Below are 70,726 nucleotides of genomic sequence, written 5' to 3' on the forward strand. Positions count from 1 at the left end.
AGAGCTATCGACGTTTTTCGAGGCTTCCAGGTGAATTTATTTTGCTTTGTCTCGTAGATCGAGTAATTGTGAGGCTTTTAACTGATCATATTCCTTTGCACACTCGGACCCTTCAGGAACGAAGTCATCAATTGGAGTAGGAATGTGCTTGACTTACAGAAGCCTTGAGGGTTCACGAGGTTGGAGTGAAGTCTTTTGCTGTGGAACGGTCGGATCACGAAGTCCTGCAGCAAAAACTGGAGGGCCGCTACAAGTCTCTGAACAAAAAGTATCAAGGTGAGTACTTTGCATATTCCGAGTATGTCCGATTGTAGTCGGTTGTGTTGAAATTGACTGTTTTGCAGAACTCAAAAGGCAAGAGGCTGCTGCGAGGAGCCAAGTCCTTGACTGGAGAAATGCGCATGATCGTGTGGCAGATGAGGCTGAACGTCTTCGGGCTGCGCTGACTGAAGCACAGGCTGCTTGCGAGCATCAGCGAGACAGAAAGATGCAGAATGGCGTGATGCTTGCTATGGCCATGGTGGCATGCAGAGATTATGCCCAGACCATGGGAAGACTCCGAGGCGAACTCCAAGAGTTGACTGAGGTAGCTCATGATTTGGTGAACGCCATAGCCCTCATGGAAGAGGGCATAGGACCTCAATCGCTAGTCGAGCGATTGACGACTGCCTCGGGTAAAGTAGCAGGTTTCTGCAAAGCTGTTTGCAAACAGGTCCTTGCTGTTGTAAAGTTGTACTACCCGAGGGCGGACTTGGCGGCAGCTGGTGACGGCGTGGCTCGCAACTGCACAGAAGAAGCATATGCGCAGTACCTTGAGGAGGCGGAGCCCATCGCGTTGAAAATGTCAGAGTTTGTCTCTCTGGAGGAGCCTTGAACTTTATGTACTATTGTAGTTATTTTCGAGTACTTTGGACAATACCTTGATAAATGAATGTTGGTTATTTCTTGAAGTAGTTATCTTGATGTGGTTGAGGAGTAGTTTACTCCGTCTCACCCGACCCAAGGTTCCGGGGTCGGCGAAGCCCGACCCCATGAGGGAAAAGCTCCGCCTCGCCCGACTCTGAGTCCCAGGGTTGGGCGCGCCCGACCCCTTGTCGTAGGGTTTCGTATCACCCGACCTTTGAGTAAAGGGTTGGACTTCTTCAAGCCCCTGAGACAATGATGTCCATGTTTGGCTGGAGTAGTTCTGAGTTGCGAGTAGGCACGATGCCGTCGAGTACTCTACTTTTTGGTGATGCACGGGTGTACTGTACTCTTTTATCCTTTGTGGCGTGAATGCTTTCACGTGGGCAGAGTCAGAAGTCATCAGACTTATTGATCACGGGTGCATAGTAATTCCTGGGTAGGTGGTAGTTGCAACGCTTGGCTATAAATAGATCCCCTGGAGGTCGACCCGAATCAAATTTCTGAGTAGCCATGGATTGCCTTCGGTTGTTGTTGTTTGAGTGTTTTGAGCCTTCAAAGAGTGCACCGGTGCTAGAAGATTCCTCATAGATTGAGACCACCTTCCCTCCACAGACTCCTACGCTCGTAGGGATAGCTGCGATGCTAGAAGAATCCTCGTAGGAGGTTTCATCGTACGCCTCATCTTGCAGCTCGTGATCCAGTAGAGTATGCGCTGGAACTCGCGAGTGATGGGTGATGAGTGCCGCAGTCTTTATCCCGCTCACTTAGAGGTGGAGGTGTGGTCGTAGAGTGGGTTGGCTCGGCAAGGCTAGCAAAAGAGCAGCCTTGTTTCCTTCTCTTCGTGGCGCGCGGGATTCATCGTTGCCGCTGTCAAGGCAGCGGCGATGCAGGAGTTCCTGGCGTTGCCTTGGGTAGAGGACCTGGATATGGTTGCATTTTGCGCAGCTTCCTTGCGTGTAGGCCCTTCCTATTGTAGTCGGCAGACCTGAGTGGCCTTGTGATATTGTAAAAGCCTGAGGCTTAAATGCAGCCCGCCAGTAGACAGTTGCTTGTAGTCCTTTTGTATTTTGAGTACTTTTATTCGTATGTAACTTGATGATGTATCTTAAGTCCTGAGTAAAGAGTTACTCTATTGAACCTTTTGTATCGGAGTCGTGATGCCTGAGTTGATAATCTTTAGTTCAGAGTGATATATCTTGAAGTCGGTAGTCGAGCTGTTAGCTCGAGTAGTCATCATGAGTTTTTGCCTTGAAGCGATTACTCGGGTGCTGCTATGGGTAGTAGCGACAAAGGTGTTCTATATTCCAAGAGTTTGGTACTTGTTCTCCTGAGAGCTCTTGCAGTCTGTAAGATCCGGGTCCCGTAACCTTTGATACGATGTAAGGACCCTCCCATGGTGAATTGAGTTTATGCAATCCTGTGGTGTCTTGGATTCGCTTGAGGACCATATCGCCCAAGTTGAAAGATCGTTCCTTGATGTCGCGGTCGTGGTAACGCCTTAAACCGTCAAGGTATCTGGCTGATTGAATTAGTGTTGCGCATCTTGCTTCTTCTAGACTGTCTAGATCTGTTCGCCTTGTTTCTTCTGCCAGCTCTTTGTCGTATTGCTCGACTGAGGGTGATTGCCACATGATGTCAGCGGGTAATATGGCTTCTGAGCCATACAGAAGAAAATAGGGTGAGAGCCCGGTAGTCTTGCATGGTTGGGTTCGTAGTCCCCACAGAGCGTTGGGTAACTCCTTGAGCCATTTGCTGCCTTTGGTGTTGCCGACGTCGTGTAGTCGTTTCTTGAGGGCGTCGAGAATCCTGCCATTGGCACGCTCGACTTGCCCATTGGCTCGAGGGTGAGCGACTGAGACATAGCGAACGTCGATGCCGCTATTCTTGCAGTATTCCCAGAAGTCGTGATTGTTGAAATTTGACCCAAGGTCTGTGATGATCCTGTTGGGAAAACCATACCGGTGTACGATGTCATCCAAGAAGTCGAGGACTCAGTCTGCCCTGGGGCAAGTGACTGGTTTGACCTCGATCCACTTGGTGAATTTGTCGATTGCCACGAGTACTCGGTTGAATCCTCCTGGCGCAGTTGGTAGTGGCCCTATCATGTCAAGCCCCCAGCAGGCGAACGACCACGTTGGAGGTATTGTGACTAGCTTGTAGGCCGGTACATGCTACTGTTTGGTAAAGAATTGACAGCCTTTGCACTTCTGAACTAGTTGTTTAGCGTCGGCCAGAGCCATTGGCCAGTAGAAACCTGCTCTGAAAGCCTTGCCAACAATTATCCGTGAAGAGGCGTGGTTGCCACAAATTCCTTTATGAATTGCTTCCTAAGATTTCTTGGCCGTCGTCCTGGGTAACGCACTTCATGAGTACCCCCGAGGATGCACTTCTCCTATAGAGCTTGTCTCCGACTAGAACGTAGTTTTTTACTCGTCGAGATATTTGTTCAGCCTGATTTTTGTCGGGTGGTACCTTGTGATCTTTGATGTAGTCGATGAAGGGTGTCCTCCAATCGACTTCTATCATCATGAATTCTCGAGGGACGTTAGTAGTCTAGACCACTGGCGGTGTAACTTGTTCAGGTATGGACGGTTTGTGCAGTTCGTGTATGAAAATTCCTACTGGAACCTCTGCACGAGTTGAGCCCATTTTTGATAAGACGTCGGCGGCAATGTTGTTGTCGCGGACGATGTGGTGAAATTCCAAGCCTGAGAACTTGTTTTCCAGTTTACGGACTTCTTTGCAGTAAGCGTCCATATTGTCCTTGTTTCGGTCCCACTTGTCATTGACCTGATTTATAACGACTAGTGAGTCGCCGTATACCAGTAGTCTTTTGATGCCGAGGGAGATTGCAAGGTGAAGGCCGTGTAACAGTGCTTCGTACTCGGCTTCGTTGTTGGATGCCTCCCAGAAAATCTGTAGTACGTATTTGAGCTGGTCTCCCTTTGGGGAAATGAGTAGTACGCCTGCGCCGGCCCCTTCAAGTTTGAGGGATCCATCAAAGTACATCACCTAGTGCTCTGGCCGCTCAACTGGTGTTGGTACTTGATTTTCAGTCCATTCAGCCACGAAGTCGACCAAAGCTTGGGATTTGATAGCTGTTCTCGGTTTGAAGTCCAAGGTTAGAGCTCCAAGTTCAACTGCCCATTTGGAGATTCTACCTGTGGCGTCTCTGTTGTGGAGAATTTCGCCGAGTGGGAAGTCAGAGATGACTGTGATGTTGTGTTCTTGGAAATAATGGCGCAGCTTTCGGGAGGTGAGCAGGATTGCGTATAAAAGCTTTTGTATTGGTGAATACCGAGTTTTATAGTCCGAGAGTACTTCGCTGACGAAGTAGACAGGTCGTTGGACCTTGTAAGCGTGGCCCAGTTCAGACCGTTCGACTACTATTGTCGTACTGACAACATGAGTAGTAGCTGATATGTATAGGAGCAAGTCTTCGTTCGAAGAAGGAGCGGTGAGGACAGGAGGCTTTGACAGAAAGTATTTGAGTTGTGTTAGTGCCTTGTCTGCCTCTTCCGTCCATTTGAACTTGTCCTGGCGTTTGAGAAGCTTAAAGAAGGGAAGTCCCCGTTCTCCAAGTCTCGAGATGAACCGGTTGAGAGCGGCCATGCAGCCTGTGAGTTTCTGCACATCCTTGATGCTAGCTAGTGCTTGCATGTTTGTGATGGAAGATATCTTTTTTGGGTTAGCCTCAATGCCGCGATGGCTAATTGCCAGAAGGTACTCCGAAGACGCACTTAGTAGGATTGAGTTTCCATTAGAAAGCTCGTAGACTGGAGAAAGTTTCCTCCAAATCAGCGATGAGTTCCTCCTGGTTTCTTGTTTTGACGACGATGTCGTCGACATAAGCTTCGACATTGCGGTGAAGTTGCTTTTCAAAGCACATATGTATAGCTCGTTGATAGGTTGCTCCTGCATTTTTTGTCCGAAGGACATTGTTTTGTAGCAGAAAGCTCCGAAAGGTGTGATGAAAGCTGTTTTGGCTTGATCTTCCTACTTGAGGCTTATCTGATGATAGCCGGAGTAGCAGTCGAGAAAGCATAGTAACATGCACCCAGCGGTGGAGTTGACCACTTGGTCGATCCTGGGTAGTCCGAAAGGATCTTTTGGATAGTGCTTGTTGAGGTCGGTGTAGTCGACGCAAATCCTCTACTCCTTGTTTTTCTTACGCACGAGTACGAGATTTGCTAGCCAGTTTGGGTGAAAAACTTCTTTGATGAACCCTGCCGCGAGTAGCTTGGCCAACTCTTTCTTGATTGCTTCTCGTCTATCTTGAGCGAATCTGCGAAGTCGTTGTCGTTTTGGGGTAACTTTGGGATCAACATTTAGGGAGTGCTCGATCAGCTCCCTGGGCATACCTAGCATGTCAGCCGGTTTCCAAGCGAAGATATCGTGGTTAGCCCGAAGGAAACTGACAAGCGCGGATTCCGATTTAGGATCTAGCCTTATTCCGATCAGGGCTGTCTTGGAAGGGTCGTCCATCTGGAGGTCAACTGGTTTGAAGTCTTGCTCGCTAGCGGGTTTCACCTTTGTAGACCCCGACTTGTTTTCTGGGATCGCGAGTTCAGTTGGATGGAGCTTCTTGGAAGCTGTGAAGACTTGTTGCATGGGACTAGGTGCTTGAGAAGTTGCGGCGATTTCCACAGCTTCGGTGTCGCATTCGTAGGATCATCGTAGATCTCCTCGTAGCATTAGCTCTCCCTTGGGGCCTGGCATTTTGAGTACCAAGTAAACATAGTGTGGTATGGCTATGAACTTAGCAAGTGCTGGTCTTCCGAGTATGGCGTGGTAAGATGTCTCGAAGTTGACGACTTCAAATCTGATGTACTCGGTACGATAGTGTTCTTTAGTTCCAAAGGTAACTGGGAGGACGACTTGTCCTAGTGGTATAGCTGCATTTCCAAGTACGATGCCGTAGAAAGGTGAATCTGTTGGAGTAAGTATTTCAGTGATGTTGAGGCACATCTTCCTCAATGTCTTGGCAAAAATGACGTTGAGCCCACTTCCGCCGTTGATGAGGACTTTGGTTAGCTTTGAGCCTGCTACCACGGGATCGAGTACTAGAGGAAAACGGCCTGGTTCTGAGAACTTGGTCCAGTGGTCCTTTCTGCTGAAGGAAATGGGTACTTCTGACCACTTTAGCGGTGTTGGATCTGTTGGTTCGATGGCCATGATCTCCCTGAGTACGAGTTTGTTGGCTCGCTTGGATGCGGTGCTAGGGATTCCGCCAAAGATGACGTTGACGGTTTTTGAGGCGGTCTGGAAGTCGGCCTCTTGTTCTTCGTCGTTGTGGACTTTGTTCTTGCCTTTATCCTTCAGGTGGTGGTAGTGCGGGTAAGTCTTGCATTACTCGGCGCATGCTGTAGCAGTCTATTGCCGAGTGTTTGCTAGTCGGGTGCCATGGGCACTGCTTTTTGAGTAGTTCGGTGAAGATCAGCCCCTCATCGTTTTTGCGGGATCCCTTTTTTCTGGAGTTGGTCATGGTAGCGATAGTGTTGTCGGGCTTCCTTTTGCGATTGTGATTACTCAAGAAATTGTTTCGAGTATCGTTGTGTCGAGTTCTATCTTGGTTATTGTTGTTGTTGTCACGTCCATGATTGCGGTGGGAGCCGAACCGTTCTCGCTCTTTGTCTTCTTCATCTGCCCACTGTTGCACCATAACTTTGAGGTCTTTGACATTAGTTGGCCATTGGCGACCAAAGTCTTGGTATGTCTGTCGATCGTGGAGTCCGTTCTGGAAAGCACTCGATGACGTCTGTTTCTGAAATGTCAACTATGGTTGCCTTCTTTTCGAAGAATCGGCGCAAGTAGTCACGTAAGGTCTCGCCTTCTTTCTGCTTAATTTGACTTAAATCAATCTTGTTGCCCAGTCGAGCCATGGAGCCGGCGAAGTTGTTGGTGAAAGCCTTTGTTAAGTCTGCCCAAGAGTCGATTGACTTGGGTTTAAGTGACTCAAGCCAGGTCAGTGGTGCGGGTTCCATGCAAATGGGAAAGTGGATGACTTTGGTATCGTTATTGCCTCCGGCTGCTTGTACTGCTAGCGAGTAGCATCGTAGCCATTGGATTGGGTCTTGTTTTCCATCATACTTGGTAATTCCTGTCGGCTTGAACTTCTCGGGTAGTTTTATCTTCATTACCCGATTTGTGAAAGCAGGAAAGTGATTGTAGTTGTCGACTTCTCGCTCGCGCCGACTGTTGAGGATTTCTCATAGGTCACTGAAGTTTGATACTTCGTGGTTCTTCCGAGTAGGGCGAATACTTTTGACCGAGTTGGTGCAGCTGGCCTCTCCAACATCTTTATGGCGTATTGGGGCCTTGCGGTTGCTTGGGCCTTGGTTGTGTTGCCGAGGCTGGTTGACCACTTCATTATCGTTCCTTGGAGCGTTGTTGTTGGCTGCAGCGCCTCTGCTGCCTTCTTGGTGAGCTGTGATGTGAGGAACAGATGGAATTGGTGATTCTTTGTCGAGTAGTTTGTAAGCTTGCTCCGCGAGTTGTGTGATTAGTCCGTTGCCGCGTTGCACAAGCTGGGCTGTGGCTTTGTTTTCCCTGTCTTGAGGCATCAACGTCGTTAAAAGATTGATTGAGGCGATTGCCGCAAGTGGAGTATTGTGCTCTTGAGCCTGGACTGCGTCGAAAGCCCTTTCAAGGTTTGTGATGGGAATGTTTGTGGCCATTGACTGCCGTCGCTCGATTCGAGTAGCATTGCGCGTCCTTCTTTGGTTTCTTTGCTCGGAGGTTTCATTATGTGGGGCGTCAGCTGTGGACTCGTCTTCGGAGATGTTGTCAAGTTGTGCTAATCGCCTGGGGGTTCTGTTCTAGCTAGTACCCGGGTTGTTATTTTGAGTAATAACAAGGACTGCCTTGTCCGGGTAGTAGCTTCCGGAGCTTGATGTTGCAATCTCTGTTAGCTTTCCTCGCGATTGGAAGTGAGTGGGACACCCTCCTGATACGGGAGGTTGTCTATATGAGCGACAAGGCGCGAGTCGTAGTCGCGGGCAAGAGGAGGTAGTCTCAAGCCCGACCAATGCACGAATCTGCCTTGTGAAGTTGAAGTTATTACTAATCCTTGGGCTGGACTAGATAATGGTATCTCTGGCGGATAGACCGAATCGGAGTCGCCGTCTCCGTCGTGTCCGAGCTCGAGTTGGATTCGAGTAAGAAAACCCTGGTGGACTTCGGCTGCATTGCGGAGTCCGTGCGGAAACCGTTTTGGAGTCGAAGCTAAGTTGGGAAGTGACTGAGACCGACTAGTCCGAAGTGAAGTCGAGTCTGACGTGTAGTCGAACTCGAAGTTGTCGATTTTGACATCTTGGTTTTTTCTGATCAGATCCTCTGATTTCTTCTCCTGGGCGTTGATGATCCGGCGCCGGAACGAACCCGAGCCATCGGCGATGCAGAGCCAGGATCCGAAAACGAAGGTTGCGCCCGCTTCGATGATGAAGACGGGCTTGATGATGACCGTTGCCATTGAGTTCGCGCTGAGAAACTCGACGAGTGCCTCTAGCTGGCGCGCCAGCTGTCGGTGTTTTAGACCGGCAATCCGCCTAGGGGGTACCCTAGGTGGTCTTTTATGCGGTAAGGATCGTCGAAAATCAAGGAATCAATGGTGACGCAAGGAACACGATTTAGACAGGTTCGAGCCACTAGATCGTGTAATACCCTACGTCCTGTGTATTGGCTTGTATTGATCTTGGATGAACTGGAGTTGTTCTTTTTGAGGGGGTCCCTGCCCGCCCTTATATACACGGGAGGGCAAGGTTACAAGCCTGAGTCCTAGTCGAGTACTATTACAGAGTTCTACTCAGTAAGACCCGAGTAGTTTTCCATACATACACTTGACTAGTCCGGGTAGGATATGCCTATCCCTTGTCCTGGTTACATCTGAGTACGTCCCTTAGTGGGCCATCCAAGGTCTACTCGTGGGCCTGAGGTGCATGCCCGACAGTCGGCACCCGTGTCAGCGCACCTACTGACGGCTCCATGTTGCGATAGGTACCTCTTGGTGTTGTAGTAGAGATTTTTGGATGTTGCAACAGTTGGCTTTTGATGTTTCATCTGTTTGCAACAGTCCAACTTGCTAGCAATCGGGTGTTGCACCATCTTGTTCACGATGTTGCATATGGTTGTTTTCTTTGTTTCGGCCTCTTTTTATTTTGTTGTTGCAATGTTGTAAGAGATGTTTTTTGTTGTTGCAATGCTGTAAGAGATGCTTTTTTTTCTTGTTGCAGTACTTGATTTGGCTGAGATCACAAAATTATTTCTATTCGAGATGTTGCAACTTGTGATTTTTATTGTTGCAATGTGTTTGTTTTGAATGTTGCACGAAGCAATTCGAGATGTTTCATGCACGTAAAGGTGTTGCAAATTTATCTTCTGATGAATGTTGCATGAAACATGATGAAATGTTGCACATGGGGACTTTTTATCCTTGAGATGGATGGCGTGCATGAGTTCCAAAACTATTTTTAGTGCATATTTTCATGTTGCAAGTGTTGATTTTTGATGTTTTGATAGTTATTTTTCAATGTTACGACGGAGCGTCCGATAAAAAAAAATTATCGGACGTCCGGGTGCTAGCACATCCGTACTAAAAATCTTTGGCCAATTGCAAACCATTAGAAAAGGCTAGTAATCTTGTAGAGCAGAGCAACGCGACCCTTTCATAAGATCTTATTACACAGGAGGAAATCTGAACAGCTTAAGCCACCACACACGAAAAGCACACTGCATAGAGCTGCAAGTCACTGGCCAGAACCCAAGAATGCAGCGAGTGATGCCTCCGGTCCTGACGAACCACCCCCCCGGTTTTACTTTCCGATGTTCTGGTACTTGTACAACCTGGCACACAACACGTAGTACCCGAAGTTGACGGCCACCAGCACGGTGAGCAGCCAGTAGAGGTTCTCCAGCCTGGACGCGTTCATGTTGTCCGGCAGCCACGCCGTGGCACGCCGAACGACGCCGATGAGGGCCGTGCTGAGGTAGAACCCGAGCGCGACGATCATGGCGACCATGCCCGTCGCGGTGTTCTTGAGCGACGGGGGAAACTCCTGGTAGTAGAGCGTCACCTGCCCGGGGAAGTGCAGAGCCTCGCCGGCTCCGGACAGCGCGAACGGCAGGAGCAGCCACATCGCCGACAGCGGCGACACCCACGCCGGGTTGCCCTCCTCGCCGTGCGCGCGCACGGTGTCCATGCGCCGCCGCTCGATGACGGCGGACGCGGCCATGCTGGCGATGGTGACGACGTGGCCGGCGCCGATGCGCTGCAGCGGCGTCAGGTCGTGCCGGGTGACGCGCCGCCAGAGCGGGAGGAGCACGCGATCGAGGAGGCCGAGGGAGATGACGACGGCGATGAGGCAGCCGACGATCATGGAGCCCGCCGGGATGGTGAAGCGGCCGGCGGCGCGGTCCATGGCCAGCGCCTGCAGGATGGTGAAGTTGATCTGCACGCCGATGGCGATGCTGAGGAAGATGGTCGCGCTCCAGATCGGCAGGATGCGGAGCACCGCCTTGAAGTCCTCCACCTGCTGCACCGTGCACACGCGCCACGGCCGGGCCGCCACCGACCCGTCCGCGGCGATGATGTCGCCGTCGGTGATCAGTGCGGCGCGGTTCAGGAAGCTGCAATGAGTTGTCGGTGATGTCATTGGCCAGTGATTTTACTGATAGAAAGTGACTGGAGTAATTGATAATGCAAACGGTAGCACCCACAAGTCACAAGTTTATTTGACTACAATGCAGTTTTGTTTAGTAGTACATCTTTGAACTGAAACTATTTTGATGCTAACAAGTCTGCCTGTCGTGGCCCGTGATGGTTGGAAGTCTGAAATGTCTTCGGTTTCCAGGAAGTCTTTCTTCAGTCTGAACTCTGAAGTGTTCCAATCTCCTAGCTTTTCCATTTTTCAAAGAAGCCACAATTCGCACGAGACTACATAAATCAATCTGTGCAACTACGCAACCTATGTGTTTTCCACTAGACCCGCATGCGTGCGTATTGTAAAATCAATAGAGCAAATCGTGTTGATCCGATATTTGGAAGCACAGCAGACAATCCAGACCTGACAGGACGTGATTAGCTCAGCTGACAGTCCCAGGACACCGATGTTTTTTGGTTATAACCTCCCACCAGCTGCATTGATGTTGAAAAAATCCCACCAAGCTATCCACCGATAATTAAGATGCCACAAATCATTTTCTCGCATTTATTGAGATCTTTGTGGTTCTTATGATTGAGTTGCTGTCCCTTGATATGGAATATATATTTTGGCTGGTTTGCTGCTTAGACGGGCAAAAATGACTAGTGTTACCTAAAAGCAGCATTTGATTTGAGTAGATATGTGATTCTATTTTCAAGATTCTCTTTTACCAGATGTCAAAATAAGTATTGTTTGTTTCTATGGTCAATGTAAGGTCCTACGGGTGCATGCTACTCCCTCCGTTTCAAATTATAGGTCGTTTTGAATTTTCTAATAAATAATTTGGAATGGAGGTAACAATATTCAATAAGACCTTTGGAAGGCATCGATTTTTCAGTGTCTAGCTGGCTAGCTACCAAACTTTGGTCTCCCGAGTTATATAAAATCTTGGCATCTCCAGGAATGGTAAGAATGTTCTAGATTGGCCGTGAAGCATATATACTGTTCTGGTTCTCCGTAGTTGGCCCACGCCAGCTGCTCCAATTGCAAGGGCATCAAATCAAGTCCAGGATATTATTTGTAATAATAATAATAATAATAATAATAATAATAATAATAATAATAATAATAATAATAATAATAATAAAACTACTCTGAATCAAGTACTTCTGGGGATTCGTGCGGGCAGAAATTATCATCATGCTACCATTATTGCCCTCTCTCATCGAGCAAAGGACGCAACACCTACACCACGGCACCACGCGCAGCACCTCCACTCGACGTGGACGATGCCTCTGCCTGGCTCCGCCTCGTGCGCTACCCCTCACCTACTAAATCTCCCCCGCCTTTTTTTCTACTTTTTTCCTATCCCTTTCTGGTGCACCTGCAGACCTGGTTGGAGAGGGGGGCAATCACGGTCTAGTGTGTTCTCTTTCCACATGTGGTCACTATTTATTAAAATATATAATTCGTGTACATTCATAAAATGTTGGATCAAGTCATAGATATTGTTGATCGAATTAATTTCGAACTATTTGATCAACAATTCACGCTTTTACTGACAGCAAGTGTTACCTATCTAGTACGGTGAAATTCCTGTTTTTTTTAAGAAAAGGTCCTGGGGAGTTCCGGTGCTTTAGAATAAAGTGCAAGACAGGATCCGTTCAAAGAGTAATATATGCTCGGCCATATTGTTCTGCTTGCCGTTTGTTTTTTAAGCAACTTGTTGCATGACGAGGTATATCTTGATCTCTCACAAAGTTCTTCGGACATATATTTTTTTTATAATTTGTTACATATATTTATCTTTTGCTAAATCGGTGTATAAGGCGAATGAGCTTAGAACATACTCCCTCCATTTTAAATTATAAGTTGTTTTGACTTTTTTAGATATATAATTTTTGTTATGTATCTAGACATAATGTAAATATAAATGCGTAGCAAACATTACACATCTACACAAGTCAAAACGATGATGGAGCAAAAGGGAGTGACGATGACGGGTAAGAGTGACTCTTTTAAAAAAAAGTTATAGTACTTGCTCGAACAAGGTAGCAATCCAATATTTTAAGTCTTGGATTGTCAATAAGTTTTAAAATGTTTGTTCTAGAAAGATGAAAACCATATAATAGTAGAGATTTATCTTTAAAAAATACTTTCATAATATTGCAAAGAGCTTATAAATTTCATGAGTATAAAAATTGTCAAGCGCGGCTGCACATTAAATATCATACCGGTGTCCAAAACATAATGTATTTGTAACTAGAGGGAACGGAAAAGGTCCTGAACATGACATCTCCCAACTCCTATTCTCTCCGGTTCCTAAATTACTATTCATTTAGTTTTTCTAGGTACATAATTTTTACTATGTATCTAGACATACATATATCTAGGTTCATAGCAAAAGCTATGTATCTAGATAAGCCAAAACGAATAGTAATTTTTTTCTAGGTACATAATTTTTACTATGTATCTAGACATACATATATCTAGGTTCATAGTAAAAGCTATGTATCTAGATAAGCCAAAACGAATAGTAATTTAGGACGGAGGGAGTAGCAGCTAGAAAAACTGGCCGGAGTTGCACGTAACAGGCATAGCCGAAATAGAATAATGTTGAGCGCATCTCAACAATGTTACTTAAATTATCTATCAAGGGCCTAATCTTCCCTAGAGCTTTACGTACTATTTTTAATGCATATCCGCAGCAATTGTGGTGATGTCGCGCATGGCGTATATATAGCAATCTGAACTTTAGTTGATTCGACTAGTGCATTGCAAGATTTTGTTTGATCTTTAATTTCAAAGTAGAGGCTAATTCTTGTCATTGTGGTTGTCGTGATTCTTCTTCCGTCTGTCTGAAATGTTCTAACCTACTCTTTCGTTTTCTCATCAACGTGATACTGATGTTTTGGTTAACCCACACTGATCTTGGAATAGTTAGTTTTGTTCGCTTCTGCCCTGTGGAGATATATCAGCAAATTAAAGCCGCGCCATCGATGTGATACCACAAAATCACTTTCATAACTTTCTTGTCGTCACTGTGACTGGTACAGTATATTTTTGCTGACATTTAAGGTGCTGTCTGGCTTGCTGCTTGCATGTTTGACTGGTTTATGACAATGGAAGCCCGGACATGTGCAGCTACCAGCTAGCTTAATGCAGTAAATATATTTAGTCATATCAAAATATTTATCGTTGTTGACTTTTTCTTGCAACGTTTGATCATTCATCTTATGCAAAAAATTATTGTAAATGTACGAAATGATAAGTCATCCTTAAAATACCTATAATGGTAAAGTAGGACACAAACAAAATAAATGACACTTGCATAGTTTTTTTGAATAAGATGAATGGTCAAACGTCGTGACTAAAAAGTCACAGCGACAAATATTTTGTTACGGAGGTAGTATTTGCTAACACCGTTTGACATTAGGTGATGACCTCTCAAAATACTTCCTCCGTTCCAAATTACTATTTCTTTTAACTTTTCTAGATACGTATCCAGATATAATATATACCTAGATGCATATCTGCATCTAAAGGTATGTATCTAAAAAATCAAAACGAACAAGAATTTCAGACGGAGAGAGTACTCCGTGTTATTGAAAACGAACAAAGGGAACAGGATTTCAAAACCAAATTGCTCACAAACTCGTGCAAACATACTTCCCATTTCGAAAAAAGCCTCCTACATCTCACATGTCTGAGTTTTACGATCTTGTCAGTCGTGTCTGCTAAAGGGTTCTTCTGTTAGTTTGTTTTCAAAGTTTAAAGTTACCTACTATTATTGTTGCTAGTGCTGGGAAAGTCCGTAACTTTGGAATAGAAGCAGAGGATTATGCAGGTCCATCATTGATGCCGTGTCGGCGTCGTCGTGAGTGCCATTCAGAGAATATGCCTGCTGCTGCACGTGAAAAGGTAAGGCAATGCTTTTTCCTTTTGCGCACTTTGGGATGATTAGGGATGTTTGTTTTTTTAAGCTAAAAGCCCCTATCACATCAGATCTTTGATACTAATTAGGAGTAGTAAATATAGGTTAATTATAAAACTAATTGCACAAATGGAGGCTAATTCGCGAGACGAGTCTGTTAAGACTAATTAATCTATGATTTGACAATGTGGTGCTACAGTAACCATTTGCTAATGATGGATTAATTAAGCTTAATAGATTTGTCTTGCGAATTAGCTCAGGGTTTCTGCGATTAGTTTTATAATTAACTCATGTTTAGTCTTTCTAATTAGTATCCGAACATTCGATATGACAAGGGATAAACTTTAGCGATTGATCCAAACACGCTCTAAATTATACTCTTTGTTATGTCAGCAACTTTCATGCCTATGGTTCGTTCTCACATACTCCCTATGTCCCTTTTTAAGTGTCGCTCGGGAACCGTGTTTCCCTCGCAGTCACGCTTCCTGAGCCACACTTAAAAAGGGATGCTTAAAAAGGGATGGAGGAAGTAGTCTCGATGTCTTGTCAAATTATCCACAAGATTCTTCTTCTATTTATCTGATTTAATGGAGGAACTGCCAAGTGTTGGTGACTTCTTTTTGGGTGACTGTGCGCTTCCATCTGCTTTAGAAAATTGTATAGTACATATATACTTGATGTTCTATAAACAAGCTGGTTTCGATGAAATTTGTGAAAATGACTATCATGTATAACATTTAGTTCTTTCGCAAAAAATGGTGTGGAACCTTTATTACTTTTGAGTTTTAACCTTGAAAGTCATATTTTATATGCTATTTATATAACAGAAAAATAGTGAGTTTTAAATTATATACATTGAAGACCATATTATATATCGTCCATATCGTGGTGGGAGCAGTGTACTTAAGTACGTCCTTAACAAGACATCTCTCGTGGGTATGCAACTAATATATGCTGCTTGTTATAAGAGACAGAGTGGCACGAAACAGACAGCCTAACCATATTATCGTGTTGTATCTTGGCAATGGCACTTAATTTATATTAAAAGTTTTAATTCTTTAATCACCATGCACAGACATGAGTAATACTACGGAAGAAGATATGTTCAACAGTCCAAGAGCGTATATAATTTCCATACCTGAAGCTGTCGCTTGGAGCTTGGTCAGTCTCACCGTTACCAGCTTTGTCGTCGCCGTCACCGCTCCGTCGTGGTCCGTGGTAAAACTTCAGCTCCCCTGACGTCGCCACGTTGACCTTCCTCTTCCTGGCGGCGGCAACGGCCACCCTCGCGAGCCCCGTGAACGGGCTCCCCCGCACGGCGGGCCGGCGGTAGTACCGCGCGCCGGCGAGCAGCGCGGCGAGCCCCACCACGCTGGCGGCGCCGGAGACGCCGAAGCCCAGCGTCCACGACACCGTGTCCTGGACGTAGACGATCACCGTGGAGGCCAGCACGGAGGAGGCGTAGAAGAAGATGAAGAACCAGTTGAAGAGCACGTCGCGGTCGGCCGGGTCGTCGAACTGGTCCGCGCCCATGGTCGCCTGGTTGAACCGCGACCCCGCCGCGCTCACGCACATCAGGAACACGCCGGCGTACAGCGCCGCCATCTGCCCGGCCGACGCCGGCTGGCAAGGCCCCGCGCCGTCGCCCGGCTGGCACGGCGCCGGACGGAGGCCGCGCAGGCTCGCCGTCAGGGTGAACACGACCAAGGACTGCAAGCGTGCGTACGTGTACATGCGTTAGTGAGCGAGTTCATTAAACAGGCACGGTCCGATCAATACGACTTACGAGAAGAGGTACGGGCACTTACTAGGGTGGAGAAGGCCATGGAGACGGCGACGACTGGGTAGCAGCCGAAGAAGGCGTCGGCGACGATGGCGCCGGCGACCGGGGCCAAGCTGAGGCAGCCGGCGACGATGTTGGAGATCTGGGCCGCGTCGACGCTCGGCACGTTGTACTCCTTGATCAGGTACACCACCAGGTTGTTCAACGCGCCGCTCGTCGCCACACCAAGCCCCATCATCGCCACTGCACCATGACATACACACACGTAAAATTCCTCTCACTGCACTGCAGCGCTCGGGCAAATCAATTGATCGATCGATCAGGACAGAGAAAGAGATCGACCTCCAAGGAAAGGGAAGGTGATCCATCCACCCTTCCTCTTGGGATCGCTCTGCGGCTGCTGCAGGGATTCATGATCCACGCCGAGGCTACGGCGAGGCGGTGGTTCTTGCGTCCCGTTCGCTTCCATGCTGCTGAATCTTTCTCTGTCTTCCGCGTTGGACACTGGCACTGATGTATCACTTATAGGCACGGGCGTAGAGTCTGCGTGACACTGACACTAGGGAGTAGAGTTCAGAGGAGTAGTTGGCCGTGCGCTTGGTCCTTTTTATTATAAATTAAACAAAATTGAAGTGCCCGAGATCTTTAATTAGTTGAGCTCACTAATAGGTAGCATTTCTTTCTATCGGGTCGAATCGTATTCTTCTCTAGTTCGGTGAGCCAACTCCTCAAAGTTATGGGGGATTAGTGTTCGTTCATCTGCTGGAATCCATATATCATAAATAAGATGCCATTCCGGCCATGACCCTTACATCACCATGGATAAAGGAAAACAGCCTACAATTCTTAAAAATAAACATCCACCCCTAACACGACCTTTCCACCTAAATTTCAAGAAAACAAAAGAAACAAAATTAGTCACAAATTTCTAAAAGGAAGTGAAATATATATCTGGGCCCATGATCCCCTCCAACTGGTCCTTAACGTCCATCCCGGCATCCCCTCCTTGCATACAGACCTCATTCTCCCTCCCTCGCTGCCACCGTTCTTAAATATGCTTGACCTAAATGTCATAGAAATAAAAACAGAGGGACCTCGGAGTATGATTGTGGCAGGGCCACGATCTAGCGTAAAGGGCCCAGCAAACAACCTTTGCTAGGTCCCTCTATCTCCAAATGAACATATAATACGTGTACTTGTCTTCAGTAAAATGTACAAGGCATTTTATTCACTTACGGCATGTAGGCTTAGCATTCCATCGGAATTGAATTTTCTTGAAGGATGAGTAGCCACCAAAACATTCAGTGCATGTGCAGCTCAGACCGTTAATAAGCCTTCGGCTAGAGTGTAGTGAAAATTGCCACAATTATAGGCCATTACTTATGATTTTAGTAATTGAATGACAACATAATTATTGGAATAATATGTCTGTCAAGTATAAGTGAGGACTCAAGCCTTCATGGCTTTGCTTCAATTTGATGCAAGCTTAGGGCTGTTGCTATGCATCATCCCCACGTTTTGAGGTTCAAACTAGCAAACACGCCAATGGTTGGTTAGTTTTGAGGCAAAAACTGTAAACCACTAATGGCCGATTTTGAGTCATAAAGCGGCAAACCCTGTCGCACGGCCAACAAGTTGTGACTCACAAACGTTGATATCTGTCCAACCTCCACCAAGGCCAGGCACAAAATTTTGACCCAAAACCTGAAACAACCTGACATAACAAACCCAAAAGTGCTATAAGCCGTCCTGCATGAACCTGGCTGACTTGAGTAATTGTCGGATCAGGCACAAGCCCAAATCTTTGGCCCGTTGTTGGGCTTGGGCTGGATGAAAAATCAGCCGATTTTTTTTAGCCTGACCCGAACCCGACATGACAAATGATTGGGTCTAGTTGACATAGATGCAGCGTTGCTTCCTGATCGACTGCTTTGTTATGTAACACATTTCTTCAATCATTCGCATGGGTTCAGCCACGATTTCCACAAATCTTCATGGTGGCATAGTGGCAGTCAGTTTGTTTGCCATGGGAAAATGTAAGTCACAGGTTGTCGAGACAATTCCTTATTTAACCCTAGAAAAACTGCTGGTTCTTTTCTTGACCCTTAAAAAATTTTAGTTTCTTATTTGACACCAAGTTCAATTTTCATTCTTGTACAACACTCTATTGAATTTTCCATCTGAAAACCGTTAAATACCCTGCAAAAAGATGATTTTACCCCTGTGGATCCCACCACCCTTCCCGCTCCTCCGCTCCACACCGCACAGACTCGTCCGCTCCTGGCCAGGCTGCCGTCAAGGTGCTGGCCCACTGCCGTGCCTCCTCCACATCGCCGCCCTCCGCCCGGCCGCGTCCTAGCCAGTTCGCACCTCTCAGTCTCTCACTTCAGAGCCGCGCTGCCGGTCGGTGCCCAGCAAGACTTGTGGCAGCAGCAGCAGCAGCGCCAACTCCCAAGGCAATAGCAAGCAAGCAAGCGGCGCGCGCCAAGCAAGGCAGCCACACGGGCCGGCCAATATATTCTTCTCCTTCGTCAGCCTGGAAGAAGCTCACCAGCAGCAAAGAGCGGAAGCAGCAACCTTGCAGGAGGTTCCACAAGCCAGCACTTAGGACCCCGCATTGACATGGCGCCCAGCGCAACGCCGTTCGCTGCCCTTGTGCTCCTTGTCACGCTGTTTCTTGCTATGGTGGCGGCATTGGCGTCCGCGGTGAACGAGAAGTGGTCGTTCTGGCCTGGCGAGGAGCTCCGGTTGCCCTGGTGGTATAGGAGGGTGCAGGCGCTGCTCAGGCAGCTAAACAAGCCGGCGTTCCGAACCATCCAGGCACATGCGTGTGTGCACCTCTCTGCCTCTGCTCTGCTCTTCTCTTCTTTCTTTGTTACCGCGTGCGCGCAATGACGCTGACAGTGCGAGCTCGCTTGCAGAGCCCCAACGATGATCTCATCGCTACATGGCGGCGCACTTGCAGCTGGCATTCGACAACCCGAGGCTACGCCGGCCCATTAGGCGGATCTCTGTGCTCCACACCGCCGCCCTCTGCCCGGCCGCGCCTCCCCGTTCCTACTCGTTGCCGCAGGGGCTAGCCGCGGAGCCAGTGACAGCCACCGCAGGCTGCCTCCACTGAGCCACCGCGGTGAAGGGCATCATCGGTGGCAGATCCATCGACGGGCGTGGGGAGGGGTGGAGACGGCCGCCACGGCCGGAATAGAGCAGCGGGGAGGGGTGCGGCCGGCCCCGTGGCAACGAGGACGAAGGGGGGAGGCGCGGCTGGGCCGGGGCGTTGGCGTGGAGGACGGGACGGTTGACAGCGGCCGAGCAGAGGAGGCCTGGCCAGGAGCGAATGAGCCTGTGCGGTGTGGAGCAGAGGAGGGAGAGGGGGGGAGGGGGAGAGGAGGGAGAAGGGTGGTGGAGCTCATTGAGGTAAAATCATCTTTTTGCAGGGCATTTAACGGTTCTCGAACGGAAAATGCAACAGGGTGTCGTAGAGGAATGATAGTTGAACTCGGTGTCAAATAGGGAACTAAAATTTTTTGAGTTATTTTTCTAGTGTCAAATAGGGAATTGTCTCTAAGTTGTCTCTCTATCATATGCAACCGTTCTAATCAGAGAGAGATGTGAAGTGGATTATATTGGACAGCCATTTGTACGCGTTTGAAACAGATGTCATCAAATCAACTTTATCAGCAAGGCTCTTTCTTGTTAGTGCGCTTTCAAAAATAACCAATAGGTTGTCAACAACCCTATCTCCGCATTAATCTACATAAAAATTGTATAGATTTCTGTTTTTGAGCCTCGTTCACGTGTTTCATTAGTGGTGTTTATGTGCTGAATGAAGGTTTCATTTTGGATATACTTCCTATATGATCTTTGGTGATTGGTGCCAGTGTGCCACCACCTAATAACATGCGTCCATTATTACTATGATAAATATTCCTCAACTATATAAGATGTGCATGTATTTCTAAATTGGAACTGGAACCTTGCTAGTTCTAGCCAACTACTACTAGACTAATTATATACTTAATTTAAGAATGTCAGTCTAACTTTTAAAACTGTGCGATGCCAGCCTTGCGGAAATGAACAGAGTAAGTGTGTGTAAATAACATTAATTTACCAAAACTGACATTATTTCAGCCCAAGGTGAACACATGTAGATGCTAAGTTGTTTTCCTGAGTCCAACTCTAAGTCATCTGGATGCCAATGCCGCGGACGTGTTTATCAGACGCTGTGGTTGTAAATTCTTTATTCAACGAAACCTCCAGTTTCTTGCCAGTTGGAGTTTTTATGTTGTCCTCCTCATACTACTGCTGTCCATATGGATAGAAAAACAACTAGGATGCGATTTTGTCAGCCTTCAATCTGATAGGCGCGTGGAACGCAGGAAGTAGCTTTTCGTATTGGTGGGCGACATTGCAATAAGCACTAGGTCAATTTATCAATTATGACGTTGACATAGCAGCACTGGAGTGCGTAAAGATCACGGCTGTGGTTGGCATGCAGCTCCTGGAAGAAAGGTGTGCGTGCAGCGTGCAGGCGGGGTGTGGATAACTGTATATGCACCTGTGCTGACAGAGTGACAGTGCAGGTGTTTTTGGAAGTGCGATCCTAACAGTAGGTTGGCACTGATGATTGATGTGAAGGATGAATGTAATGGGATCCCATCCCATTACATACAAGAATTGTGATTGTACTCGTTGACCGTTGTTTGGTTGGGCCATTTCACGGGATGATCCTATTAGAGTGTCTGTCCAATGTTGTGCTGGGATTCGGTCGGCATTGACCGAATTTCGGTGAGGATCAAATTGAAAATCGAATTGGTAAAAAAATCGATCAAATTTGAATTTTTTTATCATTATTAAGTTCTATACCAACCCATGTACTCTCCTTATTTGTGCTTCTCTCACTTTGTAACGGCTAAGGAACGCAGAAACAGTGTGGTTTCAGCATCTTCGTCTTTAGCTCCTCACCCATTTTTTTTTTCTCTCGTTCTCCCCCATCAGGCCACCATATTCTTATTCTCTAAGAGTGCTCAATTCCTTAATTGACATCAAATTCTAGCCAATTTTGTTTTAAAAATGAATTCATTGACCGGTTAGAAACTCATTTACCATTTCGGTGGCAACTGAAGTATTTCGAATTCCAGAACACTTCTGATTCCACTGATTTCTGTTTGTTTCGCCTTCAATGGGAGGGTAACCAAAGCTGGGCCTTCAGTGAGGCGACTACGTTCGATTTGGGGTGGTAAGCGATTGCGCTGCAGCATGGCAAGGATCTGGAAGGAAAAGAACAGGAAAATTCCCATCCCTTTCGTGGTGCTCTAATCGAGTCTGACGAGAGCCAGGTCCAGCCCATCCATTTCTGAATCGAGCTCCTCCACAAAAAAAATCAAAATCACCTGGGCCAAAATCTACCTCGGTGCTGGTCAAATTCAGCCTGGTCATCGAGTTCAGCAAGGCCCAGCGAGCTCTTCGCCCCGATTGTCATCGAGTTCAACAAACAAGTTCCGTCAGACGATCAAATTGAAAAACCTTGGTCCTCGAGTTCGGCAAGGCTCAGCGAATTAACCTTGTGCTCCGCTTCTCTGCTGCAAGGTCCCCTGACCTCCTCTTCTTCCTTGCCGCTCATGCTTGCAGGAATCAATGGTGGTATGCCGAGGTGCCGAAGGGAAAAGCCTCTGCTCTTCTTCCTTCCGCCTCCTCCGGTGCTGATCTCTGTTCAACCAAACAAAGAATGGAATCATAGCTTCCGTTACCCATACAGCTCTGGATCCATTCCCAATGTAATGGCTTCTATTGATTTGATGCACCGTAAAACTCCTTCTCAATGTCGAAGGTTCCACGACCTTTAACGTAGTACAGGTGGTAGCTATGCCTGCTAGCTGGGTTGCCCTTCAACAAGCATTAGCTAGCGCCAATTTAACCTTTATCCTGCACAAGAAATGGATTTGCATTGTAGATCTGATGCAGCATCCAATGCACTAAGACATTGTTTGTCTACATATCTAAGAAACATGGCAAGTGCATTAACAGCTTAACATGCAAGCCTGTCGCGAGCACAAAAAGCTTAACATGCAAGCACAAGTCCTTGATCGACCAGATAGAAATGGTCATTGCCGAAGCACAAATGAGCCACCACTCTTGTGAAATGGGTTCATCATTCATATTGTAAGAAGCGACAAGTTCTGATTAATGAGTGGTAGGCACAGGACTAGAGGAAGCGTGTGTTTCAAAGAAGCCAGAAGTTTATCAATGCATAAATATATATGTGTATCAGAATACAGGACTGATTATATAATTGGATAAACAATATTATGCAACGAACAGTGTTAAATGACACACTCAAAACAAATAAAAACGACAACATGGTGAACCAATCATTCTAGAAGAAATAGCGCATCTCCTGCTTTGCTTTGCTATGAGCTCTAATATATTTAAACAAGCGAGTTCTGCTCCACATCATTGGGTCGCTGGCCACTCCTTCCTTATCTCAAAGTAGTAACTCATCTCCAAGTAGCACTTGCCATCGTCATCAAAAAACTGTAAGAGAATGCGTTACATTAATGATTGACGAAGCAATGATCTTGAAGCATCAACGACAAAGTTGGCAAACAAATGTACCTTTAGTTTAGCAGAATAGGAACCTCTTGCAAAAATGCCAGCAGGGGTAGTCTCTTCTTCGCCCTCGTAGATATAGGGCTCTTGCTGGGGACTGAACGTTCCCAGCATCATCTTCTGGTTCTCCACTGCAATATAGAAAGATTGTCAAGGATCAAAACCTACTCTTGTACCAGATGCTCATGTTCTCATGTTATTCTTTTGGTTGGATGCACAATTTCTTTTGTTGGTTTTCAGCAATAAGATCACGTTATAGTTATTAGACATCTTAAACTGATAGCACAGTAATGTAAATCATGCAATGCCTCCTAACCTATCAGTAAAAAGATAAAATTTCTTCAAGTGTCACTAAAGTTTCAAACTGTACAACAACTTTAAGTAGATCATGAACTTACTAAAAAAAAAGTAGATCATGAACTAGAGAAATTGCAAGTTGTTCTTTTCAAAAAGCAAAGAAAAGAGAAATAGAAAGTCCCCAAGGCTGTCTATTGCTCGTAAATTTTAAGTTGACATGAGATTCAAACAATCCTTTAGCGTGATCTGTATGAGTTGGTTGTTGAATTCATCATACAAATTAATCATGTTGAATTATGTACTAATAATCATACATGATGCATTAGTGGTGTCCTCACCTCTAACTCCGGTCTTCCAAACAGTGTTGGTGTACTTGAGGCCCGACACGATGTTGTTGGACACGATGAAGGAGAAACGGAAGCTGTAGGGGCTGCCATCCTTTAGTGCGAATGCATAGCCCTTCTCATCTGCCTGGAATGGGATGGGCAAGACTAGATCTGGCCGGCCTGGCGACAAAATTGTCAGGTTCAACACCTTGACCTCTGGCTCCGCAGTTTCTGCACCAAAATTGTTGATGTATTTAGGAATGCACCATGATCTGACAAGGTAACATGATGAAAATGTGGTAAAGAAGAGGTTACAATTACCTCCGAGCTGCTCTGTGTCAACTTGTCCAAGGAGTTGTTCCTTCCACCTCCTGAGGCTCTCATCATCCTACACAAACAATTAAAAGATAAATTTTTCTCAAGTGGTCCAAAACAGAAAAAGATGCTAATGCATATACCTTATCGAGCTCGAGCTGTTCCTTGAGGGGGACTTGGGGGCCAAGCACAACGGCGCGCTTGTTACCATCTTCATCCTCTTCCTCCTCCTCATGTTCGGTCCCTTCGTGCTTCTCCTTCTCCTTCTCCTTCTTATCATCCATGGGCTAAACACGTGCTTGCACTCCTAACACAGTCGATCTGGAGGAGCTGCACACGCAATGGGACTAATACGAATGGATGAGGTAGCACTATTCAGAGATTGGGAGCAGGCGTGGTGTGCTTCGTTTTGTTTCTGTGCAGCATAGGGAGTGGGGGTTCAAAGTGGTGGAGGTGGGCAGGGGAGGGGAGGGAAGGGGAGGAAATGTTCATAGTGTACAAGATAGCAGCCTAGCCAGCCACGGGAGGGCCACCAGATGTGCGTTCAGCCGTGCCCCGCGTAACCGCCTCAACCGGGAGACCTGGGAGCCGGCCGTTGTGACCAATCACTTTCGCCTTGGTGTGTTGGTTTCTAAACTTAGCGCACTTTTCTTGGTTCCTTTCTTCACCTTCTGTATCCACTAATTTCTTCCTTGTGCTCCTATGTGTTTCAACGCAGCATTAGCCCAAATCAAGTTTATGCATGCATGCTTAGCTCTTACCTTAATAAGAAAAAGACAACTGGGTGCAAAACATGCATGCATGCATCCTATTTTGGATGGATCTCATTAAATGTCATTGTTGTTGGATCGATTAAATTTATGTCTTGAAAATGGTTTGGTCCATTGCATTCCTTACTAGCTAAGATATCTATAAAATGAGATTCTTGATGAGTATATTTTGAAAGTGTGTGGCATCTAGTATTTATGTTATATGTATATAGTACCAACTTAATTATGATTGAGTGTGTAGAGAGTCATGTTATATGCCGAGGTAATACCTTGGTTTGCATTCGGGTAGTAGCAAGCTGTGTAGCAAAAGATAAGAATTTGCACATGACCATATCTAGGTTAGTTGCACCACACTGTTGGTATTTCTTATGATCATATATAAATCCGCAAGCGCATAGATATACTGTTGCAACATTTCATCGGTGAGTATTTATGTATTGTTATTTATTTTTCCCCAGGGAGATCAAAAGAGTTACTATGCTCATGATTATATCTTAATTGACATACCAAACTCCAAATACAGGTAAGAGATAGTATAAGGGTAATGTTACAAACAAAAGAACCAAACTCGGATAAAAGAGATAACTTAGGTTACGAGGAGAAAGACAAAAGAGAGCTAAGGATCCTTATGTACTTCTTTACATGAATTGCACAGCTCATACATATATACATGGTGAGGACTTAGTTCTATGCACCCAGGCAATATCGAGAGACCTTCCCTGCTAGTCTGTTAGCAATGTTACGACTAATTTATGAACTCTAACGGTATACTTGAACTTGGAGGATTACATAGGACGGATAGTGCTACCACTACTTGCCGCCTACCTCTACAACCCGTGGGCTCTTATGTCATATCTGAACTTGGAGGATTACGTAGGATGGATAGTGCTGCCACCACTTGCCGCCTACCTCTATGACCTGTGGGAAACACCCGCATCCAATGGTATTTAACTAACCCAAGAACCACACTTGTGTTATAAAAAAATACTCTAATCTCCTCGGGAGCTCTGACCCTTCGGATCAACAAGCATGAAACTAGAGCAACCATAAAGATCACAATACCAGTATAGATTGACTAGCCTAAACATGCATTGTATATAATCCAAGTATAACCCATGGTAGGAACATATTACTAATAAGATAGCAAATGAACCAAACACAACAATATGTAAAGAAGATAATTTCATTACTAAGCTCAAAGTCATGCAAGAAGGAAAGGATACAAGAGCCATACCCAATTCTCTAAGATCACTTGGGAACCAAAGAGTAGAGCTACTCTTAGCCTAAACTCCTCTAGCCTAGAGACTAAAATATGCAAGAGAAAATGATTGTTTTGGTGTGTGTTGGAAGTGAGGCCACACCCTTCCTTTAATAGGGGCTTGGAGGTGGTTCTAAGTTGTTATCCTACACGAAACCCCAACAACCGATGTAAGGAATGAGGTGGAGATCGATACATGACATCTGGAGGCGAGGGGAGCCAGAGGCGGTTCGACTGACCCCTTGGTGCCACCTTTTGTGCATTGTCTATTGGTTGAAACACTGCCTGGTGGGCCCTGAGGTGGGTATGCGGTGATTTCTTGTGAGTTAAGTCGGTTTGCCTCCATTTGTGGGGCCTTTGATCCATGTTCTATCCATGTGGCGATTCACGATTGGTTGGTGTTATTTTTTTCTTCTCTGGTGTATTTTCTCCTCCTTTTGTGAATAAACTCCTGCATACAAATAATCTTCAAGTACAAGTGGAACTACATCATTTTAATTTATTTTTTGAGATAATTGACGGCCATATTTGGTACTTAACGACCGTCAATAGGCAGGGTACACCCACTGTTCAACGTATCTCAGCTGAGGAAGTGCTTGAAAGTCCCCGAGGAGGTGGTACACACTGAAGCTATGGACCTATAGGATTCTTCAAAGTGTGTAGAGTGCACTGTCAAGAGTCTGGATCAGGCAAAGAGGGAGACAAGGAGGACTTCCATTCTGTACTACAAGATCCTTTGGAGAAATCACATAGAGTTAAGCCACATGGGAGAAGGAGTCTGATATAAGAAAAGAGTTTCCACATCTATTCGAGGATGAAGCCAAGGCATAAATCTTGAGGAAAAGATTTGCTTGAGGGAGGAGACCATAATATTCCTCAAATTTGAGTAATATTAATTATTTGAGTTTTGAAAAAATTTAAAACTTTTTGTATTGCTTCAGTTGTTCATTAAAAATTTGAATAAACATTAGGAACAACCAACTAATTCTTTTCCCTTAAATTCAATTAGTAAAATAAATCGTGCATTTAAATTTGAACTTGTGCTTGCATGTTTGATTTGGGGTTTATTGGGTTTTATTTGGTTCTCCACTGTGTGGAATAAATGAATTGTAAAAATTAAACCAACTATCCTAAACTAGGCTGGCCCAACCAACGACCTGACCTGCTAACTAACCTCACACCCGCACGGGTTAAGCTCAACAGGCCCAACGGGGCATCCCAGCTAGCCAAACACACGCTCACCCTCTCACTCTCTCAATTGACAAGCGGACTCCACATGTCAGCTTTTCCTCCCATCTCCCTCCAATTAATCCCCTTTCCCCCTCACACGCCGTATGCGTCGCTACTCTATGACATCGTGGGTGTGGTCACCGGACACTGGCCACGCGACATCGCACACTCGGCCGCCCTGCCACCACAACCACTCAGTGTCTACAGAACACACTAGCCCACATGCATGTGTGCCACACGTGGCAGTAGAAGATCCCGCATGCACACCTCCTATGGCAGAACCGTCCAAATTAACTTGGCTAAAATGCACTTAAGTCGCCTAACACACGATCATGCACTTTAAGCAAGCCAACTGGGTCATCCGTCGGATTTTATCTGATAAACCTCATACTCAGGATCGAGAAGCATTGCTCACACGAAGGTGAGTGGTTACAGAGATTACAACATTCCCATCACATTAACATAGTTCAACATTTTATTACATCAAAGTTTTCGAAATTCAGGCAGAGTTTGCAAGGTTGTAAACAACGAAGAAGTAAAATATGCGAAAGCTAAACGTCGGTACATAATACCATGGCGAAGCCGACCATGATATCAACAACCCCTGTCCTCGTCGTCTGAGAAGGGATCCCACTCGACCGTCCAACCCGAAGGGAGCTAGGTAGGCGAAGTGGCGCTAGCAACCAAACTATCGACATTACCTGAAAAGTTATGCCACAAGCAAGGCTGAGCAACTAATACTTAGCAAGATTGACCGGACAGGTGATAACTACTTCACCGGCTTCTAGACATGCAAGGCTTTTTGGCTATGGGTTTATTTTTGCCAAAAGCGACTAAAGTTGGTCCTTACTTTCAATATTTTAGCTCAGGTTCCAAGTTTAGTAACCAGTCTAAATTAGCAACTTATACTAAGCAAACATAGTTTTCAAACAATTAATGACAAGCATTAAGTTTAGTATTTCCATCATATTCCATCTTTACTCAGTGCAGCATAGAGATCAAGTAGTCTCAAACTGTGAGAGGTAGACGAATCGATTCAAATTTATTAACTATGCATGGCGAACCTAATCCCATGACATCCGCGTAGCACGAAGGATCGCTTCACTTATCAGCTGTCCCCATCAATTTCTAGACATGTGTCAGGGCCAAATTTTCCTTGGCATGCAATGCTCCATAGTCCCGGCCTCTGCCGTACTGTGACCGCACTTGCACCCACATGATGCACCATGGGAACTACGTTCCAGGGATAGCAGGAGTATAAGCCATGTCCTAGTTCAATCAGGTACTAGGTTTCCCCATCACATACTAGGTATGAGATTAGTACTTTCAAACACTTGATCATGAACACCAACACGTTTCAACCTTAGCAAGTTCATTACTAGACAGATAGGGCAAACCACCACATTGGAACCATTAGAGTAAACAAACAACTCCTATAACTCGCGAGTGACAGGCAATCACTCGACTTTTACCGAGTCCTATTTAGCACAGCGACTACTCGGCCTATCATGCTAGTATTCAACCATAGGTACCTAACATCATGCAACTAAGTTGTCAAGCAACTCCTATAAACTTAAATGCACAAACATAAGAACATAGATATTGCATAAATTTTTAATACAGGGTTATGCTCCGGGGCTTGCCTTTTGATTCAGAGAAAGTTAGCTGGTCTTCGGGGTCTTGATCTAGCTCGGGCTTAGCTTCCACGTGGTGTAGCTCCACGGTGGGTTCCTCTTCCGGCATGGGGTGGAGCTCGTAGGTTCCGTCGGTGATATTAACTTCTACATGATATGCATATGCAGATAGTTTAAATTTCCATGCTCCCACATGCAGGATGCAAGACATCAATTATTGTTGAAGTATGAATTACATTTTGACCACATTCACCCAAACAAGGTTCTAAACTTTCATTATCTTCATGAAGTAAGGTGTGTTGTGGTATAAAACTGGGGTTGACCTTGATGGTGATTGTGTACACATTTAAGGTTCTTACAACTTAGACCTCACAAGGAAGGTGGGGGTCACTTTGGGGTTGTTCAAGGTTCATTTGGAAAGTTATTTTGTTTTTGAATGTTTTTCTGTACCTCTTCCAATATCACCTCTCTACCCTTTCTAGTACATAAGATTTCTTTTATTCATTAAATGAGGTTCATCTTTCAAAATTTGTTTCCACATTCAAACAACAACAATGACACCGAGAATTTAGCAGTATCTCAATCATGTCATCACCGAGTTATTGTAAAAATTTGGGATCCATTGGATTAGCACAGAAATAGTTAAAGTTAAAATTGTTCTATTACCCAATGGTAGGATGTACTTAATCTCAAAATCTACAATGATTCTGAGGGTGAAACTTCAGCAGTGGGTTGAAAGTATGTTACAGAGATTTGGGTGAATTTTTCATGATTTTTAGTGAAGGACAACTACTTCCCCTATTTATATAGTATTTATCTTTCCACAAAAATAAAGGCATGTTTCCCAAAGTTTCATTTAGTGTTTCGTATTTTTCCTAAGAACTACACTTCAGAACTAAGCTACTCCAAGTGGTTTCACATTTTTCTCTGCTATGGATTAAATCTTATGTAAAAAGAAATATTTAACCCTAGATGTCAAAGATAAAGTTAAAACAGTGATATAAAGTTCTACACCAGGCTCCTATGAATTTTTCTAGACTTCTACTTGCTGAAACAAACACTTTAGAAGTGGATTTGTCAATTTTACATTTTTTTGTGATTTACCAAGATTTAAAAGGCCTAAGCAAGAGATAAAACTATAAAGCATTATTTCTAACAGTAACATGGGCAAGTTTATTTTTCCATGGAACTATTTTGCTCACTGAGTCTAACAAAAGTGGTTTGACATTTTTCTAAGTTTTCTACGATTTTTGGTGTATCTCCAAAGTTCCTTCATTTATCTGCCTTTTTAAAACACATAAACCGAGACAGCTTTACACCAGGGCCCTTAAGGTTTTCAAACTCTCGCAGATAAGCCCTTAACTCTAACAACTAGGCCCCTGTGAAGCTTTCCCAATCACACCCGTGCCCTTATGGAGTCACGGCGGCGGACGGCTTCGATTCTGGCGATGGCCGGCCTAATCGCAGGAGAGAAGTAACTGGGGAGGTGCGCTAGCTCACCGTGAGGGCCTTGGCGGCGGTTGGGGGGCATGGATACGGCGTGTGGACGGTGGAATGGTGTGGGGAAGAAAAGCTCGAGCGACAGCGAAGGCCGGCGGCGTTCCGGCGCACCAGGGGCTCTTCGTGGGCAACAAATGGCGCGGAGAGGTGCGCGTGGTTCCGGCAAAGCGGGTGGAGGTGTTGGTGAGGTGCGGGGTGGCGCGGAGTAGGGGGCTCCATGGAGGGGTGGTGCGGCGGCGCTTAGAGCAAAGGGGCAGTGGAGCTTGGCGAGTGTGGGGAGAGCTGCGCAGGCGGCACATTGACCCCTTTTATAGGTCCAGGGAGGTGCGGAGGGTGAGGGTGGAGCCAACGGGTAGCGCTAGCATGGCCGGAGGGGAGAGGGGAGCGACTGCCGCATAGGGGATTGGGCGGCGACGCCATTGGCGGAGGGGCGCGAGCTCTAGGGCGCAATCTCGCGTGCATTGGCCCGACGGGATAGCAATCGTGCGGAAACGGTTTGCCAGGTGAAGCTATTGGCGAGCGGGGGCCTCGTGCTGTCGCGGTCGTGATCGGGGTTGGCAGAGGCGGAGCTGGCCGGTGGAGGCGTGAGGTGTGGCGCGTCGGGAGTGGGCGGAGCTCGCTCGGGACGGGGTGAAGGGGATGCGCGGCCAGAGGGAAGGATAGGGTCGGGCGCTTACTAGGCAACCGGGCGAGCGAGTCATCTTGTCATGGTTGTGGATTGGCCGACGGCGAGCTGCCGGTGGGCGAGAGCCACGCGGCGGGCGGTGCTCTGGCGCACGCACTGGGCGAGGTCTAGTGCGCTCTGGGCGAGGCGTTCGCGCTCGGCAGCCAAAGGGCCGAGGGTTTGGGGCTGACTAATTTTAAATTCTTCAACAGAACTTGAAGATTTGTTTTTCAATGAATTGTAGCCCTTATATCAAAGTTTAAAACTTACGAAAGGTGTCACTTCCAAAACAAAACAGATTTGAAGTTATGGGGTTCCAAAGTTTGCAAGAACGCTGGTCATCCTGACTTAGGTAGATTTCCAAGTTTGCTGATTTTTAGGGCTTTGGCTGTTTTGACCCAAATTTTGAATGGTTTTCCGATTGAATTAGGCCAAAGTGTTATTGACAAAGTTGTTTTACAGACTGGGTACAACCTGAGCTTGTCACATGTCCCATCTAGTTTCTGAATTTAACTAAATTAGTTAATAAGCCTTTTTCCTTTAAAAGTTCATAACTAATTCATTCTAACTCAGAAAAATATGAAATAAGTTGCATTAAATTAGAGTGCCTCTTCTAGATTCGATTGCTGTCTCCTTTTGAACCTAAGTGCGGACATAAAGTCTTAGCCAATGTTTCTAGATGGGCCACAAAAGGTAGAGGAGAGGGGCTAAGAAGATCCAACTGCTTTCGCACCGGGGGAACAAGATCCGGAGCAAGGAGCCGGTGCCTTTCGAAGCACTTTCATGTGGATTTCCTTTAGCCGGTGGTGGCTACCTCGACGAGTTATTTGGTTCTTCCAAATTGGAGTTATTGTTTTTTTTCAATAGATGTAATGCTCATTATTTACTTTCGCATTGTATCACATTCTATGCTAGACCCGGACTACGACCAGGACGATGATGCTAATGCTTGTAATGATGATGCTTGGATGATGATTGTTTACATAGTAAATTGTTAGTCTTCCCTTCATAATTGTTATCCTTTTTACCTTGCTACCTACTTGTGGACTAGCTACCTTTTGAAGGATCTAGGCTCGATCTAACACCTTCCCAAAGTGAGGCATCATGCACTTACTTTATATAAACTACTTATGCATTATGATTGGGCATGTCTAGGCCATGGTTTGGTGGTGGAACCCCTTGATACACTCTAAGGTGAGTTTTGGTGGGTATGATTCCTTGATGTGTTATGGCTAGAGTGAGCCGTAGTCGGTACTATGGAAGTACCTAGCTAGGCTAGTGGTTCTTGGGCATCCCCTATCACACCGTACATGTGGCGGGTACATTGTTTGAGACTTTGTCTTGAGGAGTTGATGGCAAAGCTGTGATGGGTGACCTGTAATGGGTATGCAAACGTGCTTTCACAATCTTTGAGGAGTTGAGTGCTCGCTCTCGGTCCTTAAGGACTGAGTTGGGTTAACCATGCTACACTGGACTATGCAGGCGGATAAGCAGATTGGTGTACAGAGTTGAGGTGATGACCTGCTCCAGACGAACACGACCTACTACTGGCCCTGTTGGTGGTCAACACAGCTTTGAGGTCTAAAGCTAGTGACAGTGGTATCCTGTCATTGAAGATATTCCCAGACTTGAGTATTAGCCACACACTAGGGCTTCGGGTGAATCTGTCAATCAGGTTGGCCCTACACCGCCTGGCTACACCACAGACAGGTACATATGTACAACCTCTACAGAGTTATTATCTATAGCTATAGCTATGTCCATGGTATTAGGCAGTTCTTTGTTTTGTTAGGCCTTGTTTGGTAGGGCTTCGGCTTGTGCTAAAATGGCCACGGCTCTAGCTCATCTAATGAAGCGGCTTTTTATGGCTCTGGCTCATTCTATTGAAAAACGTTTGTTAAAAGGGCTTCTCTGAGTTAGTTTGAGATTGATAGAAATGTCAAATATCTATAATACCCTAAGAACATATATTTTTCCATTCCATTTTTCCCTTCCCGTCATTATTTTCTCCCTTCCTTCTATTTCCTTTTTCACGGCCTTTTTCTGCGGGTTGTGCCTTACCCCTTCAGTCCCTTTTTTGCTTAGTGTCCTTTATCTCCTTTGTTGACATTGTTGTGGCTTGCATTGCATTCCATATACGCGTACGGGCACTACCATTTGCACAGCTGAAATCCTTTTCTCGTGTATGTATGCTGGCACTTAGGCGTAACAGGTGCACCCGAGGCTTTCATGAACGAAGGCGTATTCTATTCAAGGAGATTATCAATGGCTAAGAGAAGACAAAAGTAGTCGACATTGTGATAAAAAGAGAGCGCGATTGCGCAAAAGAGTTTGCTACCCTCTGGCGAGTAAAGCGCGTGTTGTGCGCAAGAGTTGGCAAAGTGTAGCTCTGTAGGGTAATTCCCGTCAAGAGGCGTACACAAGTAATTAGTCGGCGTGTTGCCCTGCATGTGGAAGACAAGTCAAAAAATAATTAGAAAAGTGATTTAGCTTGATTCATGGATGATTGACGATGAAGCCACGGCGGTCGTCGATGAAACCGTGACGGTTGTTGATGAAGCCGACTAGTTGGAGTCGTTTTCCACTAGTCGTCGATGGTGTGAGGTTTGCCCCGACTAATTTTCTAGTTGAGACGGGGAGTAGTCGTCGGCGAGCGTCACGATGTAGTTGGAGTAGTCATCGGCGAGCATCACAATGTAGTCGGAGTAGTCGTCGGTGAGTCGTCCATTGAAGTAGTCGAGAAGAGTAGTCGAAGTAGTCACCCTCGATTAGTAACTAGTCAAGACGAGTGGTCGACGAGTCACCGAGCGCTCTTGTGAAGTTGAAGTAGTTGTTGACGAGGTAGTTTGCGGCCGGATCTCTATGTTGCCGTGAAGTACTTGAAGAGTCTTCTTGTACTCCTTTGTGTGCGTGTAATAATATTTTGCTGAATTTTCTTTTAGCGTCAAGGAGACAGAGGCAGCTATCCTCGATCTTGATGCTGGCCTTCTTTCTCTCTCAGACTCGATGCATAGCAACGCAACAGCCTTTAATTGCAGGTGCTATCGATTAGCCTTCATTGCTTCAGACGGACTAGGATTGCATCATGACATCCTGACTTCGACTTGGTTACGGGATCGATGGATCCTCTGCCTTGACCCGCGTGCAGCAGCTAGCATATGCGGGTGACAAAGAAAACGCCGAATCTTGGTCGGTACGAGTTATGCAGCTCCATGCGACCCATCGGCACTAGCGTACAACCGCGTGCGACATCTTCCTCTGCCGTAGCACACTCGGAATCAGCCCACACGTCCGGACGCTTGGCGCCGCTGCAGATGATCCTCCGACCAATCCTTTTCTGCTTCGGATTTGATCCAACTCGACGACTTCAGCTTTGAAACTAAAGCACAGCTCGCCAAATCGGACAGAACCCGATGCTCCTTGGGGTCGATGCAAGAGCTTGTTGAGTTGCTATCTGGTCGAGATAACAGCTTCGCCGCGCTGAGTAGATTGATTTTGATGGTGAGATCCTTCAAGCTCGCTCAATGATCTCGATGATCGCTCCTACCTGGTACGCCAGATATCGGTGTTTTATACTGGCAACCTACCGAGGGTGTACCCTGAGGTAGTCGATTTGTCGTGGATGGATCGCCGGACCTGGAACTCAAAGGTAAAAGCGAAGACATAAGACACGGATTTATACAGGTTCGGGCCGCCGGAGTAGCGTAATACCCTACATCCTATTTGGGGTGTTGTGTATTGCGCCTTGCGCTTGGGTGTTGAGTAGCCTAGTTATTGGTTGATGATGGTTCTGCCGATCTAGGTACCCTCGTCCTCCTTTATATACTCCAAGAGGTAAGATAACTAGTCGGTTATAAGGAGGAGAGTCGGTTAGAAGGAGGAGTCCTAGTAGGATTATATGATTATATGGGATGAGTCCTAGTAGGATTACAGGGGAATCCTAGTAGGAGTCCGACTTCTTCCTTCTTTTTAGGCACTGGGAATCTATCCTGACAACATGTGCCTTATCATGTCTAATTTAGCAAGCATTTGTCTCCTGTTGCTTAACTGAACCTTGTTCCTCTTTCTGCAGAATTTGTAGCTTGTCAGATATGAATTGGTGTCTACTTACAGGATGGACAATGGAAAAACACAGGAGGTTACTACGGATGCACATTTAAGCCCATGGTAAATACAATTTCTTCAAACATATTCATGCATTTGTATACAGTTGCTGTTGTCCCAAATTTTCATCTGAAACTGCTGAAGCTGGCTTGAGCATATGTGAACCCACATGCTGATTTCCCAATGATTATATATCAAGAAAACATAATTGTCAGGTAATCACTTCTTCCTTTTCAGTTTTCACCTACATGCTTCCAGCTAATCGTTTCAGTTTCACCTGTTTTACAATTTGTTTTTATGGGTTAGAGACAAGTGTGAGAGTTGCAGCATGGGAGCTCATATACAACTTGCCTGCCCATCTGATTAATTCCCTTTGTATGCAATGGTGAAAGATCTGTTTACCTTTTTACTAACTAGCTCAAGTCCTGTTAGATTCATCCAATAGTTTTTCAAGTGAACTCATTTTCTGAGTTGATTGTAACAACTGATCCATGTTTGATATTGGAATACCTATGAATATTTTCTTCTCAGTAAGGCTACTACATATTACCTGCAGTGCATTTATTTTGTGTCATATTTTCATGTAACACTTTTGGAATAACATGACAACTTGCTGGTTGCTACCTCAATCAATGGAGCTTTGGATGAATTGAATGATTGATGGCGTACACTGTTTACTGTATCGATTAGTAGATGATATACCAATATTGTTTATTGGATATATGCATTTCCTTGGTGGTCGGCAGACAAGGAAACAATTATTTAGCTTGGCTGTTGAGGTATGCCAAGAAAATAACTATTTAGCTTGGTGATTGAGGGTCCGAAGTAAATAACTTTCCTTGGCTGCCGACAATAGCCAAGGAATAATGTTGTATAGTTAGCTGCCGACGACCGCCAAGGAAAGCTATATACTTGGTGGTTGGAATATTTTCTTTGCACATTGAAGATTTTACACATTTTCTAATTTTCTTGGCTGCCAAACTGCTGAGAAAATAATCCTTCGCAGGTTGCAGCCAAGCTAATTGAATTTTCTTGGCTCTCTATTCTTGACGGGTTTTCCTTAACGGCCGGCTGCCAATGTTCATTTCCTTCACGGTTTTCGACCGCCAATGCAATTTCGGTTTAGGGTGGAGTGTTGTGACTCTATTTCTATGTCGTATGGCTTTGTAACATTTGAAACATGGATTTGCACGTGATAGTCTCATCGTGGAACTACCACGGAAATACAGAGGTTTGGATTCTCCGAAATAGAAATTTGGATTGTTTCACTCACTTCCCAATGATATGGTGAAATAAAGAATGCACGGCCGGATGCTAGCTCTACCAACAATCAAAGCGACGTTTTGGTAGTTATCACTGCTAGCTGCTCTATAACATACATTATTAGCTCGTGTCTCACGCTTTCAACCTTTAGCCCGCACAAGAAATGATTTGTAGGAGCACCTAATGCACTAAAACTTCATGTGGGCAGCCATATAGGAAGACGGAAAGTGCAAAATTAAAATAGCGTCACATGTAAGCAAGATCCTTGAGCTGACAGAAATGGATCACTGCAAAAAGCATAAACTAGCTAGCACTACACTTTAGCTATCAAATGCATTCATATTGTAAGCAGCAAACAGTTCTGAAACTTTAGCGATAACCCCATGATTACAGGATACGGAAATGCTGAACAATTAATGACTGGTAAAGGAAGCATGTGTGTTTCGGGCAAACAGTTCATCAATCAGTATATAAATATATCTGAGTATCTCCATACATGATTCATTATAAAATGTGCACTAATAATATTATGTGACAAACAGCGTTAAATGATGAACTCCAAACAACTCAAAAGGCACTTCATGACGAAGACATAGTGAACGAATCATTCTAGAAGCAATAACACATCTTCTGCTTGGCTTAGCTATGAGCTCTAACACATTTCAACAAGCCGACCTTCCATCCACATTATTGGGTTCCTGGCCATTCCTTCCTAATCTCAAAGTAGTAACTCATCTCCAAGTAGCACTTGCCATCATCATCAACAAACTAAAAGGGCAAACGATATTATTAATGATTGGTGCAGCGACGATCATGAAGCATCTATGATAAAACTTGATAAATATAGATACCTTTAGTTTGGCAGAATAGGAACCTCTTGCAAAAATACCAGCAGGGGTGGTCTCTTCTTCACCCTCGTAGATGTATGGCTCTAGCTGGGGACTGAAAGTCCCCAACATCATCTTCTGGTTCTCCACTGCAATAAACAGTGAAAAATATCAACTATTTCAAACGGACAGTAGTAGAAAGAATGTGAAGTACCAAACCATACTCATGTGCAAGATGATCTTGATCTCTTAATACTCATGTTTTTTTGTTGTATAAGCAAAGGATTGGTTGATATATCATGCAGCATGAGCCTGATTACCTCAATGTTCAATAGATCACATTATTTTAAAGTAGAGATAAATTTGTTTTTATTTCCAGTAGTAATAAATGTATCACATTATCAGTATTTCATCTTATGCTGATGGAACAATAATGTGAATCATGCAAGGCCTTCTAATCATGCATGGGTAATCAGTAAAGGAAGTCTTTAAATGTCAATGAGGTCGCAAATTACTGTGGAACTTTAAGTAACACACACGAACAGAGAGAGACAGAGAGAGAGAGAGTTCATTATTGGTAATTTAATGGATTAGAAAATCGGATTCAAACATTCCTTTCATGTGATATGTAATATGTTAGTTCATCAGCGATTTTGATGAATAACATGTCAACAAAGCACAAGTAATAGCAGATTAAATCATGTTTAGTTGAGTACTAGTAATTATATATGCACCGAGGAATTTGTGGTGTCCACACCTCTTACTCCAGTCTTCCAGACAGTGTTTGTATACTTGAGGCCCGACACAATATTGTTGGAGACGTTGAAGGAGAAGCGGAAGCTGTAGGGGCTGCCATCCTTGAGGGCAAACGCATAGCCCTTCTCATCAGCCTGAAATGGGATTGGCAGGACCAGATCCGGCCGGCCCGGTGATAAGATGGTCAGGTTCAGCACCTTCACCTCCGGCTCCGCAGTTTCTGCATGGAAAATTAATTACTCACGTGTTCAAGATTATGCACCATGGCTAGATCCATATTTAACGTGAGGATAGGGTGCTCAAGAACATGTTACAATTACCTCCAAGCTGTTCTGTGTCTACTTGCCCAAGGAGTTGCTCCTTCCACCTCCTCAGACTCTCGTCATCCTACACAAGCAAGTAGGAGATCACAATTTTAGGATTACTCAAAAACAGAGATGAAGATAGCAATGGTCATGAGAAAATGTCCACCACTTTATTGAATCCCAGTGTGAGACCTTATCGAGCTCGAGCTGTTCCTTTAGGGGAACCTGGGGGCCCAACACCACAATGCGCTTGTTACCATCTTCGTCCTCTTCTTCCTCAACGTCAGTTCCTTCATGCTTCTCCTCCTGTTTCTCTTTCTCCTTGTTGTCCATGGGCTATGCACGCTCCCAATGCAGTCGATGGGGATGACCGAGGTGAGCGAGTAGACCAATACCAATGAACACGTAGATGAGGAAACAATTCTCAAAGATTGGGAGTGATCGTGTCACAAGGCGCTTTGTATGTGTGTTCAAAGGACAATTAGTGGAGCAAGGTGGTTCGGAGTGGTGGAGGTAGGGAAGGGAGGAAAGGTCAATAGCATACTAGAGAGCAGCCCGGGCAGCTGCCGGAGGGGCACCAGGTGTATGCATCACCACTCCTTCAGTAAGCGCCTTCGGCGGGGGCCTTGCAAGCCAGCCATTGCATCTCATTGAAGTTCCACCTTGGAATAGTGGTTTATGTGGTTGCGCGCCTTTTCCGTTGCCATTCTCTTGTTACCTTTAGTGCCCCTCAAATTTTCCCTTGTACTCCTATATGTTTCCATGCAGAAGTGGCTCAAAACAAGTGCATGCATACATCATTTACTCCTTCCTTGATTAGGAAATACGACAACTTGGTGAGAAAAATTGCATGCATGTACTCTATTTTGGGTAAATCTACTTGTTCAATTTTTAATTAATATTAACTTTCTCATGGCATCTTTTTTTCAAATCCATTTGCATCATGGTTCACACACAAAGCTCATCGATTCTCCAGCTTGGTGTGGAGCATGGACGACCATATGCTGGGATGATGAGATTCCTTTATTTATGCAGAAGCTTCTTAATAGAGATGATTCAAAGATGATCGGGCGAGGTTATGATGATCCTTGCCTTTGTGGCAAGTTCTTCATGTAGCTTGGGGATCCTTTGTATCCAGCCCAACCTTCCTTATGCAACTCGGGGTTCCATTGATACCATAAGACATATCTTTGCGCTGAGTTTCTCCTTACTAATCCATACCATGGTAGATCTTGCTATGTTTTCCTTATGTTGAAAAATTCTTGTTTAGTAGATGCTAAAACTAGATAAATCCTATTTGCACATGTATATAATTATGTTTAGATTTATCTTAAATATGAAGTAGTTAAAGTCGTGGACTAAGGTTTTAAGCTGTCCAAATTTACCGACCATGTTGGGCATACTGATTCTTTTCAAATAGTAGATATCAATTTCTAACTATATTCTAAAACAACCAAACCAAACCGAGTTCATGTTGTTTATCAGCTTTTTGTTTAGGGTCCGGTTTCTAAAATATCACCAATTCATTTTCAATGTGTAGCTCGGTATTTATGTTCCGGAAACCAAATTAAATCAATAAAAATTAAACACAACCAATATGTAAACTTGAAGGAGGCCACTAGATGGAGAGGGGGCTCCAGATAATGCTTGGGCGAGACCCTCTCCGCTATCACCATGTTGCACGATTAAAAAAAATCGCACCACCGCTCCCTCTTCTTCCTCCGTCCGCCATTCTTTCGTCTCCTCCGCGAGCCATTCCCCTGCCATGTCGCCAACCGCCGCCCTTGCCAGTGTCACCTCCGATGTTGGCGAGGACCGCCCTCACCAGCATTCCACCCTCTTTTGGATGAGCTCCCCCGCCTCCACCCCACCTCTCCCGACTCCAGCAACGCCACCGTTACCGGATCTGCTGCCCTGACGACCGCTCCCACCCTAATCCGACCGAAGCATGATTCCCCCGCCACCGGTACTATCCAACCGCCATCGCCCACCACGCGGCAGGCGACGCCACCGCCGCCTCGCTATCCCGCCCACACACCGGCACCACCGTCGGTCCGGCAGCCTCCCCCAACTATCCCTTTAGATCCAGCGGCCATAGATCCCCTTCCCAACCCGAAACTCCCAACTCCTAACCCCAATCCCAAACCCTAACACGAAATTGGAGGTCACCAGAGAAGGTGAGGTGCTCACCGGAGGAGGAGGAGGAGGCCGCCGAAGGAGTTGATTCCATTTGCTACTTCCTTTTCTTGATTTGTTAATTCTCCTTTTCTTTGTTTCCTCTTTTGTCATTTAGAATTCCCATGTCTTCCTCGTACTATAGAAATCAGGAGGGCTCTCGACTTAAGCCGAAATCGAGAGCACTCTCGATTTAGATTTTGCGAAACTTAAAATACTTCCTCTTACCCTATCTAGCACACTGGTTCGTTGCTTCGCCCATTAAAGGGCACACGAAGAAATGCCAACTGCCTCACGCCGTCACTCCTCTCCCTGGATGATTTAAGTTAGCCAAAGTAAAATTGGCTGATTAATTAGGTTTTAGTTCTGATGCTCACACTTACATGGTTATAAGAAAACAGAGCCAAAGTATCCGTAATAACCAAATGTTCACCCCTACATGCAGATGGCTACGAGCACAAAAGCACTAGGAGTTTATTCTTCATATATACTGCCCGTTATACGAATGAGTATCAAATTGAGCAATACAATTCTCCAAGGTCCAAGCAAATGAAGCTACAGGCTCAGACTGACACAGATCCAAGCAAATGAAGCCTTCACTTTCCTTGATCGCCGTCGTCGATCACTTCCGACTCTTGTACAGGCTGACACAGACCAGGAAATACCCAAAGTTGGCCGTCGCCGTAACCGCCAGTGCCCAGTACACGTTGTCTAGCCTTCCCTGGTTTATGTCCCCGGGCAGCCACGCGGTGACCCGCCTCACCACGTCCACGAACACCGTGCTGAGGTAGAACCCCAGCGCGATCAGGAGCGGCGCCATGGCTGTCGCGGTGCTCCGCAGCGTCTTGGGGAATTCCTGGTAGTAGAACGCCATGTTCCCCGGGAAATGCAGGGCCTCGCCGACGCCCACGACGCCGAGCGGGATGAGCAGCCACAGCGCGGACATGGGCGCCACCCACCCGGGCGCCTCCGCACCGGCGGTGCCGCCGCGGTGCGCGCGCACCATGCCCAGCCGCCGGCGCTCCACCAGCGCCGCGGCCACCATGCCCGCGACGTTCACGGCGTGGCCCAGCCCGACGCGCTGCAGCGGCGTGGGGAGCGCGCCCGTGGCCCTGCGCCAGAGCGGGAACGCCGCGCGCTCGAGGACCGGCGTGGCGGCGATGAAGGCGGTGAGCGAGCAGACGGTAATGGACCCGGCCGGGATGTTGAACCTCGGGCCGAGAGACCGGTTCATCGCGAGGGCCTGCAGGATGACCATCCCGATCATCACGCCGATGGACACACTGATGAGTATGCCCGACGACCAGAGCGGCAGGACGCCGAGGAGGGATTTGAGGTCCTCGACTTGCTGCACCGTGCAAAGTCGCCAGCCGCTAGGGCGACGGCCGCCGCCTCCTGCTGCGTCCGGCGTTCCTTCGCTTGCCGTGATCATTGCGGCACGGTTTAGAAATCTGCAATGTCACAGAAGACTCAACAATAATGTGCATCATTGTTCAACTGTTTCAAATGTTTCAATCATCACTTGATGAATGCGAGAATTTGCAACGCACCCGAGCCTCTTACTCGGAGCACCGTCACTGCCAGAGTCTGCGACGGTGCCATCTCCAACGTAGTATTGCAGTCGCCCGGCAACACTAACACGGGCCTTTCGCACGGCGGCCACCACGACGCGGGCGAGCTCGGTGTACGGGCTTCCCTTGGGCGCGGGCATCCTGTAGTAACGCGCACCAAGCACCAGCATGACCAGGCTTGCCACCGATGTGCCGAGGCAGACGCAGAAGCCGAGGGTCCAGGAGACTCCGTCCTGGAGGTAGACGATGGCCGTGTCGCCGACGATGAAGGAGCCGTAGAGGAAGACGAAGTACCAGTTGAAGAAGGTGTCCTGGTCGCGGGCGCTGCCGAACTGGTCCGCGCCCAGGGTCGCCACGTTGAACCGGGTCCCACCCGTGCCGATGGAGAGCAGGCACACTGCGGCGTAGAGCACGGTGAGCTGCGCAGGAGTCCCATGCGGGCACGCGGCAGACTGCGGGGCGCAATGCGGCGGCCGCAGGGATGGCAACGCGGCGGTGAGCGTGAACAGAACAAATGCCTGGGTGATAATCACAAAGTCTGACCATTAGCAACTTCTTACATGGTAGTTTGCAAATCACAAAGTTTTTCCGTTAGTTACTTGTTTCATATTTTGCATTTCATAAACCAAGTTCCACAAAGTTATACCAGAACTTGGTTTCTAGTATTTATCTTATTTTATAAGCATTTGGGAAACAAGATTGAATTGTGCCTTGGTTAGTAGAGACGGGTGATCGGCAAGCATCTAATTGGGGTTTGTGGGGTTGCATAAGCATGTTCATTTGAGCAATGCATGATTATGCATAAGGCCAAACCGGATATGGTGAAGGAATTTAGTTAAGGATGGCAGAGAGATGTCTCTTTGCTTATGATGTACTAGGTGAAATGGATGCAACCTTACTTGCAGATCCTTTTCAGGGCTACTCACTGGATCAGAGCAGTGGCAGAGGGAGGGGGTTTGGCAGGGGCCAGGCCCCCCTATGGTCTGAAATTTCAAAATTCATATTTTGAATTTGATCTAATTTTAAGAAAAGTTAGCACTGTTGCCCCCCTAAAAATGAAAAAAACGAATTCCTGGCTACGCCCCTAATCAAAGTATGGGTCTTACTACAAAAGGAGGACCAAGACATTATACCAGGTGCTTTTCGAGCCTTGGAGACCATGGCAATGGATATCTTGGAAAAAAAAGGGTGGCGGTTTAGTTAATAAGCTTTGCTTATAAGTTGTTTGCCTTTTATTTCCCTATGTTGATCATGCATGGTCCTTTTGTAATAATGGCTGGACATATTATACTGTAGAGGCTATTCCTTTATTACAAAAATGTGAATGGATGCAATATGGAGGTCAAATGTGATGAGGTGCTGAAGGGCTATCGGGAGGAATGGATGAGCCGATGGGTCATAAGCAGCCATGGTGAAGCTTTAGATGATCAGTATCACTCGCACGGAGGGCACAAGAGTCATGGCATGAACAAGAAGATGATAAAGACAGTGCAACAAATTAAAGTCAAGGCGAGCATCGGGTTCATGTCAATAGTTGGCCTGGTAGCAGGAGTATAAAGCAATTGATAACATCTTGAGAATAGGTTGAGATGTTTCATGCATCGACATTAATTAATACGCTTGCTTAGAAACTAAGCAAGTGACGAAGAGTCATGCTTCAAAAATGGAAGGTGTGTAACGGTTTTTCCAATTCTAAAAACCGGGAGAGGCAAGCTGGAAAATGTGCGGGAGAAACATCTATTGACATCTACAATACCGAATAAATAAGATGGTGGACTGGTTGCATCCACATAGATCTCCATTTTCCATTTGTTACTCTTAGGCTTAGAATAGATATATAGCCGTACAAAGACATATGAATGAACCAACTATTGTAACACTTTTCATTTTAGTTAGGTAGAACTTATCACTAGAGTTAATTAAATTTCAAATTTTATTGTCTATACCTCATTAAAAACATGACCTCAAATGTTCCTCAAGCCCTTAATTTTTTTCTCATATTCGAAACATTTATAAACAAAAAGTTACATTAACTTGAGAATTTGCATCAACATTTTAGATTTATTTTTAGTTTAATAAACTATTTTAGCGATCTTAAAATTTGAATATATAGTTCCTTTTTTGAGCTTTGTAACTACTTAAGAAAAAGAAAATAAGAAAGTATGCTTCACATAACGTCTTGAGCCTTAAGCTTGGCAAGCATACAAGGCATAATGGTTATCCGACATAACTATCCGAAATAAATATTCAACCATCCTATGTCGATCGGATAGTCAGGAAATACACCACACCATTTTCCCCCTTAGAGGCATGCCCTGCTAGCATCTTTTAACCATCCTTGCAAACGTATAACGTGCTGCTACCGGTTATATCATGATACTTTTAATAAAAGTTGGTAACCTGCATGCTAGTAGGACCAAATTATAGTTTACCCATGGTGTAGTTTCTTCCAGGAATGAGAGCCCCCCGTTCCCCTCCGCCAGCCCCCCACCTTCCTCCGCCACCGCGATACCCGCCGCCGCCGGCGACAGCCCTAGCCTACCCCCGTAGAGCTTCAGCGGGTCCGCAACCCAACCCGAACCTACACCCCCCATCCCCAATCACCCCGCTTTCAAGGAGAGCCTGGGAACAGTTCGTCAACGCCTCCCCACCGCCACCTCCACGGATCCACTGTCCGCCGCCGCTTGAGGCCGATTGGGTGCCGGAATCGCCGGATCTGAGGATCCCCTTGCAAGATCTGAGACCTGGCAGCTACAAGCCTACCCCCGCCACGAAGGATGAGACGCGGACCTATGCGGAGGTCGTCAGAGGCAGGCGTTTCAATGCTCCAACCGCCCAAAGCTCTCCGCGGCGCCACGAGGAAGGGAGCGCTCCAGTCCATGGGTGACGGAGTAACTCCGACGACAAGACGGCTCCGCGGTGCATTCAAGACCCTACGTCAGCGGCGCGACGCTCAGGGCCCTGGTACGGCGAAGTAAAGGAGCTATCTCAGAACAATCTGGTGCGCCATGACTGGCAGCCAGTGAGGAGTCGAAGGACGCGGCGGCAGGCGCTGCCCGAGATGCTGCGACGCGATGGCGGAAGTGACCGGAGCCGCAGAAGCAATTCAAGGAGGCCACCAACCAAGGCGCTGCTTGCCTTCAAACGCGAGACTGAGGCCCACTGCTTTCGGTGCCTCGCCCCAGACCACCTCGCCTCGGCGTGCCGCAACCCCATCCGCTGCTTCCAGTGCCGGCGATTCGAGCACAGAGAGCGCAAGTGCGGGGCGGCGCGGGCACTACCTCAACGGAGACCCGCTAGACGCGGGCCGCCTACCCGACGACAACCAGCTGCCACGCCACCAGCACAGCCGCGCGCCACAGCTCCAGCCAGCCGCCTGCCGACCAACAACGCCCAGACCTCGACACGCCGCCACCCCCCAGCAGTACCACGCCCACGGCTCCCATCGATAGCCAGCCGCAACCGTGCTCCACTCTTGCCGCCAGCCATCCTCCACCTGAGCCAAGAAAAACCACAACCAAAATGGCCATAGGAGATCCAAACACGTGGCTAGAAGTAGAAACCGTGTTCGTCTCCAACTCCTTCCACCTTGAGCATGATGCGCGGGACTGGGAAGCCTGCGCGCTCGTCCCGTGGGCACTGCACCTGCCGCCGGACGCCGGAGCTAGGGACATCGCCAACCTTCTTACCAGAGAGCTTCGCCCGTGGCCTGGTGACGTCACCATCACGCTCCACCAGCCTGAACCATACCTAATCAGGTTCGAGCAAGCGGAGCACGCGGCGGAGGCACGTCGCCGAGGGCGCTTCACAGGAGCGGGCATTGACATTTTCCTACGCACATGGCGGAGCCTCACACACGCCCTCGGCTTCCGCATCTTCTACAGGGTGCGCCTCTGCCTCGACGGCATCCCGTCACACGCCTGGACGCCGGAGATCGTCGAGCGTGTCATCGGCCACAAGTGTGCCCTGCAGCACATCGTCACCGACCTCCTCCAACCGGCGGACTCCAGGCATATCGAGCTCTGGGCTTGGACGGTGGACCCGAGCGAGATCCCGAAGAAGGTATGGCTTGCCTTCACCCACAACCCAGCGGCAAAATCCTCCGCTTTTGCAGTCTCGGCCGAGCCCCCGCAGCTGTCATGGCAGCAAGAGGCCCGATATGAAGTTTTCGTCCACATGCCACTCCTGGAGGACTACTCGGCGGCGGCACGCGATCTTCAGCAAGCCATTGACAACCCGCGGAGCGTCATCCCAACTCGGCGGCGCTATGAATGGCGCTACGGCCTCGTCGACGGTGCGCCATCTGATGCAAGGTTGCGCTTTCCGGCGCGACTGCCTCGACCACCGTGGGAACCGATCGGCGTGGATCCACACCCTGCTGACCACAGCAGGGGACAGCGTGTGCCAATGGGCGCCCCCAGAGCAGAGCACGGTGCCCGGGCCACGGGCGGCGATGGAGAAGGCGGAAGCAGGCGCGGTGCGAGCGCCCGTCAAGATCCGCACAACAAAGATGACCGCACCAGGCGTCGGCCAACGCGACAGCATTGTGATGAACGGCCATTCGTCTGGCCTTCCCGCCGCGGAGATGACGACGACGACGACGACGACGACGGCGACTACGACTACCCAGGACAGGGGCGCAAGCTCGGCGACGACTACTGGGGCTGTGCGGGCACGGTGCGCCGTGACCGCACAAGATCACCCCCAAGACGCAACTACGCGCCTCCGCATGGACGGCACCATGAAGCCGGCAATCCGGGGCTAAACAACTTAGCTCCATCACAACTCCAGGCCCTATTCATGGCGCAAGCTACGACGCTGAAGAACTACATGCAGCAGCAGGTAATCGAGGCACCTGATACGACTGACATTTCCACTTTGGATGCTAGGAAGCGGTTCTGGCACGCCGGCGCCAACGAATACATCCGCAAAGCGTGCTGGCTCGCCGACCGCCTAGGCATCGAGGACGCGGTGCAAGGGGAAAAGGCCTGGTCCGATCCGGTGCCGCTGCCGCGAGTCTTCAACAGTCTGCGAGCGGCGCTACTACCGACTCCGGCGACGGCGGTGGCATCACCGACGATTCAAGACGTCGACCAGGCACTGGAAATCTTGTGCATCGAGGCTGAACAAGAAGATGCAAGCAACATGGGCCAAGAACACGAGTAGGTGGCAGCCCAGAGAGCCACGGGCAACAAGATCATCAATGCGGCCCAAGTAGCGGAGCAGGAACCGCAGCAGGCCGTCTCAGCAGGCGCATCGGTAGGGCGGCAGTCCAAGGTGAGCGGCCAATTACCAGCTGGGCCGTGGCAGGCCCAACAAACCAAGGCACTTGCGGCACCTCCTGCAGGGGTTGCAACTAAGATGGCCCGCGAAAAATCACAAGTCAGACCCACCACACCATCGCCTGCAACCAAGAGCGCCAAGCCCACCAGTGAGGCCCATTACTCGCCACAACCGCTACATGAGGCCTACTACCAACTGCTAGACACCCATCCTATAAGGCCAGCGGATCCCCAATCCAATCCAGAACAACACACGCCTGTGCACCAGTCGCCTGATGTAGCGCCACAGATAGCCCCTGCTGTGCCTGCCCCACAAATAGATGACCTCTTCGCAACGCCGCCACCGCCAGCATTGCTACAGCCCCCACTGCAGCGCACGCGTCGGGGTCGCACCTTCGACATGAGTAAGGTGCAGCGGAGTGCGCGCCTGGCCAAGAAGCCAGCCATGCCAGCAGTTGAACGCGCGCAGCGAAACCTATGGAGAAAATTAGGTGTTGGCAATGATGAGATGGCGCCAATTGAGCAGGTACTGCAGGATTTCCTTAACATGTTTCAGGGGGTGCTATCGGACTTCATCATATCTGCTATGACTGCACTCTTCGACCTCGACGACGAAGCTGCTGACCAAGTGAATGACGCACTTCTACAGATGGCAGGCGACGATGTGGGAGAGCTCCAACAGGTGGATCAAGCGGCTACATGATCATCCCGTCACTGCATCCGCACCGAGTGTCTCATTACTACTCCATGTATCGCTATCCTTATGTATTTCCTATTCCTGTGCCTCACCCTGCTGGTTGCGACCTTCGGGGAGGACTCTACTTTAGCCCTGCTGGCTGCGACCTTCGGGCAAAACTCGTGAACTACAAACTATGCCCCGACTACTATCAACCTAAACCTTGGACAATAGCTACTACAGCGACAAAGCGCGCCAATGGACACGCTCCAGCGGCAAAAAACACCTCCGATTACCGAATAACGCACCCACGCGATCAGTATTCTACGAGACACAACATCACTGCCGCAACAAATGCTCCTAAACCGCAAATCGCCCGGTCCGTCAGCAAGCGCTCCAAAAATAACTTAGATGAACGGCAACTTTGAAATAATGAGTTGGAACGTGCGAGGCCTAAACGCACCCGCTAGATGTCTCACAGTACGTGAAACTATTGCGACGACAACGTGCCACATCGCATGTCTGCAGGAAACAAAGCTGCAAAATATAGACGTGGCCCTAGCAAACCTTCTAGGGGGACCTCGCTTAAATAAATTTACATACAAACTGGCTTCAGGCACAAAGGGCGGAATCCTCCTCCTCTGGGACGACAGGGTTTTCGACATGCAGAACTTCCAAACGGGGCATTTCTCTATCTCAGCAACAGCAACAGTAAAACACAGTAACTTGCACTTCCGACTCACGACGGTATACGGCCCATCACGACACTCAGCGAAGTCTGCCTTCCTATGCCACCTGCGGACCATGGGGCCTGATGACGACACCAAATGGCTAGTACTGGGCGACTTCAACCTAATATACAGCGCAAGAGACAAAAACAACAACAACCTAAACTGGAGGCTAATGAGGAGCTTCAGAGCAACGCTAAATCATTGCGGACTCAAAGAAATACACTTACAAAACAGGCGATTCACCTGGAGCAATGCAAGGCATCAACCGACGCTATCGCGAATCGACCGAGTCTTCTGCAATGAACCTTGGGACCTACAATTCGATGATCATGTCCTCCATGCTCTCTCTTCCTCGCACTCGGACCACTGCCCTTTACTACTGGCACAGCAATCTGGTCCTCGCAAGCCGACACCTTTCAAATTCGAAAACTTCTGGCCGCGGTTACCAGGATTCTATGATGTAGTCGCCAGGAATGGTCAAAGGCGACGGCCCACACTGAACCATTCCATAGACTGGGTTACAAGCTGCACAAAACAGCCCAAGCACTGCGATCATGGAGCCGAATGCACGTCTCGGGTGCCCAGTTAAAAATGCACATGGCCCAAGAAGTTATCCTGCGCCTTGACATAGCGGAGGAAACAAGAACACTCACCGAATCGGAACACGACTTACGGAGCAAGCTCAAAAAAAGGCTCCTAGGATGGGCGGCCATAGAAAAAGCAAGGAAGAAACAATGCTCCAGGATAACCTATCTGCGCGAGGGCGATGCTAATACAAGGTTTTTCCACCTGAAGGCGAATGGTAGAAAGAGAAAAAACTTCATCCAACGACTAAAGAAAGAAAGCGGCTGGGCTGTAACTCACATGGATAAGCAGCAGATAATCCAAAATCACTTCGACAGCGTGATGTCCACACCAACCACCCGCACCAAAGATTTAAATTGGGAAAAGTTACAATTCCCAGAGGTGGATTTAACCGGAATCGACAGCCCTTTTTTGGACAAGGAAATACTACACGCAATAACTGACTTGCCCAAAAACAAAGCGCCGGGACCGGACGGCTTCACTGGTCTGTTTTTCAAATCATGCTGGAACATAATCAAAAGTGATGTCATAGCGGCTGTAAACGCTTTCTACAACGCTAGATGCAACGACCTCAATTTAGTCAACTCAGCCAACATCGTCCTAATACCCAAAAAGGAAGGAGCCAAAAGCATCAAGGATTTCAGACTGATAAGCCTCATACACACCATTGCAAAGATCATTAGCAAAATTCTAGCAACAAGACTCCAGCCATATATGGAGAAATTGATATCACCAAGCCAAAGCGCCTTCATAAAAGGAAGAAGCATACACGACAACTTCCTGTACGTTCGGAATATGGCGAGAAGATTTCACAGACACAGAACGTCTGCTAATGAAGCTGGACATCTCAAAGGCCTTTGACTCTGTCCGATGGGACTACCTGCTCGAACTAATGCAACACAGAGGCTTTCCCACGCGGTGGCGGGACTGGATAACTGCATTACTGGCCACATCAACTTGCAAAGTCCTGATAAATGGAATCCCATCTGATTCAATCGCACACGGGCGAGGACTACGACAAGGAGACCTGCTATCCCCCTTCCTCTTCATCCTTGCGATAGATCCGTTGTACCAACTAATACACACGGCGACGGAAATGGGACTACTCAAAAAGCTCGGAGGGCGTACGCCACGCACCAGCATCTCCATGTATGCTGATGACGCGGTCATATTCATAAAACCGACACAAGAAGACGTCGCAAATGTAACAAAGCTATTGAATCTTTTCGGGGAGGCAACTGGGCTTAAAACAAACGTACAAAAGATAATTGTGGCTCCCATCAGCTGCGATAACGTAGACCTCGAAGAAATCCTCTCAGAGTGGCCGATTGCTCGCACAGGCTTCCCATTAAGGTACCTCGAACTACCACTTGCAATAAGGCGCCTAAGGAAATTGGACTTTCAGCCCCTAATGAACAAAACAGCACAGAAGCTCTCCGGATGGCACAGTCGCAACCTCACCCAAGTAGGACGGGTTTGTCTCACCAAAGCAGTGCTTTCCGCGCAGCCATTATACCTACTAACTGTCATAAAAGCACCAAACGAAGTATTAGACGAACTAGACAAAATAAGGAAACGATAAATCTGGGCCGGAGACAAAACGCTTACAAGCGGCAAATGCAAGGTTAATTGGATCAAATCCTGCTTACCAAAAGAAAATGGCGGGTTAGGAGTGCTAAACCTTCACAAATTTGCTAGAGCATTGAGACTGCAATGGATTTGGCACGAGTGGGAGTCACCGCGAAAAACATGGATTGGAACGGGGATACCATGTGACGACTCCGATCAACGCTTGTTCGCGGCTTGCACAACGATCACAGTGGGTAATGGACGCAAAACAAGCTTCTGGCATTCAGCCTGGGGACAAGGAACTAGGCCAAAGGACATTGCGCCCAACATATATATGCTATACAGGGGGAAGCATAAAAAACTAGCAGGAGCCTTATTTGACAATAGCTGGGTGGCGGACATAAACATTCACGAAGGACTGACAACGCAACACCTCCAAGAATTTGTAACACTCTGGCGTCTAGCAACAATGGTGCGGCTGCAAACACAACAGGAAGACACAATTCGATGGAAATTCACGTCCAACGGAAAATACTCAGCGGCATCAGCATACAAGGCGCAGTTCCTGGGATCCACTTATGCACCACACTACAAAACAATATGGCACTGCTGGGCGCCCCCGAAATGCAAATTTTTTGCATGGTTGATCCTCCAAAACCGCGTATGGACAGCTGATCGCCTTGCGCGACGAGGATGGTCTCACTCCCCTGCATGCCCCTTGTGCCGTATACAACAAGAGACAGCACACCACCTAGTGGCTCAGTGTAGATACACCAAGCGAATATGGAGCCTCGTGGCCACTTGGGCATCGCAACCAAGCATACAACCCTCGGAACGGCCCCCAACCGACAATGCCCTGGAATGGTGGATGAATATGACTACAAGGACCGAAGCCCCTCGGAAGGGAACATGCTCTATGGCGCTGCTGATAATATGGGAAATCTGGAAGGAGCGGAATAGGCGAATTTTCAACCATCAAGAGATGGCAGCACCCTCATTGCTGGCCAAAATCAAGGAGGAAGCAGGCACATGGATTTTAGCAGGGGCAAAAGCTTTAGCGACTTTTTCATCTAGAGAGTAATCGCGTAAGAGTGACATATTTGAAACACTTCTGTAATAATCTACTCTATCAATGAAATAGGCACTGTCTCGTGCCCATTCGTTCAAAAAAAAAGTTGGTAACCTAGGCCAACTCAACTACTTGTTTGTTACTTTACGTGGATTGTAACATCTAATACATTAGAAATATTCTAATGACCAAGAAAAGAATACAAGAAAACAATAAGCTGCAGAGTAGCTTGGGATTACACCGGTAACATGTCTAGTTATTGAACAAATACCAATGGCTATTGAACTATGATTTGGGGCTGTCTCATGTCATCGTTGAAACGAATACTCAAAAAACTCTAATCTATCATGTACGTGGAGTTCTCATGGACATAATAGGGCATCTTTCTGACAATGAAGTTAATAGTAATTTCTACAGAAAATCCGGTAGGTAACATCATTTTTCATAGATTTCATTGGACAATGGAAGGTGGAAACATAATTGCATTGGTACTCGTCAGTATCATAGCATCAATGCACCATTGGCCTGGATGCGTAATGTATAAAGCTCATTCATAGATCCCGACATGTTAATTATTGGTTCATTTGTCATATTAATAATTCTGTTGGGAAGAATAATTGTAACCTACCCCTCATAGTTTTAAAAGTGAAATTGATAGCGGTCGTTTTTCTTCCTCTGAGTGGTTGATTTTACACTTTTACAAAGAAGACAATGTGCATCTGTCCCAAGATCAGTGCCAGTCAAGAATCCCCGTGTGGATCGTTATTAATAAAGTTCCACTTTGTTATCTAGAATCATATGGTACTGCTATCTATGTTTGTTAGCTTGTCCCACTTGAGGACACGTCTCCAATCAGAAAGGAAAGTGACATTGCAATATCACCAAGAAACGATGACAACACATTTAAAGGCAAGTCATCTACCAAACCGAAGTAGGACATTTCTGTAGCTACACAGTTGCTTGCTTGGGATTTACTATGAGCGAAGTGTGTATAGTAGCTAATGCAACTAGCAGAAATTCATGCGGACGCAGGAAGCAGCATATATGTATGACTCACCAGGACGTTGATAGCGGTGGCAGCGAGGATGACGGGGAAGCAGCCGAAGTAGGAGTCGGAGACGACGGCACCGGCGACGGGCACCAGGTTGAGGGAGCCGCGGACGATGTTGGCGATCTGGGCCGCGTCGATGCTCTCCACGTTGTACTCCTTGAGCAGGTACACTAACAGGTTGCTGGTCGTCCCGTTGATGGCCAACCCCAGCCCCAGCATGCTCCCTTGTTCCATTTGTATGTGCAAACATAGCCATGACGACAGAAAAATCAGAAAGAGATCAGACGGTACGATTTCATGACGGCAGGGAGAGATCAGAAGGAGCAAGAGAAGGGAATTGAAGTGGTAGTATATGCACCTGCAATGAAGGGGAGGGTGATCCATCCTCCTTTCTTTCGGCCTGACCTGTCATGGACCTCCTGGTCGACAGGCTTCAGCTGAGAACCCAGCGAGCTCTCCATCTCCAACTCCATCTCCGCTCTCTCGCAAGTCTGGAATCAGTTCAGAGGAGTTGTGTACATTGTCAGCCGTGCATATAGACATATGGAAATAAAGACACGCTGGACCGGATAGCTACATGCTTGATTGGAGTATAATTGACTCGATGTGTTGGAAGTCGGTGCATGCGTGTAAGGATCGGGTTTGGTTTTAGCATTGTGTCCATCTAATATCGTATTAGTTCCTCCTACTGTAAATATAAGTTGTGTTAATATATTTATAAATCAATTCTTTTCAACTTTCACAACCAACATATACTCCCCTGGTCATAAATAAGTGAACTTAGGCCTTTTGCTACAAAACACGTCTTTAACTAGTACTTTTTGTTAAAAATATTTATAAAGAAAATCATAAAAAAATTCTCATAGAATTGAGAATGAACTCTTCATTCTATACCTGCAAGATCATGAATTAGTAACGGCAGCCAATCTCCGAAAAGTCCCGATTGTTTTGATTTTTGAAAGGGATATTTACAAAATCTCCCCATGATTAGGATCAAACCTTATTCCATAAAACTATATTTGAGATAAATTTTCATGTATCCTTTTCAGATCTTCAAACTTAGCACCTAAAAAGTTATTTGTAATTAATGATTGGTAGTTATGCAACTCCAAAATGTCAATTATTTCTTTATTTATAGACAGATTGAACATAGAATGATTTAACAAATTGATAATGTGAGGTTGATGTTATTAGATGCATTATGAAAAGTTCTTTCATAATATTTAGTTGCCATAATTTCATAGGAGTTACTAGTCAAAATTGCACCTTGTAGATTATGTGGGTCTCTCATATATCTTGCATTTGTTATCGCATAGCTCATGAAGTGCATGTACCATGAAAAAGATCAAAAGTGTAGGATTCGTACGCACTTAACAGACCATGTAGATTGCTCATGGATTAGAGTAAGAGACAATTGCTCATGGATTAGAGTAAGAGACAAAAGCAACCTACCATATGTTAACCATAGTCGGGCAATGCAACATGTATGACTTGAAAGAAAATGCATGCAATTCTAGTCATCGCAAAGGTGCTATACAAAGATTAAATTGAAGTCTAGCAACCTTTACTTCTTTTACCTTTATACAAGGGACATGGGCAGCATACGTCCGATCTTGTGAAATTCGCTTCTATGCTTGAGTCTTGTCTTCTTCTTATGAACCAAGCTCAAGATCTCCTGCTATTGATCTTTGGGATTCATGTATCCTTTAGAAACCAAACTATATATCACCCCTTCGTACTAGTGATGACTTCCTTGGGCACCCAAATGGGTCGGCTTTAACCCCCATTATTTCATCCGAACCTTGTGGGCAACCACCTTTGCTTTGCTCTTCTTCTTAGTCATGTCACAATGATAATGTTTGTAAATGACATAAATTGTTTTAATTTGATATAATCTATCGGTGAATGAAGACGATGAAGAGGGCACCCACGAGACCACGACATCTTGTCAATTGCTAATGATGAAGGACAAAGCTAACATATTGTTGACTGGTCATCCTTTTTAGCAATAGTTAAGCATAAACCCCAGTAAATTGGAACGCCTCCCCTTACACAGAACCACTTAATAAACCACCAACAACTAATATCTAGCACAATATAATATCTCACTACACACTTTGCCACTTAATATAACCACTTCAACATCCCTATACATTTTAGAGTCAAGTCCGTTTTGCTCCATGAACTTGTCTTGAAGTTTGAAAATATCCCTAAACTCCAAAATATCATGCTTTAACTTTCAATAAATGTTGAATTACACCTTGACCATTTGTTTTGATTTCTTAGGTGTTTTTTATGATGTCCATGACCCCGCTCGAGCACCAAATAGCCCAAAGCTCTGCTTGCTTCCTGAGTGGCTTAAATTTCTTAGGATATATTGTCCTCCTGATGCGGCGTGAGAAGGCGTGAAAGCCATCCAAGTTATTTAGTGGGCAATTGAGTTGTTTGGCTCCCTATCGCGTTGTTGGCTATTGATGGCCAAGCGTGCGTTGCAATTAGTGTTAATGTGTTGATGGAGATCACCAGGCGGACATTCGGGGTTAGGTGGGGTGCCTCGGTGGCCACCATTGCGGCCACCTGAGGCTCCTCCCCGACTTCCTCCAGCATGTCCGTTGCCAGCGGGTTCTTCAATTTATTTTTTTGTGGTCGCTGCTGCCTTGGTAACTTTTGCGGGAGTTGGTGCGGTGGACAGATGGAACCGGAGCTATCTTGTTGAGTTGTTGGTATGTAGGCCCTCTAAGTAAATCTAAGTAGTTTCACATTCTCCTTTGTTTGGGGCATGTCGCGTACAGGGAAAACTATGTCCGCGATGTTGGCCAATGGAGTGTTGTAATTCCCGCCTTCTGTGTTGGCGAAATCATTATCCAGGTTGCGAGCAGCGTGTCTATGGATTTTTGGACTCAAAGTCATTGCATTGCTTGGTGCACTTCTAGTTGTTGAGGCGAAGAAATGCTTTTGCTTTGTTAGTTTCTTCTTCGGTGTCAGGGGTTTTCTCACCTTTGGAGTTATCCTCCATCTATTTGAAATGGTCATGACCGGTGCTGGTCATGAGTACTTCTCTCTCCATTCAATAGCTTCCAGAGCTAGAGGTGACCAAGAGTGTGTCGCCTTCTTCCTCGTTGGCGGAGAGGGGTGTCCTAGATTGGAATGGCAGAATCTCGAGGCAAGCGACGAGGCATTCTTCATCGCTCATGGCCAAGGTGGAAGGTTTCATGCCTAGCCAATAGACGTATCTACCTTGGGGTGGATGTGATAAGCAACCCCTACTATGGTTTGCGGGCCTAATCTGAATACGAGTAGTGATCAGGTAAGGTTACAGCCTTCTGACTAGCGGTGGCAGTGTCTTCCCTAGATTGGATCAGATGGTTGGAGTCCATGATTCCATCTAAGTTAGATTGGAATCTTGAAAGTAGCACCTCCCAATAAAAGGTAGCTAAGCTGCGGGAGTTCGATAGGGAATCAGGGCGGGCGAGTGATCGTACTACTTGATGGTTCAAGAACCGACTCGAGCAACCAAATCTGAGATGGAGTAGTAGTCGAGCAGGACCCAGACTCGTTATCCCAACCTCTGGTTAGGTCAAGAGCTTGGCGCTAGAGCTTCATGGTGGAGAGCTTCTTCTCCAAGGCGGGTTGCAAGGAGCCAAAGTTGAACATCACACCTTCTTTGAATGCAACATCGGGCTTAAAGAAGATAGATGCCATCGAGTTCTCCAAGGGATAGTCAACGAATACCCCTACCTTGCGCTCATTGGTGTTTAGACTAGTAACCTACCAAGGGATACCCCAAGGTAGAAGATTGTTCAGAGGGGTTTTGCTGAGATTAGGAACTAGATGTTCAATGCAGAACACAATTTAGACAGGTTTGGGCTGCTGAATAGCATAATACCCAATATCCTATTTGGATGATTATATTAAGCTAGGTTGTATGATGCCTTAGAGGGGTCTCTGCCTTGCCTTATATATTCAAGGTAGGGTTACAGGTAGGTTATTGCAAGAATCCTAGTCATTCAAGATAGGAGAACTCCTAATCTTAGTCCATCAAGTACTTTTCATTTACCCGACTAGTTCTATCTGTAGCATGGTCAACTACGCAGTCCTTCACCGTACTCTTCAAGTTGGATGCCTAGATATCCTACCCCCTATTCGGAGTAGTCCATACCATGTTAGTATGCCCATGGATGTAGATCTGTCACTACTCCTTAATAGTGGATGCATCCTTGGCGTTCCTGCCCCTCATGCTCTCTTTATTGTTATTAGCTCCAATCAAGGATGAAGTCATCATGATTGTCCAACTGTGGTCCTAGCATCAACGTTGACATTGACAACATCCTCATCAGAGGATGACCCCAACCAACCTAGCCTCGCTCAACAATGCTCGTTGTTGTTGATGTCGAGCATCTATAACGGGTTCCATGCAAATATTTAGGCCTTCCTTTGAGCCTAAGAAGACCTAAAAGAGCTAAAGTTCAACCTCTGATTGACAAAGTTGCAGCAAAGCTTCCTTCCTGGAAAGAAAAGTTGGTGGACAAGGCTGGCAGGCTGACACTAGTTAGATCTGTTCTATCATCGATTCCCATATACTTCCTCACTGTGTTCTCAATGAAAAAATGGTCTATAAAGAAGATTGACAAATTAAGAAGGAGCTTCTTATGTAAGGGGTCTGAAACTGCTCATGGGGGACATTGTCTGGTGAAATGGAAGAAAATTTTGTTACCGGGGGGAGGAGGCCTTAGCATTATTGATCTTGAGCTTTTCAGTAGAGCTTTGAGATTGAGATGGCTTTGGTATAAATGGTGTGATCCTGAAAGACGTTGGGTTGGCACTGCAATTCCATGTGACTGCATTGATTGCCAATTATTCAGAGCTAGCACCATTGTGACGGTTGGCAATGGAAATAAAATTTTGGCAATGTAGCTGGCTTGAGGGGAAAGCTCCAGTGGACGTTGCCCCTAATCTATACAAGCTTGCTTGGAGAAAACATAGAACGGTGCAGGAGGATCTAACAAATCATAACTGGACAAGGGGTCTTTAGCGCATGAACTCTTCTGAAGAAATGACAGAGTTTGTGGTTCTATGGGATTTGGTGCAAGCCATTCAGCTAAATAGCTAGCAAGACATCATACGGTGGAGATGGAAAGCTAATGGTGAATATACCTCCAAGTCAGCGTATGAAGCACAACTTCGGGGTACATACTCAAACCTGCAAGATACACAAGTCTGGAGGGCTTATGCTGAAGGCAAGCTAAAATTCTTTACGTGGCTGCTCATCCAAAAGAAGATACTCACGACAGATAAATTGTTGGCGAGAAGTTGGCCTTGCTCAAAAGTTTGTGCATTATGTGATCAAGCTCCTGAAACGGCATTACACATTTCTATACATTGCTATTTTGCAAAAGAAATTTGGTATCTCGTATCCAATTGGGTGGGTTTCTCAGCTCTGATCAGTTCAAGCAATGAGACTGATATACATGACTGGTGGAGAGCAATCTTGGGGGTTCCGAAGGGAAGGCAAAGAAGATCGGTGGCCGCTATTCTCATGTACACCACATGGCACATATGGAAAGAAAGAAATAGAAGGATCTTTGAAAACTCAATGTTGAGGCCAGATCAAGTCTTTGGGCTCATTCAAAATGACATTATCATTCGAAGGAAGGCGTGTGGTACTACTCTACTACGAGAAGAACTTCTTGCTGTCTAGTGTTTTGAAGTTTTTCCATATCCATTAGCGTTGTATGAGCTTTGATGTTACTATGTAATCGTTATGTAATTCATGTTCAAACTATCTATCCTTCTTAAATGAAAGGCAGTGCTCCTGCCAATGTTTCAAAAAAAAAAGTATCTATAACAGGACCGACATGCTACCTCAAGGCTGCACCGCACCATGCTCCTCATATTGAGCACCGACCTCAACAACCATGGTGATGTTGAGGCTGCTCACCTTGCTAGACTTGATGCTAAGCACCTAGGAGAGAAAAAACAAAGAACTGTGAGAGTGAGTGGGAAGCTAGCAGAGAGGGAGATATAGATAGAGGGAGAGAGAGAGATAGAGAGAGACCATTGAATCTTCCACATGTTCGTTGAGTTGGACTTTATCACGCAAGACTCATTGCAACATCAGCAAAAGAACCTGAGAGACCATTTTGAAATTTTTCAAGCGGGATATTTAACTGGTATGAAATTTATGAATTGCAAAATTGTAATAAACATGACCCTATTAGGTCATAAATTATAATTTTGGGGATTGAGTAACAACATAATCATTTGCACGACTAACAAGTTTGTTGAGTGTATATTTGTTGACCTTTTAGGTTCCAAATCACGACAAGATCCAAATCACTAAAATCAAGCCATAGTAAAAAGGATTTTGAATAACACTAAGGAACCCAAATGACGAGAAAAGAAAATCAGGAAAAGTTTGTGCCACTGGAGCTTTGCATCAGATAAATTGGCACGCAGCTAGGTCAAGCTTTGTTTGCTAGATGATCCATTTGGGTCAAGATTGAATGCAACTTTTGTCAAATGATTGTTTAAGGATCAGAGAAGTTCCAAAAGATTTTTTTGGAAAACTTCTAACTGCACCAAAATTTCAAACACATTGTTGGAGCAAAGGACGGAAGAATTTTGTCAAAGGGCCAACAACTATTGGTTGAAAAGGAGGCATCAGATCGTCAGATCATCTGACGCTCACTACTTTTTGCTTAGTCCTTGAAGCAATGGCTCCCTTTTGTTGCTAGATTGTGAAATCCAAGGCAGTACAAGATACATTGAAGGTACATCATGTCCACCAAAGTGCTAAGATTGATCATTCAAGATGATTAGCACATACTTAAGCGTTGCCACCTTGTGCTTGATTCTTGAGTGAACCGACCTTATAAACTTGGTGTTTTAGTTAGTCATCGACCCTTGAGCTTGGTAGAGTGGCGATGATGACCGTGTAAGGGGAACGAAGAAACCTTTTCCTTCGTGGAGAAGCTCCATAGTACAGTGTCAAGATGACCGAAAAAGAGGGAATGGTGAGGTTTTTCTTTGTGCCAAGCTTCTCATCTGGCTCGGTGAGAGCTTTCATGGTGAGTCCAAAACCTTGATCTGGAGAGATTTGGTGTCTGGGAGTATGTCCTTGATGAAGCTTCAACGTATACTAGGGGTGCCATTTGCCTTTGGATACCCACTCATTTACATTTTTGTATTTCACACTTACAACTTGAATATTTTTACCTTCTTAGAGTAGTTTTTGTGGTGGAACCGCCCAACTTAAATGGGCTTAAGTGCGTCTAATCGTTGTCAGAATAGCAATTATCCGAAATGCACTTAAAACAGTGTAAATCCGATAGTTCGTCGAGTGTCCCTAGGACTCCTCGAAACATCCACGACGTGATCGATAGCCATACATCAGGATCACTTCCACGATGGAAAAGCATCAACAAATATTACATTTTTACATACATATCAGAGATGCAGATTATTACAAACCATAGTTTGAAACAAACTTAGAGCAGTACTAAGAGTTTAAAACATAAATCAGCCCAGGCAAATAATTAAACAGCTAAGTTTATTCTAGGGTATTATGAGACTCATAAAACATCCTAGTTCTTCGAGGCTTCTCTCTCAGCGGACTCCTGCTGATTTTCTGAAAACAACAATAAGGATTCCTTAAGTACGAGGGTACTCAACAAGACTCACCCGACTAACCAATATAAATAAATTTCAAAAACTAGATGATAGCTTTATGGTGTACTAGCTGACTCACATTTTTGCGAAAAAGCTTACTACCAGTGGAACTTGGTTTTGTTATTTTTATTCCAGTTTGGTTTTTACCTAACCAGTCTAGATGAATAAAATATTTTGAGCACTCAGTGGGACTAAGTCATACAGCTTATTAATTCCAGGAAAAATATTATATTCAACAGGATTATACTACGATGCTTAACGGTGATCAAGTGCATTTATAACCAAGAATTGTGACAATCCAGACCGATTTACATCCTGCAGGAGATACCTGACGACCAGCCATGCACAACTATAAGGGTTGCACACAACAACCTTTCAATTAGCCGTACCTAAAGATTGGGAATATGACTATCCAAACCTAGGGACGCACCCCCACATGGGACCCCACGTCTCACCTGATCTCCATGTGAGTTTCAGGCTACGCCCCTATCTTTCCACTGCACACCAAGCACGGGTACGAAATATTCCCGATCAGAGAACCAACTAACCTACTGGGCTTTACTAGTCCCATACCCAGTAAGCAACCAGGTAAAATCACTTGATCAAAGGTTAAGACAATGAACGGACGTTAACCAAATTAACTAAGCAGACAGAACTACCATCTCTAGCTTCTGTTCACATTTCCAAATTCCAAGCTATTTTCATTGATTAACATGTATGACCAATTTAACCTTAGAGTTGAGTAACCAAAGTTACTCACAGGTATCTAAGCATTGCTAACCATAGAATAGTTACTAATTAGTTGAACAAGTGGCAAAGATGTCCTGAAAGACAAGGTATGATTATGCACAAAAGTGGGTTGCAATCAATTCCTAGACTTAATGCACGCATAAGGAATTCCTGAAAACCTTTTCTTTTATTTTAGAAAACCATTATAATAATTTTCTAATCTCAAAACTTAATTCCTATGATTTAATAATAATTTGTGAATAAGAAAGCATTATTCAAAATTTTATGCATTAATATTAAGGTTAAGCATTTATTTAAATACCTTAATCAAAAGGCATTAAATAAATACCTAAATTTTATTATTTTTCCTAAGGTTTAAGAATTTTAATGCATAAAGAAAAATAAAATAATCCTAATAAAATTGGTTTCACTATTTTTGGACATTTCTACAATTTCTAATGAATTAAATGGTGATAAACGAATTTAAACTATTTATCTGCAAAAGAAAAACCTATGATTATCTAAACCCCCCGGAAAAACCTTTCTCACTTACCCCTATATACCTCCTGCGACTGACCTGCGGGTCCCAAGGCCCGGCCCCCCCTCTCTCTTCTAAAATCCTATTCAAACCGGCCCCTCTTCTATCCCAAGTCGCTGACAGGTGGGGCCCTAGTGGCAGGCTCTCCTTCTTCCTCATGCCAGGGACAGGGCACGGCGGGTTGGGGTGGGGACTCACCGGCGGCGCCATCCCCTGCGGCGTGGCTAGGCTGGGGGCATCCCCAGGCCACGGCGCACCCACGGGTGGCAGCGGCCCCCCTGGAGGCGGCCTGAGCTGGCCCCTTCACGGGCGGCGGCACCATGGCTGGTGGCCAGCCGGCTCTAGGCCCGGCGGCGGTGCAAAACGACTGGCGGCGGCACCCTACTCTAAATGGCCTAACTATGTTCGAAAGACCCAGCAATCGAAGGGAAAAGGCGGCAAGGAGGAGCTCACCGAGAGGATGGTGATGGCGGCAGGCGGACAGAAACGGCGGCGATTAGGAGCTCGCCGGTGGGGAACTGAGCAATGGTTGGGCGTGGGGCATCGCGGTGGGGCTGGCAAGGCTTCAGGCAGTGGAAACGCGAAGGAAAATGGAGGCATGGGTGTTGGCCAGCGGCGGCGCTGCTCGCTCGAGCTTCTGCTCGCGACGGTGGTGAAAAAGACGGCAAGGTTAAGCCGATAGGCATGGGAGCGTAAATATACGAGTTTTCACCGCGTGCATGCCATCTACCTCGGCCAGTGGCAGGCAGCGTGGTGCTGACGTGTCCGTCGCGCTGGCCGGCGGGCGAGAGTGCCGGCGGCGGCACGGCTTGGCCCAGCTCAGCCTAACCTTTCCTTCTTTCAAAACCGAAACTTCAGTTCCAAATTGCATCCAAAATTCAATTGAAACTTTCAAACTTCCTTGAAACAAACTTGTAGAGGATCATATACCCTTAATTTGATAGATTTACACCAAGTCAAAAAGAACATTCTAAGACCGTGAATTTTGAGCTCCAATGTCGGCTAAAATTGAGTTGTTTACTGAATCGCACGATTCAGTTTCGTCAGGTGTCAAAAACAGCCATTTGCTCCTCTTTGGGTTCGATTTTATCTGCCCAAACTCACTTTATCTTGCCCAACTTCCACTGATCTTGGTTCAATATATAACAAAGGTTCCATTTTCCACATAAGAACCCATCTCTTACACACTAGATTTTTCAAAAACTTGCACCAAAGATTGCTAAGCAACACTGTTCTTGAGGACAGCATGAAGTTCTAACTTTGAGCCTCCAAAGAAATTTGAATTCTTTGTTTTCTTTGGCCAACAACACATACGAAACTCCCTTTATAAAAGTTGGAGGAAATCCAAAGTTCTACCTTTCATAGATTTGCACTTTTAGCTCAATCTCAGTCCTTCCTCGTGAAAAACATCTCTGAACTTTTCTGGACATTTAACTTCAGCTTAACTAATTTTTCTCCTTTTGAACCTTGCTGTCAGAAAATTCAACGGCCAATTACAATAAAAATCTAAACTGATTTTTCAAAAGTCCCTTTATGAAAGTTGTAGGAATTTTTCTGAATTTCAATTCACCTTACTACACCTCCTTCAGATTCCCAACCAATCGAGGGGAATTTCCTTCTGAATCTGACTGTTACTTTCCCCCTTTCAACAGCTAAGCCTTTGACAGATTATCTTCAGATCGATTTTTGTGGCTAAACTTCAACAGAGGCTTCCTTAGAGCCCTTAAACAAAATTGTAGGAAATGTTTGTGACTATCTTTGATACATTTGGAGTCCCTGCTGATTCTGACTCTAAGGGTTCGAAATTTGCTTCCAAAACCAACTGTTACAGTTCATCCTCCAGTATTGACAGAATTGTCAATTTTTCTAAGCTGAAGGTTCAGATTGTGTTTACTCCATTTTTTCACTTAAACTCTCAAAACTTCCTTTATAGAAGTTGTAGAGAACCTATTTCTCTACATTTCTCTTATTCATCTCAAAAGCCAAATCTCTCTTTTTCCCTTCCAAAGTTGGTCCTAAAGCTGGCTGCCAATTCTAGCTTTTCACTAAATTGAAATTGCACTGAATGGCTTCAATCTCGACAGAACAGTACCAAAATCCTCCATTTAACTTTGAATTTCCATTTAACACTTCAAATGCCATTTGTTTCATGCCAAACTTGGAGATCATGCTAAGCTTGACATGAAAGTTCCATTTTGCCCATAAAACCAAAGGCTCATATAGCATTTCTCCAAAATCTCTTGAATCAAAGTTCATTCCATTTAGTACTATTTTCCAAAGGCATTTATGCCTATTTTCAGTTAGTGAACAGTATCATCCTCCATTTCTGATTTTTGGATAATTTAAGGTCCATTTGCTTCTCAAATAGCCTCTTTAAGTTTCAAATGTCCATAAGGTCCAAATTCATGCATTTGTCAACTTTTTCTGAATTTGAAGCTCTTATTTGGCATTTTGGCTAAAATTTGATAAAAAGTTGACTTTGGCCATAAAAGCTCATTAACCCCCCAATCTTTGTCATATCCTGTGCTTGGCCATTCTTGAGTGTTTTTAACACCCCGAGTGCTCTGCCATTCAGCTCTCGGTAGATAGCTCGATAGTAACTTGTTCCCCTCTTTGAGTTCTGATTCGGGAATTTAAATTCATGTTTCTTGGGCCAAGAACTTCTAGAATGGTTAACCATAGATTAAAGATTCCATTTCTCAAGTTGTCACCCAACTCTTGGTTGTGGGAGTTCTTTGAATTTTTAAATCTTGAATTTGAATCTTTGGTCTCAAATTTGACTTTAGTCCATAATACCTCCGTTGCATCCAAATTTCATCATTAACCTCTAAATTACCTTCTTAGGCTTTTAATAACACTAGGTGTTACAGTTTTTGATAGGATTGGTTCTACATCGCAAAACTCTTTGTGTATGCGAAGTTTCGCACTAAATCAATCTTATATTAACATTTAAATAGTATGATCTAGTTTATATTTTGTCGGTGTTTAGATCCGGCAACCTACCAAGAGGGGTGCCCGATGTAGTGTTTTGGTTGGTGGGGCTTGTCGAGATCAGAAACTCGAAGGTAAACGCAGACACACGATTTAGACAGGTTTGGGCCGCTAAATAGCGTAATACCCTATGTCCTATGTGTTGGTTGTATTATATTTCTTGGAGGAGGTCCCTACCTCACCTTATATACACGGGGCTTGGTTACAGGTCGGTTGGTTAAAACAAACTAGTCGGATACGACTAGAGAAGTCCCACTCTTATTACAGCTAGTACTTTCTTAATCCTTGACTACTTCCTGTCTTTCCATGTAAACTACATCGTCCTGCGCCATGGTCTCCATGTCAGATGCGTCTTGGTGTCCAGCCCTATATTTGGGACTGTCTAAACCTTCTGGTGGACCCATAGATGTATGTAAGACATATTTGAGTAAAATAGTGGAAGCCATAGATTAAAATTTTTTAAGTCATGTTAGGACATATATATAAACCACCTAATCGTTTAAAAGTTCTATGGTTTTCAGGTTATAATTCAAACTTGAAGACAAGCTTTTGGGGATGGGGGTGGGGGCAAATATGCTTTGCTCTACAGTTTGTAGCATTTTTGACAATATCAAATTACCTTGCTATTCCCTCCGTTCAAAATTGTAGGTTGTTTTAGCTTTTTGAGGTTCATAGATATGATTATTCATGTAGAGATAGATTATATTTAGGTGAATAGCAAACATTATGCATCTAGAAATATCAAAACGATCTACAATTTGAAACGGAGGAAGTACATTACAGTCTCGATCAATATTTTGTTTTTTAGACGGAGACACTTAAAAGTAATTATTTACATGACTCTATTTATGACCAGTGGACCTATATTTACTTAACTAAACTTGACATAGCGCAAAGTATATATAACGTATGTATAGTTCTGAGACGTTTATAAGTGATGGGTTTTTTTATAACTGATACTGTACCAGCTGGCTACAGTGCTACACGATGGATCGTGCGTCGCACAGTATATAATTTCTAATGTTTTCTACACACTACGTCCCAAAATTTTATTTGTTCATTTTAATATTTGTATATACATATCAAAAACTATCTTACTATTACTAATTGGAGGCTCCTTTTTGAAGCCTCCAGGTGAAGCCACCTAGGATTCCTAGGTGCATACTCTAGAAAAAGAGAGAAATTCTAGAAATTCTCACAAAAAAGGAAAACATCCGACCATTAATAGTAAGATTTTAATAGCCGTTAGATGTACTCTATTTCTAAAATTATCCACCTATACCATTATGAAGAATCAACAAAAATAACCCCCCTATACCTATGTTTAAATTACCCACATATGCCACTATAGAAAAAAATTAAATCTAAACGATCTGCCGGTCACATCTTACATAATAAATCTCTTTGCTTGAAATAAAATAAAAAATCACCTAACTATCCTGTCCTGCGGGTCACATGTGACGCAATTAATCTCTTGCCCTTAATCTCTCTCTCACATTTAAATCATAAAAAAGAGTCTATCATGAAAGGATCTTTAGCTAATACAACTAACAAACAAACTAGATACGTACGTGCATATAGATATGCCTGCCGATCAAATGTAGCGTAATCTCTTATCTTTAATCTCTCTCCCATATTTAAATCATAAAACAATCTATCCTAAAGGGTTGTTAGCTAATACAACTAACAAATTAGATACTCTTACGTGTATATAAAAAGAGAGGTGCCGTCTTGCCCAAAACAACTCTTTTCTTTTGTGTACTGCTTCATCAACTAGGGCCTGCTGCTACTTTCATCAACAGAACTAGGCCCTGCTGCTATTCAACAGAAAGGTACGATCAACTTGCCTCTGAACTGTTATTCCTATTGAAGGTTCAAGTGCTACCAGGGAACCTTTTAGACCTTTCAAATCTCACGTGAGAAAGAGATTAATTTGTTTAATTTCCCTTGTACAATTAGATTAATTTTTCATGGCATGTGTTACGCCTACTAAACCATTTGTTTATTGTTTGGCTTGCTGCGTGCTACGTATAGATGACTTCAGATTGACCAAATTCCATGATATTGTGCTCTTGATCGAGTAGGAAGTTAATTCATCTTTCTCTCATCCAAAACAGCTACAAAACTTTCAATGTTTACATGCATGCTACAGAACTTCTGTTGAACTCAAAATATCTTCTATAGTGCCCCTCCAAACAATTTAATTTGCAGTCAGATATTTAAATACATATATTTAAATACAAAATTTTAAATTTGCAGTGACCATGAAGTTAAAGTTAGATTTTGGGGAGATAAAGTTGAGGAGGTAAATGATAGGATAAAATCCCATGTCATCGCAATAACATCTACAACTGTGAGGAAATTTAGCAGTAAGTCATCATTTAATATGAGCTATTCAATATTTTTCATTCAACAAACTAACCTCCTATGAAAATAAATTATTGATATTTTCTCAGGGTAATCAATATCATCAACCAATGTAACAAAAGTTTATGTAGATCTACCTATTCCTGAAACTAAGGATGCACACGACAGGTAAAACAAATTTAGATATTTGTTTTCTATTTTAAGCTATGTAGCATACACTCTAACATGATAAATTCTTTTGTATGAAAAAAGCGTTAGTTCAATTGATAATATTATCAAAGAGAGATTCATATTGAGGATCATCTAAAAGGGACATTGGAAGACTAAATACAGTACAACAGAAGAACTTTAGAAGAATTGAATTCGATATTGTTTGACATATCAAATCAGGTATGCGTTAGTTTGTTCATTATAGATTATCTTGTTTAAAGACTTACGTACATACTGATGGTATTGTTTCTACTTACACAATAAGATATTTACCGTTGAAGCAACAATAAATGAAACTAATGCAACATTTTGGTTTGTACTATATCTCATGTAGTAGAGGCGATTGTAATAAGTAACTTGAAAAGAAGTTTGATCACTACTATTGCAATAAATGTGACAAGAGAGCTGAACCTAAAGCACGGTAAATTATTTAGTACTTTACAATCTTATTATAGTACTCATATTTCTAATAGGAGAACAATGTCTGCAGATATAAAATTAAGTTTCAAATAAATGATCCAATAGCAGTTGCAACTTGTGTAGTTTTTGACAAAGAAGCACAAATGGTAATTAATGAATCAGCAGATATGTGGACAAACATTGATTTTTCAGTTCAGAATGACCGAGTACAACTTGACAAGTTTTGATCTGATTATACTGTTCCAAAGATATTTTTTCAATAGAAAAAGCAGTTCAAGAATTGACATGCAAAGTGTTAAAAATGTAACACATTTTCATTATTACTAAGTATTTTATTGCACCTTTTCTTTTGAATCCTTACTATTTGATAAGTTTACTGTATTGATGAAACAAATTCTGACCTAAATTTGTTTTCTTTTTGATTATTTGAAGGAAGTAGAAGACAACTCATACAAAGGCTGCACAATAACTACTGAAAATGAAGAGGTAGACACTGATGACTCTTTTACCAGAAAAAAAAACATTCGTAGAAAAAGACACAAGAGATGGATACGTTGAAAAGAGGATAATATTATCTTCTCCTTTACAAGAGCGCACTATTTACAGGGGACAAAACTACCAAAATGCTATGATGATATGTCATTCAGTTCAACACCTTAAACTATTTTGTGTCATTTGTGTGTAACGTCGTTGAGGAAGGAGGAGGTCAAAGACCATTACCAGACATCAACAGTACAGTGTTTCAAGATAACACGAAGAAATTGACGAGAGACATAAAACATGGACTACAATGTAGGAAACCTATTGCAGGTAAATATGAACATCTCATATTCAAGTATGTTGCTAATTATTCATTTATAGGTGAGCTAACAATATCCATTTTCAATGTAGATATCTACATGGTTGAGTTCCAAAAGACCGGCCTCCCACATGCTCATATACTTAAATTTGATTAATATATGCTACACTGGGAAGTACCGAGGAGACGACAAGAAACATAATGCTTTTCTTTTTTTTTATTGTCGTTGTACTTATTACTAATTTTAAAGAATAGTATGCACTATAAAAAATGTATTGGTCTCACTGCCCAATCATAACAACCAATGCTCATTAATGTATTATGTACTATTTAAATTATATGATGTCATAAGCATTAAGAAAATAACACATAAAAGAAAGCAAAAAATAGAAAATATTATTGATTGTTCTCCCTAATCTAAATAATAACTTATAATATTTATTATATGTCATCTAAAAGTACTAGCCCGTGTGGATGCACGGGTTGGTGGACTAGTATATTTAAAAAAAATAAAACCAATAGTAATTTAGGACATTAAACTCGGGCTCGCTGGTTTCCCGAGTAAGCATAAATGGGTTTCAGATTTTTTTTAAAAAAAGACCCGCACCCTATCCAAAAGGAAACGGCTAAGCAATCCTCATCTTTCCCTCATCTTTCCCACAAACGAGTCGGCCAAGCGAACAAAGAGGGAAGCTAAGCAAGCAAGAACTGAAGCAGCCAAATTGAGATAAGAGGCGGAGGAGGAAGGAGCCGCTCTGGACAAGATGATGTCGTTGCCGGCCTCCACCCACCTGCTCCCCTCGGCCGCCGCGGTATCCCTCCTCCCTCGCCGCGTCTCCCTTCAGCTCTCCTACGCCACTGGGTGGAGGGCAGGAAGCCGCCGCCCGGCGGTGGTGCGCGCGGCCACGGCGGAGGCGGCGGCGCCCGCCTACACGTCCGACTCCCTCATCCTCTACTTCAAGGCGGAGGGCACCATGGAAGAGAGGGCTATTCCCAAGATCACCGAATCACTCGAGGTTTCAGTTTCCTCTTGTTTCACACTTTTTTACTGTCAATCTCTAATTTTTGTAAATACTTAGCAGAAAGAAATAAAAAAATCGTCAATTGACGGAGAAATCAATACTTTTTTATGCTGTAGGGTATGGAGGGGGTCAAGGACTTGGAGGTGCTCATCGAAGAAGGCATTGCAAGTGTTGTGGTACGTCAGCTTTTCTTGGGCCCGCTCGTTCGGTTACTGCTCCCACTAGTCACAGATTGGTGCGCTTGTCTGTGTGCATAGATTTTCCGTGGTACATTGTGTGCAGTCCGGCTCAAACTGTTATTGCAACCATAGTCAGAAATACAGTTTGATCTTTTTCCTCAGAAAAGGAAAACCGGATAGTTTAATTCATAGTTTGAGATGGAACATAGTTTTCTGGAAACTTGAATTTACATAGGAGGAAAAAATCAGGTACTAAGAAAGGAGATGCTTGTCTCGCAGCTTTCAAGGTTTATGATACAATTAAATAAATAATTTGAACTTGTGTTTTACTGAAATTCTAGAATCTCAAAGTTTAACTTTGCAAGCTATTCAGCACCTTCTTTCAGGCTTAAATATTCCAAGCAAGGATCTCTGATCCAGATTCCAAACGATTTTGGTCACAAATAGAACCTTGTTCAGTTTCTGCAAAATTAGATCTCTTCTTTCTTCTTGGCAATGAAGTAATTGAACAGGAATTTCTTGTCTTGAACTGGTTACTGATTATTCAACTTAGACATCTTGCTGGATGCAGAAACTTTTTGTATTCCAAAATCTCAGGAATTTATCTGTCTTGTTACTAGAAAACTGCATTCCTTTGGTAGGCTGACCATAAACTGTATTGCCTTGTTGAGAATAAACATGACAAAGAATATTTTGGACTGGAGACAAAATCACACAATTAGACTGCAATTTCATGCACCGTGTATGACGTCTGGCCATTGTTGGAGCACATTGTATAATAACCATTGAATTAATGCAAAAAAAAAAATCCTTCGGCCCCAAACCAATACACAAGCTGTAGAGACAAACCTTGTTGTGATTGAAGAAATATTAACCAAGTAATAGCTTCGTGGGGAAGTTTTTACCTGACATGATTTCCTTGCTATTTTATTTTTCATTCATACGTGAAGCACATACATCAGTTCTGCACTGAAA

The 70,726-nt window shown here is 45.1% G+C and overlaps 5 protein-coding genes across 5 annotated transcripts in view; 1 reads left to right on the forward strand and 4 right to left on the reverse strand.

Moving 5' to 3' along the window:
• Positions 1-9,524: 9,524 nt before the first annotated feature.
• On the reverse strand, positions 9,525-16,794 carry LOC117850964 (protein NRT1/ PTR FAMILY 2.7). Its single transcript, XM_034732851.2, has 4 exons — positions 16,604-16,794; positions 16,287-16,504; positions 15,617-16,188; positions 9,525-10,530 (listed from the first exon to the last, which is right to left on the reverse strand). The coding sequence occupies exons 1-4, from the start codon at positions 16,728-16,730 to the stop codon at positions 9,717-9,719; spliced, it is 1,731 nt and encodes a 576-aa protein (XP_034588742.1). The 5' UTR covers positions 16,731-16,794; the 3' UTR covers positions 9,525-9,716.
• Positions 16,795-22,586: 5,792 nt separating this feature from the next.
• Positions 22,587-24,492, reverse strand: LOC117850510 (rho GDP-dissociation inhibitor 1). Its single transcript, XM_034732344.2, has 5 exons — positions 23,952-24,492; positions 23,815-23,881; positions 23,506-23,724; positions 22,877-23,001; positions 22,587-22,795 (listed from the first exon to the last, which is right to left on the reverse strand). Exons 1-5 carry the CDS (start codon positions 24,090-24,092, stop codon positions 22,715-22,717), a joined length of 633 nt encoding a protein of 210 aa, XP_034588235.1. The 5' UTR covers positions 24,093-24,492; the 3' UTR covers positions 22,587-22,714.
• A 12,189-nt stretch (positions 24,493-36,681) lies between these two features.
• On the reverse strand, positions 36,682-38,838 carry LOC117850511 (rho GDP-dissociation inhibitor 1). Its single transcript, XM_034732346.2, has 5 exons — positions 38,312-38,838; positions 38,135-38,201; positions 37,816-38,034; positions 37,083-37,207; positions 36,682-36,999 (listed from the first exon to the last, which is right to left on the reverse strand). Exons 1-5 carry the CDS (start codon positions 38,450-38,452, stop codon positions 36,919-36,921), a joined length of 633 nt encoding a protein of 210 aa, XP_034588237.1. The 5' UTR covers positions 38,453-38,838; the 3' UTR covers positions 36,682-36,918.
• Positions 38,839-40,611: 1,773 nt separating this feature from the next.
• LOC117847707 (protein NRT1/ PTR FAMILY 2.7) lies at positions 40,612-53,391 on the reverse strand. The gene is made up of 4 exons (XM_034728972.2): positions 53,187-53,391; positions 52,835-53,052; positions 41,845-42,383; positions 40,612-41,745 (listed from the first exon to the last, which is right to left on the reverse strand). Exons 1-4 carry the CDS (start codon positions 53,299-53,301, stop codon positions 40,917-40,919), a joined length of 1,701 nt encoding a protein of 566 aa, XP_034584863.1. The 5' UTR covers positions 53,302-53,391; the 3' UTR covers positions 40,612-40,916.
• Positions 53,392-69,157: 15,766 nt separating this feature from the next.
• The window catches only part of LOC117846876 (uncharacterized), a 2,409-nt gene continuing 840 nt past the window's right edge, over positions 69,158-70,726 (forward strand). Inside the window, exons 1-2 of the mRNA XM_034727985.2 lie at positions 69,158-69,566; positions 69,689-69,748. Of these exons, the coding sequence (XP_034583876.1) occupies positions 69,315-69,566; positions 69,689-69,748 (312 nt within the window). The 5' untranslated portion in view covers positions 69,158-69,314. The remainder of the gene's footprint in view (positions 69,567-69,688; positions 69,749-70,726) is intronic.

This window comes from Setaria viridis, chromosome 3, assembly GCF_005286985.2.
Source record: "Setaria viridis chromosome 3, Setaria_viridis_v4.0, whole genome shotgun sequence".
NCBI classification, from domain to species: domain Eukaryota; kingdom Viridiplantae; phylum Streptophyta; class Magnoliopsida; order Poales; family Poaceae; genus Setaria; species Setaria viridis.

Coding starts and splice junctions, on each gene's coding strand:
- LOC117847707 (XM_034728972.2), bottom strand. CDS start 53,301: ATGGAGTTGGAGATGGAGAGCTCGCTGGGTTCTCAGCTGAAGCCTGTC. Junction 42,384..52,834: donor CCACCGCTATCAACGTCCTG/GTGAGTCATACA, acceptor ATTATCACCCAG/GCATTTGTTCTGTTCACGCT. Junction 41,746..41,844: donor GCTCCGAGTAAGAGGCTCGG/GTGCGTTGCAAA, acceptor GTGACATTGCAG/ATTTCTAAACCGTGCCGCAA.
- LOC117850964 (XM_034732851.2), bottom strand. CDS start 16,730: ATGGAAGCGAACGGGACGCAAGAACCACCGCCTCGCCGTAGCCTCGGC. Junction 16,189..16,286: donor CCATGGCCTTCTCCACCCTA/GTAAGTGCCCGT, acceptor GCACGCTTGCAG/TCCTTGGTCGTGTTCACCCT. Junction 10,531..15,616: donor GCTCCAAGCGACAGCTTCAG/GTATGGAAATTA, acceptor AACTCATTGCAG/CTTCCTGAACCGCGCCGCAC.
- LOC117850511 (XM_034732346.2), bottom strand. CDS start 38,452: ATGGACAACAAGGAGAAAGAGAAACAGGAGGAGAAGCATGAAGGAACT. Junction 38,202..38,311: donor AACAGCTCGAGCTCGATAAG/GTCTCACACTGG, acceptor TTGCTTGTGTAG/GATGACGAGAGTCTGAGGAG. Junction 37,000..37,082: donor CCTATTCTGCCAAACTAAAG/GTATCTATATTT, acceptor TTGCCCTTTTAG/TTTGTTGATGATGATGGCAA.
- LOC117850510 (XM_034732344.2), bottom strand. CDS start 24,092: ATGGATGATAAGAAGGAGAAGGAGAAGGAGAAGCACGAAGGGACCGAA. Junction 23,882..23,951: donor AACAGCTCGAGCTCGATAAG/GTATATGCATTA, acceptor TTGTTTGTGTAG/GATGATGAGAGCCTCAGGAG. Junction 22,796..22,876: donor CCTATTCTGCTAAACTAAAG/GTACATTTGTTT, acceptor ATTCTCTTACAG/TTTTTTGATGACGATGGCAA.